General features: G+C 44.1%; 2 protein-coding genes and 1 pseudogene across 4 annotated transcripts; all 3 read left to right on the forward strand.

The window, feature by feature from the left end:
• The first annotated feature begins 10,868 nt into the window (after positions 1 to 10,868).
• On the forward strand, positions 10,869 to 43,241 carry LOC147452518 (phosphoribosylamine--glycine ligase, chloroplastic-like). 3 transcript variants are annotated; one of them, XM_086518175.1, is made up of 4 exons: positions 10,869 to 11,265; positions 42,240 to 42,613; positions 42,876 to 42,984; positions 43,103 to 43,241. In XM_086518175.1, the coding sequence occupies exons 1-3, from the start codon at positions 11,040 to 11,042 to the stop codon at positions 42,945 to 42,947; spliced, it is 672 nt and encodes a 223-aa protein (XP_086374301.1). In that variant the 5' UTR covers positions 10,869 to 11,039; the 3' UTR covers positions 42,948 to 42,984; positions 43,103 to 43,241. The 3 variants fall into 3 exon arrangements, with proteins under 3 accessions (XP_086374301.1, XP_086374299.1, XP_086374300.1); XM_086518173.1 differs by lacking the exon at positions 42,876 to 42,984 and having other exon boundaries at positions 43,103 to 43,233; XM_086518174.1 differs by lacking the exon at positions 43,103 to 43,241 and having other exon boundaries at positions 42,876 to 43,013.
• LOC147452519 (phosphoribosylamine--glycine ligase, chloroplastic-like) lies at positions 43,213 to 44,679 on the forward strand. The gene is made up of 2 exons (XM_086518172.1): positions 43,213 to 43,632; positions 43,977 to 44,679. Exons 1-2 carry the CDS (start codon positions 43,213 to 43,215, stop codon positions 44,397 to 44,399), a joined length of 843 nt encoding a protein of 280 aa, XP_086374298.1. The 3' UTR covers positions 44,400 to 44,679.
• Positions 44,680 to 50,674: 5,995 nt separating this feature from the next.
• On the forward strand, positions 50,675 to 53,193 carry LOC147452520 (uncharacterized; annotated as a pseudogene).
• The last annotated feature ends 18,896 nt before the right edge of the window (positions 53,194 to 72,089 follow it).

The raw sequence follows: 72,089 nt of genomic DNA on the forward strand, positions 1-72,089 counted from the left end.
AGAGAAATCCCTGCTTAAATTGGTACTTCACTCACATGTATTGCCTATGGTACTAGAGCCCTAGAGGTTCCCAGTGTGGGCGCTTTTCCTTGAAAAGCAAAAAACCCAAGGCATACAAAATAAGCACCCACTTCAAAATTGAATCAGTGTGAAAAGACTTTGGGGGGTCAAAGAAAAAGTAATCAGTCAGGCGATGATTTCATGAGAAATTCCTTTTATGGTAGCTTAACTACAAGGTTTTCTAGATATAGCCTCTAGTCAGCCCTCGAACATCAATACTTGGCTCTCGCGATTAAACAACTTAATTGACCACAGAAAATTAAGAAGCTTACCCATGGTATTAGTATTCGATCTCTAGTGCCTTTCGACCGTCAAATTAGTGACCCCAGACTTGTTTAATTTTTTACCTTTACATCTGTTTATGCATTTGATTACATTGCAATTTAATGTTCATTGCTAACAAATTGTTTGAAATTCTTTTACCAATCAATTTTTCTACCTAAAACTGCATATGCTTTTTAAGAGAATGCAATTACTGTGCCAATGTTGTTTGATTTTGCAGTGACTGAAGAAGGCTAAGGACATTCATCTCAAATGCTCTTCCACCTCGACGAACCAGCTTCAACTCAATAGCTTCCGAGGACGGAATCTACATCAGGAAGGGGGGCATGTTAACCCTCACGGCTCACGGACACCCATCACCTACGATGGACGCGTATTATGTATTTGGTAGAGTCAAGTACCGGGCTTGTCGGACCAATAGGAAAAGGGTAAGAGTGATCGTCGATGAGAGGCGCACTCTAACTGGGACATTCAAGGGATTAGTTGGCTAAGCATGGGCGCCCAAGTGTGAATGGGGTGAGCTCCTATAAAAGCCAACTAAACCTAATTTTTACTCATTCTCTCATTTGTGTAATAGAAGAGTGCTCTTGCTCCATCTCCATCTTCTTCTTCTTCACCTCCTTGTGTGTGTGTGTGTGTGTGAGAGAGAGAGAGAGAGGGAGAGTGTGTGTGCGATCGAGCATTACGAAGGCACGACGGCGGCGAAGCGGTTGAGCGCGGCACGACTGCAGCTTCTTCTTCATCGCGGCGAGGAATCCACCACGAAGGCGAGCGTAGAGCGGTGAGTGACACACCCTTTGTTTTCTTGAGCTTGCTAGTTTAGGCTTGTTGTGTGCTTGGAGCCGTTTGTGGCTCGCACACGGTGTATTGGCAAGTCCCTTGCTTCGACAGTGCGGCAAGGAGCGCACAATGTTGTGTATCCATGTGGACCCACCAAGTTCCTACTTTCGAACACACCTTCCTAAATTCGAGGTCAAATTTACATCAGGAAGAGGGGCAAGCTAACAAAGAATTTTTACGGAAATGTAAAGTCGGTAGTCGGTAGTCGGTAGTCGGGGCTAAGAGCTTCCAACTTGTAATTACCCTTAAGTTATGTCTCGTACTCTCCTACAATCTTATCTTGCCCATAACTCCCTCGCAGATTGTCTGTTTGAGCATCGTTTGTTCCATCATGTTTGCAGGTGAAAGTTCTATGCAACATTGCATGTTTCTCATGATGATTCTATGAGTTTGTTGTAGCTAATCCTCTTCTTAATCTATTCATAACTCAATTTTTAAGCATTCAAATTGCATTCCAAGCATAGGAGAGGTATTAGGGCAACATTGCTAAGTTATTGATTACATTCCAAGCCAAAACAGACTTGGTAAAAATAGCCCCTTAGATAATAAGCATTTTTTGGCAAGTGGTTGAAACATGGATTTGAGACTCTAGGCATGTGTGTTTAGGCTTTGTTTACCCAACTTATAAGTTTGGTAACAATTAGACTTTGTTTTGCTTAGTGAATCATCAAGGTTTGCTTGCGGATGTTACGACTAGTTTTTGTTGTCTAATTGTCATATCACAGGGGACTTGTTGTGCATTGTGTGTGAGCCACTAAGGCTACAAACACAACCTGTGTGCGAGGAAGTTCACGAATGCAAACAGTGTGCCACTCACCTTTTTCTTTCTGTCATTGCAAGAATTTTGCACCATCGTGAAGAGGGCGCTCGCTGTCACAGTTGCTCAACCTCCTCGTCGCTGCCGTAAGTCGCTCGCTCTCCCTCGCTCACACACACACACACACACTCTCTCAAGCCACTCACACTCAATAAGAGTCTATGCTGCAGAGAAGGAGCGCAAGCCAACAGTACATACAAGAATAAGATAAAAGCTAGGGTTACAAGCCCTTATGTGAGTCTTCCCAACCACACTTGGGCACCCACACTTGGCCGACAATTAGTATGCTCTCTCTCTCTCTCTCTCTCTCTCTCTCTCTCTCTCTCTCTCTCTCTCTCTCTCTCTCTCTCCCCCCCCCCCCCCCCTAAATGTGGCGTGTGCCTATCATCTACAATCACCCATGAATACATGTGTGGAGCCAACAAGCCCGGCCCATAGCTCAATAATAATAACGAGGATGACCAAAGTTAACATGCCCCTCTTTCTGATGTAAATTTTGACCTTGGAATTTAGAAAGGTGTATTTGAAACTTGGAACTTGGTGGGTCCACGTGGATGGGTCTCATAGTAGTTAAACATCTTGATGAGAGTAGTGGCCCATGAACGTGCTCTCAATCAAGAAGTTTAATACTACAAGAGGCTGCACTGGTCCTCTGCAAGAGCTAGATTCTTTAGCTTCACTTGAAGACTCAAATACTTGTTGAAAATTCAATCTAATAAATAAATAAAAAATTTCAAAAAAGTTTTCTCTCAAAAATGCAAAAAATCAACATTTAAAATTATGGTAGTGCTGAGAGAGGAGAGGATATGATCATTAAAAACAATGTCTGTTATTCTTATCATTTTGTTCACCTTGACCTATTTCACATTGTATTTGGAAAACATTTGTGTAATAATCCCCACCATACTATCATCATGTATGACAATTATCATAAACCACGGATGCCCTTTGACTTTTGACATGTGTGCATTGGGGACATATGGGATTATCACTCCCCATACTTCTCTAACCGCAAAGACAGAAATCCATGAGCACGAACACATACCATCGTCCAACCTCACCTTACCCAACCACTAATATGATGCCCATAAACCCTACTTTTCCCGCCTAGAATACGGCCCTTGGCTATCTCCGTAACCTCAAAACACTCACCCTGAATGGAAGACCGTGACCCCAATCGCCAAGCTACACTTGGGAAGCACATATTCACTGTATCCATGGTGAATAAAAACCCATGTAAATATTTTTAGCAATTTTTATAGCTTCCTTAATGTCCGTAATAACATAGGAGTGAATTTTCATTTTGCCTATTTCTCTTAAATCTTCCAACTCTCTCGTGCATAGACCATCTTTTGCATAGTGTAGACATTAGCAAATGTGTAGTCATTTATTTTTCTCAAAATAAGTTGTTCTACGATCTGTCTACCATTTTCTCAATTTCCATTAATCCATCTTAAGTTAAGTCTTACGGTTGGTCTTCATTTTCATGCACTCCTTTGGGCCGGCACAAGACCCCATCACCCATTTATCTTCAGCTTCTACATCGTGAGTTTTGTTAGCTTTGATAAACACACTTCTCCAAGAAAAATAAAGGTCTAGTTTATTTTAAGAGTAGATACTATTTAATACTAAATAATTGTATCTATGTGTTTAAGCAATTAAAGTTTGACATTTTGAATATAGATGTAATAAAAATGCCTCATAAGGAAAGCCTATTTATAGTACTAGGTTGGTAGAGCATACTAACTCACTCATACAAAACCATGCTACACTCTTAAACACATCTATTGATTGCATTCAACCAAAAAGATACAAATATGTAGATCCAACTTAGATGGCTTGCTTATCATTTTGATTAGTTGCTTCTTCAGTGAACCTCCAGATGCACCTAAGGGAATACACCCACGCAAATCTGCAAGAAAGAAGAAGACCACCGAACAATAAAGATCTTTTACTTGCATTATCTTATGAGTTGTGAATCAACCATTTCTAATATCGCAACCTATACTTGCACTCGCTGGAATTTCTCTTGACATGACTAATCATTCAACTATAAAGCTATTCATATGAGCTCAGGTGATTTGGGATGGTCAACAACAATATGTATGTACTTTACTATTCCAACCTACTTTCAATTGATATAAAAAACGTAATGCATGTGTTTTCTTTTATGTCTTGTCTAGTCCGTTGGTCACATGCACACAGATTCATCGATTTAGGTACTGTATAAATGCTCATCCTAGTGTAGATTTGCCAATTTAGGCAACACCAGCTACCCATGTAGATCCGTCGATTTAGGCAACACAAGTGCAGATTTGCCGATTTAGGCAACATACTAATAAACCACAGATTCACTATTTTAAACACTATTAAGTGCAGATTCGTTGATTTAGGTAGCAGAAGTGTAGATTGCAGCACGTCTCATTAGTGTTGATTCACTATTTTAGGCAATACCGATCACAAAATCATGCTGCAATGGTGGGACACCAATGTCCTTAAAATGATTTTGTTACCCAGGTATATAATGAAATGGATTTGGATTTGGAATTGCGGATGGATTTGGTTTTAGTTTATGATGATTAGTTGTTGACGTTGTGTATTAAAGTGCTCTTTATGAGCCATGGTCACTTTATCTCCGAGCGAACAATTTGTATTCATTCTGAGCATTCAAGTAATCTATAAATAAGTACTTGCAAAAGGAAAATGCTCACTCTTGCTCAGGCGGAGATTGGACCCAGTGTCTGTGTCCTTCTCCTCTCTCACCGTGACGGTGTAGCACTTCGCTCTAGGAGGTGCAACTGCATGTGCTCTCATGCTTTCTCTCACTCTCTATCTCTCTGTGATCACTCTCACTATGGATCATGTGTGTATATGCATCACCAGCTATGCATATCTATGGTTCTATGGATTGTTTCTACATTTTGTAAGCCCTCTACACTCCCGGTTGTTGCAATGGCTGGCCACCACTGCATTTTTTCGTGGAGATAGTGGTGAGGTCATGGTCTAGAATTATTTTAGGAGTCATAATTTCTTCATCATTTTCAATTAAGGGGGGGTTAGCTGTGGAAGGGGTATTGGGGATTGGTTCCTTATGTGGTTTTAGTAAACTAACATGGAAGGAGTTGTGTATTTTCTAATGTGAGGGAATGCACAAGCGGAATGCGTTGTCATTTATGTTTTCAAGAATTTTGAAAGGGCCATAAAATCTAGGAGCTAATTTTAGTTTGGTATGTTTATCTTCACTTTTTCTATTCTAAGCTAGATGAGTTCATTTTCTTTAAAAGGTGTGGGTCGTCTTTTCTTGTTAGCTTGTGCTTTTTTAATGCAGTTGATGGCTTCTTGTAAAATTTTTGTGTGGTATCTTGCTAAAGTGTCCACTGATGGACGTCAATGCTAATAGTAGATATAGGGATATGAAGTTTCTTATCATAGACAATTTCAAAGGGCTCTTGATTTGTGGCCGAGTGGGTGTGTTATTGTAGGCAAATTGAAGCATAAGGAGATGTTGGTCCCAATTTATGGTATTTTCACTCATATATGATCTAAGAAGGTCCACGATGGTGTTGTTTGTTGCTTCTCTTTGGCCATTACTTTCAGAGTGAAAGGTGGACATGAAGCCCATTGTAGATCCTAGATTTTTGGCTAATGAAACTCAAAAGTGATTGCAAAAGCGGTTACTTGATAAAAAAGGGTGACTTTGGGAAAGTCATGATAGGGAATGATGAGTTTGAGAAAGAGTTTTTCCGCATGTGGTGCAGATATGGTCTTTTCGTTGCAAGTTACAAAATACACTCCGTTGTTAAAACGGTCAACTATGTTCCATATCATATAGTTTTGAGAGGAAACAATCTTGTGATGATGTCCATTGAGATTTTCTCCCAAGGACCAGGGGGTAGGGAGAGGCAGTAAAAGACTATAAGACTGTGTTGATACTTAACTCTCTAGCATATTAAGCATTCAAAAACAAATTTAGCTACATCGTGCTTCATGTCAGGCCAAAAAAAGTGATTTTTACATGCAGCAAGTGTATATTGTATTTTTCAATGACCCATATAGGGTGGTGTATGCATTTCATTCATTTTTGGTTCTCAAAGTGGTATTGTGGTGCATAGTTTCTACTGAAAATAAAGAAATCCATTTGTCAAAGTATAATGTTCAAAAGAAAGACCATTATTTTGATTTATTTCAAACCATGAACATGCAAAATGAGAATCCATAGTATATATGCCAAGCATAGACTTACAGAATTACACTTCACTTACTTAAATATAATTCATATCAATATTCTTGATTTTATTAAAAATACAAGGACGATTAACAAATATTGCATTCACATCAGGTTCCCTACTTAATTATGTTTACTCTTCCCAGTTGGTATCGAATCATTGGGTGAAAATTTTTAATAAAGCCAATCCATTTTATATGATGGCTTGGAATGGTAGATTGTCTCAAAAAATGTTTAATTGCTTATCCATTGTTCTTAATGAGGACTTCAGATCCCATAAGGTAATGTTTCCAAATGTCAAGGGCATGGACTACTACGAATAGTTCTTTGTCAAATGTGATGTACTTGGTCTCATATGGTTTCAGTTTTCTACTTTCAAAAGGGAGTGGGGGATCATTTTGCATCAAGAAATCTCCTACACCTGAACCACTTGCATCTTTAACAACTACAAAGAAAGACCGTGAGAAGTCACACAATTGAAGGATGGGTGCATGTGTCAAGAGGTTAGTGCCAAATGATTTTTGATGTTTAGCTCCCTATTCGAATGGTATTTTTTGGTGAAGCAATGTGGTCATGAGTGAGACAATGCAAGAAAAGTTCTTGACAAACTTACGGTAGAAGCTTGCTAAGCCCAGGAATGATTTAATATCATGGAATGTTTTTGGGGTAGGCCAGGTTTGAATGGTTTCAATCTTTTTAGGGTCAATAGAAACTCCCATCTCAGAGATGTTGTGGCCTAAATAATCAATTTCTTATTGAAAGAAAGTGCTTTTGTTAGGGTCTGCAAACAATTGTTTTTGATGAAGCAACTGAAAAACAATATGAAGGTGATCCTTGCGTTCTTGTTCACTGTGACTGAAAATTAAACTATCATCAAAGAAAACAATGAAAAATTTTGATGACTAGAAAAAATTTACTCATCATCTTGGCAAATGTGGCAGGTGCATTGGTGAGACCAAAAGGTGACACAATAAGTTCATAGTGTCAAGTTTGTGTACAAAAAGCAGTTTTAAAAATGTCATTGGGGTGCATACCTTTTTGGTGGTAACCTGACTTTAAGCCATTTTGGTGAAAACGATCCAAAAGGTCATCTACACGGGGAATGTGATATCAATTTCTGACACTGACCTTGTTTAATGCTCTATAATCTATCCACATGCCAAATGTTATGGGTGGTTTTTTTGGACAAGCAGTACTGGGGATCAAAGGGGGATGAACTAGGGCGAACGAGGCCTTTGTCTAAAAGTTCAGTGATTTGTTTTTTGATTTCATGCTACTGTAAAGGACTATGTCTATACGATGCTCTATGTGGGGGTTGTGATCGTGGAAAAAATCTCGATTTTGTGGTCTAATTCTCCTCATGAGGGTGGAAGGTAAGGGGAAAACAATCAGTACATTGTGAAATGAAATATTTTGGTTGCTTGTGCTCAACTTAAGTGATGAATACCACAAATGGTTTGTCATCTTTGAGGAGTGCACATTTTGCTTGTGTGTGATATGAGAGGGAATATGGTAATAGATGTGGCAACACATAATGAAATAGGTTAGCCTTTAAAAGTGAAACTCGTTGTGTACATGGTAATCAATTTTGGGATTATGTTGGCGTCAAAAAGGTATGCCCAAAATGATATCAGTGGATTGCAATGGTGCGATTAAGAAATCATGCTTTTCTATGTAATTATTGATAGTAATTTCAATGGATTTTATTTTACTAGAGCCGTTGTATCTAATTCCTTGGAAATCACATTTTACTTTATAGGCAGATGGTGTGGTGGTTAAATTTAATTTTCTAGCCAATTTTTCACAAATGAAATCGTGTGAACTACCATCGTTATTCAAAATAGAGACACTAGAAGTTTGAATGTTTCCTTTATGATGAATCAAAGCTTTGTCTACCTCGTTCTTGGTTTGGTTGTGCATCTATCCAATTGTCCATGTTCTCCAATTCTTCTTTGAGGCTGTGCAAGTGAGTCGTGGCTTGTCTGGTCCAGATTGGCATTGATTTGTGCAATTTGCTTCAACATGACCACATTGGTGGCACTTGAAGCACTAGACACCATTTTGATTGGCACTGGGATTTTGTTCATGTTGTGGGTTTGAATTGCAAGGTGTAACTACACGCATTTAGCCCAACTGAATGATGAGGAATTCTCCCCTTGGTTCCCAGCAAGTAGGCCAATTCTTCCTACTCAAATATACTCTTCTCCTCTCAGGTCCCTTCTCCTACCGATGTTGAACTTCTTAAACAAGTGTTAGCCTTGGATCAAGTGACTGAGGAATCTGACCAGTAGAACAACACCCCTCATGACAAGCCTCCAGAAACAGTGATTGAAGAATCAACCTCTATGGTTGGGGACCCTCCGAAAGGCAAATAAAGTATCTCTATGGAGATTCAAAAAGACAACAAACGCAATCATACCTAGGTTACTCAGTCACCCCAAAAGGCCTTGGATCATCTGGGAAAAAACACAATAAACCTTGTAAATGAAGGGCATCTCTTGGATTATCAAAGGGCTCATTGACCCTAAGAAGTCTCCTCATCAAGGAATGGATAGAATCTAACCTTGTTGATTTCATAGCCCTCCTAGAGATCAAAGTAGCTACCACCAACCTAGAAGTGAGGCTAAAGAAGATTTCTCCAGACTTCATTTGAATTTTTACATCTCACTTCAGAGGGTCAAGGGGTACAACCCTAGGAATCAAACCTAACATGTGCCCTACTTTGACCGAATTTGATAATTGAAGCAGGACGGTGCAACTTCGACTTTGAGTCTCCTACAACTTTCACCCTTGTTTCTTGCTATGCGGGGGATTGTCCCTCAAAGAAAAGCACTATGGAATTCTATTGCTTCAAGTGTGGACAAATCTCTCATCCTTGTAGGTGATTTCGATATGGTGGAGACGAAACAAGATAGATACAAAGGTCTCGGCACAATCCTTAAAGGTACATAACTTAAAGCCTTCAACAACTTAGTAGACACCTTTAGTTTGGTTGATTCAAGGGACATTGGAGATTTCTCTTGGAAAAAGTATAGTAAGGGTCACTCTGTCGCAAAGCCAGATTAGATAGATGTTACATATCTTCCTCACTCCTTTCCTCATTCCAAAGAAGGGCAGTTCCTATTTCCTTTACTTAGTAGCTTGACTCTCGTGTCTTTGTTTTGAAAATCAAATTTGCCATCAAAGCCCTAAAAAAGGGAAGATCCCGGGCTACGATGGTCCACAAGCTGAACTCTTTCACATGTTTAGTGACTTGTTAGCCACAAACATTCTCCTTTTATGGAAAGAATCGTCAACACAGGGGTCATCAATTTAATTCATAAGAAAGGGGAACGGGATGTTGTTACTAACTGGAGGCCCATTCCTCTCTTATCCCGTGCCTACAAGATCTTGGCCAAAGTGATAGCTCTCCAATTACAATTTCATTTGCAAAAGAGGATTAGCCCATTTCAAAAAGGTAGATTCATTTTAAATGCCATTATTGCCCTTTGGGAAGGTATAGATTATGCCAAAGACACTAATTATGATTTTCTCTTTGTTAAAGTGGATTTCGACAAAGCTTATGATCGCATTGAATGTGATTTCATTCTCCAATCTTTAAGAGACATGGGGCTAGGACTAAGTATGATAATCAAGGAATATGGCTACCAAATCATTGAAGAAGGCATTTCCTTCCGACTACTACTGAGTATACCTATGGGATTCTGTATCAACCAGAAACAGAGTTGAGACTAGGTGATTAATAGATTCCTGACCAATCTTAAACGCTAGGATGGCTTCTTGTCAAACATTCCGAGCCGAGTTGGTGATAAATCACTTTATCATCGCTTCACTACTCTTTTATGTTTCATGTTGGCAACTTACTGAAACAACTCTCCAAATGGTTCACAAAGTATGCAGGAGTTTCCTTTGGAAAGGAGACCCCTCCAAAAAGGGAATAGCTATAGTCAATTGGGAAACTTGCATCCAACCTAAAGATAAAGGTGGCCTTGGGATCATCGACATTACAACATCAGCCGATAGGTTGATGGATAAATGCATCATGAGATCCCTTGTTAATCCATCCAATGATTGGGCACAAGGAATCCATAGGCATATCAATCACTTCTCGCTCTACCTCGCCTCAGGACTAAGTAACACCGAGCATTAAGGGGGGGAGGGGGAGTGAAGGGATCCATGGTCGGGAAGTTCACGCACGAAAGCCAGGGTGATCGCAGCCGTCTAGATTATTTAAAAACTAAACCCGGCCACGAAGTAAACTCAGCCACAAATTAAACCCGAGTAGCGCTTGTGTTTTAATAATAAAACCTTGTAAAAATAGCTCTAGGTTACAACATGTGTGCATGGGTGAGATGGTTAGCCCATGCATCTCAATTTAACACTGAGGACATGGGTTCAAATCGAGTTGAAGGTGGACCCTTTTTTTTGCTAAACTCAAGCCCTATTTTGTCTGGATTCTCGCATGTTCGAGTTTAATCCGCCTTGGCCTTCCGACGTCCTCTTCCGGGCCGTCTATGCACTTACCCCCCCCCCCCCCCCCCCCCCCCCCCCCCCCCCCCCCCCCCAATGCTGGGTGCTACTTAGTGTCGAGGCTCTACCTCGCGAAAGGTAACTTTGACCTCTTTTTAATATAATTCTCGCATATTTTAAAAAACAAAAAAACTCACTATTGTGGCGCGCAGACGTTCCCTCGCAGTGGTATGGAGAGCAGTATGCAGGGAGATAGTTTGTAGGTAGGCTAGAGGAGGTATGGAAAAACACACACACATACAAGTGACGTGGCGTGAAATATCAAAGAACAGTGCTTGAGCTTGCATGATGGCAGCATCAGCTTTCGTTTGCTGGCCCCATGTTTCCTCCACGCACACACTAGTGTCTTCTTTGCAGCTCGTTTGGAAATCATACCGATCATCCAGCATCATATTTTCCTCCAATCAGCTCTTATGGAAGGTGAAAGGCTGTGAGCTCAGTTGCCAGCCGCTACTTACTAAGTCGGGAGCTTCTCCACTCAGTATCAGGTCAACTTTGAACCGTTCAACAGGTACACATTATTTATTTATTTTTGTAAATCTTTGGGATTAATTTACAAGTGGGAAACCTCAAAATACCCACAGAAAAGATCATATACAGAGGAACCAACACAGAAGTGCTCGGCTGAAAAAGATGGCTAAAAGCATTCATTTGAGAGCGGATGTATCTCTGAGGTGTTATCAACATCCAAGGCAAAGTGTAAAGATTGCCTAAGGGAGAACTTGAAAAACTGAAAAGGATCCACATCGGAGCAGTGGAACATATAGCCATTATGTTGACGCCACAAGGTCCAATAAGCCCAATATCTGAACCACATGAAGAGGGCGGGACGGCAAGTGGGGACGGAAAGCCCGAAAAAGGGCGTCCCTTGTTACTATGGCGGCCACCATCAGCCAAAGGTGGAATGGGTAAAAAATCAGCCAGCATATATTGAAGCTCTCTCCAGAGCTGACGATAATGCATACCCAATTCTAACCGGCGAGCGGCAATGGGAAACCGAATGATGTAGCTGGCCTCATCAACCACATCATCAACTACACGAAGGCCACGACAAGAGCCTAGCGAGGCGAACGTCAACCAAAGTAAGAGAGAATGCCTGACTCCAATGAAGACTCCAAATGAAACGAATTCTCTTTCCGTTGGTGTCAACCGTGCCATGATAAATGACTTGTTACATTCTTCCAAGCCGAAATCAAACTGGAAGCAAGAGAACAGCCAGGAATGTGTCCTTTCATCTTGCTAAACACGACCTTTCAGAGAGATGTATGCCAATGGCCAAAGGAGGAAGTAACCACATTCTGACATAAATAGGCAAGCATAAGAGTTGAAGGCCGATTTTGTTGCACAAGGATAGGCAACAACATAGCCCTCCTAGCAAGAGCATGCCTGCGCAAGTCCAGGATATTGAGGCCCCCAAAGCGCTTAGGAGGGAGGTGCAAAGCTTCCCCATTGACATTAAACACAAGCCTTTTTTGCGAGCATGGGTTCGCCACAAGTGAGACAAAATAGCTGACATCAGAGAAGTGAGACAACAACGAGACTAATGCAGCAATGCCAAGTAGAACCGAACATAAGCCATCAAGATACTTTGAGCGATTTGTAGGCGAACATGTAATGGCGAAATGGATAATTTCCAATAATACAATTTGACATTCAAGCGTTGCATAACCCACTTCACTTCTAGAGCATAAGTAACATGCCATCCAATTGGTTATCCCAAGTGCTTGGTAATCACATTCGAAGGGACAATCTCACCTGGCCACAACAAATTATGCCAATCACAAGGGTTAAGCGGCAGAAGCTTTGATTTGCGGAAATTGGCTCTAAGATGAGCCACAAGCCCATACAATTCCAAAGCGTCTATAATCCCTTGGACAACAGCCTAGTTATTGCGAGGCATAAACAATGAGTCATCTACATAGGCTTGCCCAACAAAGTTCTGACCTGAGGGTAGCTGCAAGCCATGAAGACTACCACCTGAAGTCAAATAATCAAGATGCATCAGCAACGGAAAGGTGGCAATAGCATACAACAATGCACTGAGGGGGCAGCCTTGCCTAATTGAACAGCCGAGAGGCCAAGATTCCGTCAGTTCCCCTTAAAGGATCCCTGAAGACGGATTGCGAGCATACAAGAAATACACGATATTAGCTAACTTCAGACCAAACCCAAGGAGCCGCATCATAGCAGCAATGTAATCCCATTGGACAATATCAAAAGCCTTTCAATATCAACTTGCATAACCAGTACATCCTGTTGCGTGTATTTTGCATATTCCATGCCAATTAGAACATTAGCCAAGTTGTGAGTGATTTGCGACATGGGATGAAACCATACGGAGTCTGATGAATTCTTGCAAGCAGGTGATCATTCATCCGATTCACCAACAACTTAGCCAATAGCTTGTAAACTACTGGCATCAAAGTAATTGGTCGCCAATGAGAAAATTGCTCGCAAAGTGCTTGCTTAGGCAACAATTTAAGCAAACTCTCCTTCCAATGTACTGGAAAATCTTATTTCTCCCATGCCGCATTCAACATGTAGAGTAAAGGCTCTTTAAGAGACTGCCAAAAGAAGAGGAAGAATTCCACAGTAAGCCCGTCCCGGCCAAGGGATCGCCAATGGCGCAAAAGGAGAGGAAGAATTCCACAGTAAGCCCGTCTCGGCCAGGGGATCGCCAAAGGCCCAACGCAAGCAGTGCACAATGCAATTCAGAATCAGTGAATGGTTTGTCAAGGCATTGTGTATCTTGTGAAGAAAGGATTGGATGTACATGAGAAAGCAACAATTGACGAGCTTGCTAAACTGCTTGGAGGGCTTAGGAGCAGCAACAAAGACTTGCCGATAATGTAAGACCATGGCATCAACAAGTTCTTGCTTGGACGATGTCCAAGTGCCTGAAGGAGGCAAGACTCGCTTAATGTCTTGAGAAACTCTTGTATAATGCAGATGCTTGAAAAACTGTTTCGAAGCCCACCCTTTATCCACAAAAGCCCGTTGACGAGCACATGTTTGCCATTTATCTAATTTTTGCTTATCATTATGTTGGATACATACCCGAGCGTCACACAACTTCTTTATTTCAGGGTTTGACAAAGGCTGCGAGTCAGCCAATACTTGCAAGTGTTCGACATCTTGCGTCGTACGCATTTTTCTCGGGAAAAACAAGATGACTGCATTCATAACATATTGCGCAATTTGGTCCATAAGGTCCTCCACGGGAATTCGCACCTCAAGCACAAGTGCCTGACCGTTCCATGCTTTTCGAGCCTCCTCAAAGTCCTCATATAAATAAGTTTTGATCTCAGAAGTGGCCTCTGAGCAATTTACCATGGCTTTTCGACGCTCATACACAGATAGAGCTTTGGACATATAGCAACAAAACTCAACCAAAGATCAAAGCCCTAGAGAAAATTGCATTGTAAAGAAATTTTTGTTGTCTTTCCTTTTTTTAAACTTTTTTTTAGTAACCTCTATCTCTGTACAGAAGCCACAATAGTATATACATCAAACCATAGAACATAAGTGCCGAACACTGCACTAAGACTTGCGTAGAGACCTATCAAATCTTTAATTTCGATAATCTGATGCTTAGATTTAATGACAACTACTCAAATTGATCCAAACTGATTCTGTACAAAAACGTCAGAAGAAGCTTGTGAGCAAATGCCATGGGACAGGCATCACGTGCCAACGAAAAAGACAGACTGAACAGACTTTTAGCACTTCAGTATCAACTGAACTGAAAGAGATAGACGACACGAGACGGGGAATGGCGGAATTCCACCCTAAGAGAGCAGTGGCCCCAAACCTTGGCGCCCCTTCCGATATTTCTTTATATTGCTTGAACTCAGTACAATGCCGGTACTCCACCCTCTGCACCGTCGTATTGAAGCGTGTCAGAGAATGAGCCCTCTGCACATATTTAAACGCCCTTGGCCTATGAAAAGCAGTTACATGAAAAGCCTTTAAACTCAAAAGCAACTGGCCCAAAAGCAGATGGAGAAATCCGTACAGCTCTGCCACGTCAGCAATTAGCGTAAAGCGCGAAAATCTGTTTAGGTCTGCCACGTCGGCATGTCAGCGTAAAGATCCGGGACCTTGTATTGTTGCCACGTCATCACAACCAGTGTGAAATTCGTTCGATTGCCATGTCATCAACTCGCCACGCAATTGAGAGTGTGTGTGTGGGCTTGCTTTACTTTAATGTCTTTGGGTCACTTGGGCCCCATCAGATAGGGTCCCATAAGTTGGTGGGGACTTCTTCTGCTTCTTCTTAGTAGGGTTTAGGCTCCTCGGCCGGAATCTGTAGCTTGGCTGCGTTCTTCAGTGGCTTGACACGTCAGTAGTTTGTGACAGCAGAAACTGCTGACTCGAGAAAACTAGAGGACCGTGATACGTACTCTCTCTCTCTCTCTCTCTCACACACACACACACACACACAAACGCACACATATTGGCAAAACATTGTTTTTTCCCCTACCTTGTCCATTTCCCTCTCAAAGCTTAGCTCCTCTCTGATTCAAGGACTTTTTTTGACTAGCTTGAAGAAACCCCTCTAAAAATAGCTTTTCTTGGAGCTCTAACTCTTTCTGGTTGTTTTCTGGGAATTGAATCCTACACCTTGTGATAAGGTAGTGCCATAATAAACCTCTTGGACTTCTCATGGAAATTGGAATTTTCCTCCCGTGGGGAATGAGCCCTTGCCTTGAGATGATATGTGCTTTATTGTTTTTTTTTTCCATGGGTAAAGCCTTTGTGTATGGAAGTGCTCTCATTAAGAGGAAACTACCTCTTGCCAACATTCTTTGGGTAGCTTCTCTTCATAACAACTAACTCCTTATGGATGAAGTTGCTCACTTCAGTGGAAATCCTCCTTTGGATTTCTTATGCTTTGGCCACTTAGCCTGCCTTGGGAAAATGAGGAGGCATTAACTTCCTCTTGGCCTTAGGATCCTGCAAGGTCTTTTTCCCTTCTCTGCACCCCGGGTGTCATCCATTGGGGCATGCTCTCCTTTCTTCCCTTTGCATGCTTGTGACATTAGGCAGCCATTTTGGACTGTCGATGGACGCGTCCTCCTTGGGTAAGTAATGGTAGTATGGGTCTTTATTGTGGTGATTAAAGCTTCATGGCTTGATTAGCTCTAATCATTGGGTGTATGTAGCAGCTTCTCTATTGGTTTGTAGAAGGGCTCATGCTCTGGGGAAGACATGGTTGCCTTTGGTTGATGAACTGATTGTGGCTCTTCCTCATGATGGTACCTTGAGATTTAATGGGTATGGCCCTCCTCCCATCATGTCTTCTACTGGTATTGACACATGGTGTCTCCCATGCATTGTATGGACACCTAGCTTCTCCTTTTGGTTACAAGACTAAGTGGTCACAGCTGGGCACGCTTCATTCTAGCTTTAGAAGAGATGGATGGCTTCACTCTTTTCCCTTCCTCTCTTTAGGGTGAGGGTTTTTCACCTTCACTTAGTCTTGGTATTTTTTTGAAATCTGTTTTTGCACAAGAATGAGAGAGTGTGATAGAAGGATTGGTTGCTCTCCCCTACTTGTAGAAGAGGTTTTTGTTGACTGTTCTTTGCAACATGGAGATTATTGAAGAGGCTTCTTCTTCCCGGGTCTTTTTCAAAATACAGTGTACTTGCTCTGATGAATTTGAAGAGATTTTTTTTGGCTACTGACATTATGTAATCTTGAAGATTTCATGGTGCCTTTGTCAAGGAATAGTGAGACAAGTCTTTTCTTAGCTGGAATTTCCAACTTTGGGTATCTATCAATGTATTGCCTCATTCTACTCACACAATCTCTATGATTAATCAATGTTTTCAACTTGGCTCTAAACTTTTTGCTTTGGTTGATTGATTCTATAAAAAAATATCGAACAATGGCTAGCATGACTTTTTCAATATCATTTGATCTAGGCATTGGATCAGTTGTTCTTGATAGTTTAGATCTCTTGGGTTTCTTCACCTTGGTTCTATGAATGATGTCGTAACAATTGTTTTAAAAGAATTTTGAAGCATCTTTTGGTCTGCGTTTTTTTCTAGTTTACTATGGTATAAAGGGATGTCTTAGCCTTACACTGTGACCTTGTTTAAATGGTTTCTCTTTGTGGAATGCTGGCTTGAAGGGTAGAGGATCTTGTTGATTCTTGACTGAGTGTTGAAATTAAGTTCCCGATTTTGCTGAAATTCTAGTTATGGATCTTCAAAACTCTGTTTATAGTGGATTTGGCTTCTTTAGATGCGGAACCAAATATGACACTCATAGCTGGTGAATTGGGTTCTAGAGTTCTTGACTAATTAGAACAAGGTTGAAGCTGCTTTTTAACTGTAAAGCTAAAGGAGATAGGGTTTGTTTTTTTCTAACACTAAGCTTTTTTTCTGATCTTATTTGGTGGCTCTGTTCATGGTTTTTTTTAATTAAAAGATGAGGACATTTTTACATATTACAGTTGATCTATTCTGTTAGAGGTTCCTATACCTTGCACTGGGTATTCTTTGGCTAACTTCGGTTACTTAGAACCGGTCTTACCTTATTGTTCAAGGCTAATACCTCTCCAGGTTCATATAAATCATTGATGACTGAAACTCTGAATTGTCTGTCATAAGAATACAGGTTTCCTTAAACGAGTTTTCCTGCTACTGGAACTTCTTGACTGGAGGTTCTACCTTCTGAACTACTCATCTTTTATTCCTTTGAAGTGGGATTTCTTTATTGGATTACTCATGATTTTGAATTTTCACAAGGCCTCTTGAGCGTGCAATGATTTTGGGTCCTTGCAATACCTTAATGGCCTGTTATAGTCTGTTGCATAGGTGCTGGTTTAACCTCCTTAACTGGGTAGTCGTGAATGATGAGTGCTTGGGCCTTCGAAGTATTACATGACTTTGGAAAAGAATTCTCTACATTTATCCCTATGAGATGATTATTCTACACTTAAGCACTTACTGAAGCTAAATTAGGAGATGTTTTAAAGTGTGCTTATCTTTTTGAGGATGGCTTGACCTCCTTTTGGGAATGTTATTGAACACTGGTTTTGAACCTGTTTTAATCCTTTTCTCTCTCTAGATTCCTTAAAAGGATATGTATAGATGAGGGTTTGAGGATTGGTTCACCTACTGTCCTACTTTTACCTTGCCATGCCTCTTGACGACTGGCCTGAAGACCTCCTAAGGGAACGTTTCTTACTACAACTCTGGTTTTGGTTTATCTAAATAGGGGGTGATACTATGGTACAACTTCCTCTGGCTTTGCTTTATGCCCTATAAGCTGGGACCTTCTGGCACTTTTGTTTCAGTAAACCTCTGTTGGTTTTAAAACGAGAGAGAGAGAGAGAGACCAAGAAAAGTAGATCATAGAAGAAGTCTAGGAGGCATTGCAAGCATTCTGGCAGTTCCGAGGAGGACACTTCATCCTTTGACATTTTGGATATTGATTCTGGTGCATACGAGACTATTTATGGAAAGAAACAGAAGCTCTTAATGCTTCTAGCTCAGTATGATTATCTTAAGAAAAAGAGTAAGAAGGCCAAGGAGTTCAAGGATGGGGACCAAGCAGTTGAGTTTGACATGTTTTTAGGCTTCAAGGATACCCATCGAGCCCTTAGATTTATACAGCAGTTTGACATCGCTTTTTTGGGAGGTCGTTGCTTAGAAGTCTCCAAGGTAGGTGGTGTGAGCAGATGCTTTTGGGGATAAGTGCTTTTGGGCATCCTTTGGAAGTTTATAAGTTCCTAGAGGGCCACTTCTCTGAGGGCATCTGGGTGCAGAGTCTCGGAGAGAGTTGGACCCTCAGGAGTTGTACTTTGGGAAGAGTAATAATAAAGAAATACTGAAAGGGGAGCTAGTCTTTGGGGCTAGTCCAATTTGGCTCAGAAGTCCGCCATGCCGTGTCGACTATCCTCTCTCTCTCTCTCTCTCTCTCTCTCTCTCTCAGTTGAGTGATTCTGTAGTTTCTGTTTGTGTGTTGCTATTGTTTTCTCGCACTGAGTGGTGGTTGGCTCCGTCAGAATGTGGAGTATTCGGAACTCTAGAATCAATGCTTCATTTGTAGATAGATGGGCCATCTTGCGAAGACATGTCCACGGAGGCGGCCCCGACCCGCGACACAGACCAAGCCTACTAAGGCTGGCCAGGCTCAACAGGCAGAGACAGGGAGCACAAGTGGGTTCCTCCTCTGAGACCGGTGCCCAGGCAAAGGAGGGCTGGTAGCAAGTTCATGGTAGACATGGCTAGGGACCACTATGCTAGTTCGGCGCCCTTGGTGGTCGGCGTGTACCAATCTCCTTTCCGTGTGGCAAGGATTAGACTGAGTGGACTAAGGATTCAGTGAATGGACTGGCTTCAGGTTGAGGCTCTTGAGTTCTCTCACCACACATGAGATGTGGGAGTGATAAATTTGATACAGACTCTAGGGCCGGTAGCCAAGTTTTTTGTGACACCACCAGATACATCAGGATGTAGGTACATTGTGGTACACTTTTTTTCTGACACGCAGAGTACACCCTGCTATGTATATGTACATGAGGACTCCTGGACAAAGGATGTAACCCTACCCTGCTATGTATATGTACATGAGGACTCCTGGACAAAGGATGTAACCCTACGGACACCATCCAAGCTGGCCTCGAAGATAGCGAGGTTGGATGCTGTTGCAGCATCGGTCTTTTCTCATTGATCCCATGAGGATTGTCTCATGGAATGTGCAGGGTTTAGGTGGACCCCAATTTCAGTGTCAGAGGGGTCGCTTGCATCAGGATCTTCAAAGATGCCTTATGGCTGGTATGATTGATATACTTATGATTTAGGAGCACCATCTTAGCGAGGTTGGATGCTGTTGCAACATCGGTCTTTTCTCATTGATCCCATGAGTATTGTCTCATGGAATATGCACAGTTTAATTGGATCTCAATTTCAGCGTTAGAGGGGTCGCTTGCATTAGTAGCTTCAAAGATGCCTTGTGGGTGGTATGATTGATATACTTATGATTCAGGAGCACAATCTTGTGAGAGCCGCATTCTGCGTTGTGGTTAGATTATGCGTGGCCGCTATGAGACCTTTTGGTCAGCTGCTTTTGGACTTGGAGGCATCTAGGGAGGTGTATGTATGACTATTGCGGACTCAGCCATTGTGGGAAAAGGTATCATTGTGCCAAGTAGGGCCCAGTGGGTTACTATGCAAGTTCACGGTAGCCTCATGGGCTTCCTGAACATCTATGCGCCCAACCATGCAAGTGCACAAGCTGAGTTTTGGTCACAAATTGTGGAGTCTGTACCTCATGCAGAGCAGTGGTGTGTTGGGGGGGACTTCAACACGTTGGAGGATCCCTCGGATAGGATTGTGGACACAGCCATGCTAGTGTGCAAGGGGCTGAGTTGGCAGTTTGGGAGTGCTTATGTATGACCTCGAGGATTTCATATGTTTGGCAGAATGCAGGCTTTGTGCGACCCTCAAACAACCTATTTTTGTCTTGATCTTACCGCAGAGTAGGGGCGTCAATCTCATAGTTACATGGGACGGCGAGTCGGGGTCGGTGTCGGGGTCGGGGTCGGGGGTCGGAACGACAAAAAAAAGAGAGTTTTTTTGGCATTTTTTGACCTACACACATGCCACACACATCGAGCATCACTTTGACCACAAATTTACACTAATAGACCAAAGAGCACGGGTCATATAGGCGCAAATGTGCTAATAAAACATTGATGGATACGAAGTGAAAAGTGCATGCCATAGGGGCTCAAAAAGGACTTAGGACAAGCCTCAAGGATAACAAAAAGTACAAAGGGCTAGGTAGACTCTAGACTCGAGACTGATCAACGATCATCAAACTCAAGAAGTGCTCGCCGGTTGAATCTCCATATTATCGTTGTAGTCGAGGTCGTCAGCGACATATGAGGCCTCGCGAGGCTCGCATTGAGGCTCGAAGTCCTCCTCTAGCTCCTCCAAAAGTGTCTCGGCCAGAGATGGATTCTCTTGTGCCATCTCCCACTGAGTGAAGGGACCTGCCTTGTGTGTGGCGCTCTTGGCAAGCATGCGCAAGTTAGCGCTCACAAATACCAAATCATTGGTCCTGTGGACCCCAAGGCGATTCCTCTTCCTAGAGGCAATGTGGTTGTACACACTCCATAGTTGCTCCAAGCAACTAGTGGTACATGCTTGGCTAAGGACACGAACAGCCAAGCGCTGCAAATGTGGGCCATCTCTTCCATAGTCCTCTCACCACAAAACCGAGCCAATCTTGTTGCGATCAATCTGTGCATCTACACATCCATAAGAGCCCTTCTTTTGCCTGTATTTGAGTAGCTCGTCTCTAATCTTGCACTTAGTGTCACTGCTAGGCTTGCTCCAATGCAAGCCACCATCCTTTGCTCACCTCCTTGTCGGTCTCTTGACGCCTTCCCTGAAACTCAGGGTCAAGCACATAAGCTGCCGCATGAAGTGGAGAGTAGTATCCATTCCACCTCGACTCACACAAGCCATGAATCTCCGCATACTAAACAGGGTCAGGCACAAGCTTCTCAAGTGTCTCTATCATCCGATCCATGGCTTCGTAGACTTTGCCGATGCATGGCTGCAAGCCATCCACAACTCGAAGTAGGTGTAGAATAGGCTTGACCATGGCGTCAAGAGTCTTCACCTCCTCCCACCAAGCGACATCGTCAGCCCATTCTCGGCATTTCAATCCTGTGCTGATGTAGACTCCGGCATGGCCTGGAACTCATCACTGTGAAAGAGGCTCCTCAAGGCTCCGCCACATGTAGACAAGCGGCCTAGCATAAGCTAATTGAATGCAAATCTTGTCTTTGAAGATTTGAGCAAGGACAAGTGGCTCCTCTTTAAGAACTCATGGCGCACTTTTTGATGGTTGAGCACAAAGGAGACAATTTGAGAGGTGTCACCAATGGTGGGTGAAATCCATGACAAGCTCCCTATGTCCTTGAGGAGGTTATTGAGGCAATGCACCATGCAAAATGTGACATGGATGCTGGGATACATGCCCTCAATGATAGCCCCGGTTTCCCTATTTGACGCCTCCCCATCTGCAACCATACAAAGGACATTCTCCGGGCTGGTGATCTCTATGGTGCTTGTCCACTCCGTAGTAAGCATCTCCCCGGCCTTGCCATTGTGGATGCATCATGTGACTCCACAAAGTACATCTCCCCCCGAGAGTAGGCCACCACTCCGTGGATGGACCGCTTGCGGGTGTCACTCCATCCATCTACAAGGAGAGAGACGCCATTGATCTCCCACAAATCCTTTGTTGCTTGGGCCGCTTGCTCCACGGCAAGCTTCTCTTTGCCAAGGAGGGTGGTGCGAAGCCTCTCCGATGAAGGTGGCACATAAGAGGATCCATATTCCCCTATTTTCGTAACCATGGTTCGAAAGTATGGAGACCTATCCACACAAAATAGAGCATGTTGTGTTAGTATGGAGAGTCGAGAGTCGAGACCCCATAATGAATACAAAATGGGAGATGGCAATGTGCATATGCCAGCAATGCGGTCGTGGAAGAAGAATCGGGCAACTGACCTATCCACCTCTTCCTTCAATTTAGGATTCCAATTTTGGTTGAGGGTGCTTTGGCGATGGGCAACGGAAGAGGACGGTGTAGATGCATTTTTCTTGAACGCTTGAGAGGTGGAGTCAAGGTTGGCTTCCCTTTGCTCTCGCGGTGTCGCCGTGGCGGAGGGATCAACGGCAACGAAACGGCTCCTCTTGGTCGCTTCCGCGAACTCATACACCGCGAGCTTCTCAAGAAGCTCCAACCTGTTCTCGGGAGATACTCGAGGGCAAAACTTCACCTCGTGACCGGGATCATGAAGAAGATGGGCTCGTACTTTGTTTGCACCACCCGTTCTCTTGTACGGGCATAGCTTGCACGTCCATGGTCTTGCACCGCCACCTTTACCACGTGTGGTAGAGTCGACTTCATCCCACCACGACCATGTTTGCATGGCGGGCCTCCTTCGAGAAGAGCCGGCTTGAGCAGTGGAGTTAGCTTGAGATGACATGATGGTGGAAAGAGAGTAGAGCTAAGAGGAGAGCTTGTGTGGAGAGAGAGTAGAGGAGAGCTTCAAAGTTGAGAGGGTAGAAGAGGGAGAGAGTGGGTAGAGAGTGAAACCGGCCCGTAGGACGGTAGGCGTTGGCTTTCACCCGAAATTCTTTACTTTATACACACACACAGAGCACTTTGCAAAGAGAACCTGCGACGGGAGTTAACACTTGAATACACACACGGCTCGGAAGCTAGAATGCTCCGAGCAGACGCCGACAACCTGTAGGCCCCAAAATTAGCGCCCCTTTCGGTATTTCTTTATTCTTTAGGAGGGTAAACTACAAGGTAAGGTCCTGGGAATCCTTCACGTGTATCCACCTAGATACCATTTGATTTGGCCAAATTTCGGCAGCATAACAGCCCCAAAACTTGCGCGAAACCAATTCCCCTGCTGGAACTCGCTTGCACTGTCGTATATCCTCTGATTCCTGTCCAAAAACAGTAAATTCAGCATGCTGTATTTATTGGTTTTTGCCCTGTTTTCAGCCCCAAACAGTCTCCTAACTGTCCTCTGTCAGTGGGGCACGATTCCCAATGATCCTGGCGTCCGTATGGCTGAAAAACAGTGAATTTACAGTGCATACACAGCGCTGATTTTGCACCTGTACGGTGAGGTTATGACCCTCACCAGTGCCTGCTTTGGAGCAGCAGTTAGCTACCCCTGTTCTTGCTCAAGGAGGCTCTTGCCTCAACACAAAAGCATGAACCCACACAACTGTACATCAGTCAAATGAGGAGCCCTCTTTGTGGGGCATCACATAACTGCACGTAGGGGAGAGAGAGAGCAGTGTGTAGTGTGCAGGGCATCACTCCTAGCACCACACTGTACTTGAGAGGGAAAGGAAGCACTTCATAGCTCTTAACCTGGGACAGGTTGCAAATGAGGCCTCTCCCAGCTTAAAAATCAGCGCCCATTTTTTGGCAAGAGGAAAGTTCACGAAAATGTGACACTTGGCGCATTTTCAAGCATTTTCCCGTTTCGGGTTCGCCGCTTAAAAATATCCCAACCGACGCGTCAGTTGACTTCGCGGCAGAGTTATAAAATGTTCCCCTAGTCATACCGGAGGTAATGACGCGAACACATTTCACGGCCCAAAATAGCAGTTCCCTAAATTTTAGGAGATGCTTCCGTTGGGCTCCCACTGGTCTTCTGACCATCAATCCTCATTGGGACCGCATCCAAAAATGCAATGTGGCCCAACTGTCGGATACTTTTTGTTGGTAGTCCCACCTTGACTTTACGCCTTAATTGAGTTCACTTCCTAGTATCCACCAACTTGCTAAGTGCGACGGGGGGACCTATATGTTCTTGCTATGAGCCTAAACATCCTCTTACCATACGAATTCCAGTGCCGACCACTTCCTGTCTGCGGGTGAATCTACCGTTCACATTGGCCATACAATGTCCGACCGTTTGCTACTGCAAAAAGAGGGTCTCAAAACAAATAAAATAAACCCCATTGGAAAGAAACCAACAACCAAGGTTAGCAGTTGCCACATCTCTGTGACATGGTTAATAACTGCCACGTCCTCATGACATACCCCCCTCTTGAAATCGCAAACGTCCTCGATTGCATACCATAAATACACGCCACTGATGATCTTGTGCTATCAACACTCTTTTATCATCGCATGTATCCGCAAGAAAGGTCGTAACATACATAGATACAAATGACTTAATGAGGCCTTCATACTTTTTCCATTTCCATCTATGGCACTGAACTCATTTGTACATTTGATGTACTAGCTCTATCATTACCCCTCCTTTGCACACGTTGGGTTGGGGCATAAGTAGGCTGTAACCCAAAGGCTTCAAGGTAAAGCTGCAATACATTTGGTGACTCTGACAGTTCATGCTCTTCCATCCACTTTGCATCCATAGGCGGATAGTTCTTGAACTTCACCAAATAGCGTCTTGCAACTTGTCCTTTAACTTTTCTGTCCTTATGTGCCAAAACTTGCTCAGGTACCAGGATCTCATCAAGTTCCTCAACTTCTGGCTGATCCTCAACTGGCATATCTTCTGGCACATCACCCACGAAGGGTCTTAGAAGACTCACGTGAAACGCATTATGAATCTTCCACGCATCAGGCAATTTTAGCCTGTAAGCCACATCGCTGATCTTGTCAAGCACTTGAAAAGGCCCATAGTAACGCATGCCGAGCTTAGGAAACAACCGTTCCTTGCCCTTTATCTTCTTTAACCTTGCCTTTTCGAACCTTAAGAGAACCCAATCACCAGGTGATAGTAGCAATTCACGACGGTGACGATCAGCAGCCTTTTTCTGTTTTGCCTGAGTCTTCTCCAAGGCAACTTTAATCTTCTTATACATCTCATCCATGTTCTCAACATATCGATCTGCCTCAAAGATCTTGTCCTTTGTGTGCAAAATGGGAGGAACCTTTTTGCCGCCTTCAACAATTTCAAAAGGTGCTTTGCCAGTAGACGAATGCACCGTATTATTGTACGCATACTCAAGCATAGGCAAATACTGTTCCCACTTGCCCTTATTATCTGACACATAGCATTTCAGCAGATCTAAGACAATAGAATTGGCCTCTTTTGATTGTCCATCAGTTTGTGGATGAAACGAAGACGAGAACTTGAGCGTAGTACCCATGTTCTCAAACAATCCTCTCCAGAACAAACTGGTCATGCGAGGATCACGATCACTGATAATCGATTGTGGCATACCATGGTACTTAAACACATTGTACATGAACAAGCGTGCCATTTGATCAGATTTTATCTTCTTCCTGATAAGGATAAAATGGGCCTGGTTGCTGAACCTGTAGATAATGGTCCATATACCATCATTCCCTGTTGGCGTTCTTGGAAGATCAAAGATAAAGTCCATAGCAATGCTTTCCCATGGCTTATCCGGAATCAGCAGTGGTTGTAACAACCCTGGTGCCTTTTGCTTGTCAAACTTGACCTTTTGGCAAACTATGCATGCTCGCACAAAGGCATCCACATCTCTCCTCAAGGTAGGCCAATAGAAGAACGTCTCTACCGCTTTAACTGTTGCATCAATGCCACGATGCCCTGCATACGGTGGGACATGACTCTCTTCCATGACCTTATGTCGCAGTGGCCTAGTGACACAAAGTTTGCCATGCATCATCATAAAACCATCTCTGAGGAGGTAGTGCTCATGATGTTGCCCCTCTTGTAACTGTTCAAAGATCCTTGCAAAATCTTCATCAGCAGTATACTGTTCCTTCATGTCATCTAACTCATGACGATAAGGAATTGACACAGCTGAAATTTGTGGCTTTCTTGATAACGCATCAGCCACAACATTCTTCTTGCCTTCCACATGCATAATCTGGAAGTGGAACATGGAAAGAATGTTTGCCCATCGCATATGCTTTTCGGATAACTTTGACTGTGTCAAGAAGTATCGCAAGGTCTGATGATCTATTTGGACAACAAAATCAGCACCTAAGAGGTAGTGCTTCCAGCTAGAAAGCGCATGAATCACGGCCAAGAGCTCTTTCTCATAGATTTGCATAGTCCTCTCTGGCCCTTGCAAAATTCGGCTTTCATAGGCTACTACCCGTCCATCTTGCATTAGCACTGCTCCGATGCTACTGCCACACGCGTCACACTGGACCACAAATGACTTCCTGAGATCTGGCAAAACAATAACTAGATCTGAAGTCAACTTTTCCTTTAAGAGACTAAAAGCTGAAATCTCTTTTTGGGTCCATCTGAAAGTGACCTCTTTCTTTTGCAATGCGTGAAGAGGCGATGCTATCTCTGCAAAATTTCTGATAAACCTTCTATAGTAGGAACACAATCCCAAGAAGCTTCTGACATCGTGCACAGTCTTCAAGTCTGGCCATGTCTTGATAGCTTCGACCTTTGCGGGATCCATTCTAACACCATCCTTTGAGACTATGTGGCCCAGAAAGTGGATCTCTTCGAGGAAGAATTCACTTTTCTTAGGATTGACAAGTAACCTGTGATTGCGCAGCTCTTCGAACACAATGGTCAAGTGACGCCTATGCTCCTCTTCATTCTTCGAATACACAATCATGTCATCGAAGAATGTTCCAACAAACTGTTGATGCGAGCGGAAAATCCGGTCCATCATTCTGTTGAACGTGGCAGGAGCATTTGTTAGCCCAAACGGCATCACTAGAAACTCATAAAGACCAAATGTCGTTCTAAACGCAGTCTTGTGCACATCCTCTGGCCTTATACAAATCTGATGGTACCCACTCTTAAGGTCTATCCTGCTGAAAATTGCAGCACCCTCTAAACGATCGAGAATATCATCAATGCGAGGAATAGGAAACCTATTCTTGATGGTATTCTTATTCAACGCACGGTAATCAATACACATGCGCCATGAGCCATCCTTCTTCTGCACTAGGAGCACTGGGGAGCAAAAGTTTGAAGAACTAGGCTGAATCATCCCCTTCTCTAATAACTCCTCAACCTGGCCCATAATCTCTTTCTGCTGCGCCGCACTAACCCTGTAGGGAGGTCTATTTGGTGGGCTACACCCTGGCACCAAATCTATGCGATGGTCCTCAGGTCTCTCTGGCAGCAATTGCGACGGTAATGAATCAGAAAAACAGTCACTAAACTTTTGCAAAAATGCTGACCTTTCTTTATCTAACGCAAATAAATTTGACTGATCCCTATCTGAGACATCACGTGCAAAAATCAGGTACGCAGAAAGATGATTCTTTATTACAGAAGTGATAGCAGAAGCAGATACAATAGGGACTGACTCTCCTTTAAGCTTTACATCCAAGATGTGAGTTTTGCCCCTATGCTGTACAGTGATCTTTTTGTTGTAGGCATCCAAGACTCCATGCAGTCGGAACATCCACGGGATCCCCAACAAGGCGTCACAACCTTCCAGCGGCATGATGTAAAACTCTTCAGTGTCCACATACGACTGAATATGCAGACGCAGTTTTCCAATGATGGGAGTAACACACTCTGAGTGGCCAGGACATGCCAACCCTGCCTCTGCGGTGTACCCCATCTCTTCAACTCTGATGCCCAGTTTCATAGCTAACTCTGGTGAGATAAAGTTGGCTTTGGCACGTGGATCAAAGAAGATGAGTGCCGTCTGATCCCTAACTTTACCCCATGTCCTGCATAACTCACTGGCATCTGTGCTGGGCCTGTCACCCACCATGTCTGGCACTAAACCTGTCGTGGGTTTTGGCTTCTTGCCTTTTTGATCTTCTTTATCCTCTGAGTCAGCTGGCCTTTTCCTTTGTGGACAATTGATAGAAATATGACCAGGCTACTCGCATATAAAGCATTTGTTCTCAGCCATTAGGACCTTCTTTTCCTCGAGCGACTTGCGCACAAAAGGCTTCCTTTTTTGTTTCTTTGCCTGCGCTCCAGAAGTCCCAGCTGAATCCTTATCTTTGGTGGCCTGTTCTGACCCCTGTGACGCATCAGGAGCCGTTTTCACAAAGGGCTTCTTCGCTGAATTTTTCTTTTGCTGCCCTCCTTTGTCACTGCTCGGAAATCGACTGTCCTCTCCTTTCAACAAGGCAAGACCAGTGTTCGCAACTTCCATAAGCTGAGTAAGGGTAGCCACTCTGTTCTTTGTACAGTAATCGCAAAGCCCTTTAGGCAGCCCACAACAATACTTCTCTATCTGCTCTGTCAATGGCACAAATCTGTAGGAGGTCACTGAGAGTAATGCTTTACAAAACCTCCTATTGTACTCCAGCAAGCTCTTGCACGAAGCTGCCGTAAGCTGGTGCCAATCTGTCAGGACATCGGCTTCAAATTCATTTGATAGCCAAGCAGATGCAAACATTTGCTTGAAGTAAACCCAAGTGGCGGGTGCCTGTCCTTGCATTAACAATGTCGTCCACCATGTAAGCGCATTGTCCTTTAAGAAATTGGCAGCTTTCCTGACCTTCGAGGCCTCTGTAAAATTCCCTCCGCATAAGCTGTATCAAACTGCTGGAGGAAAGTGAGTGCCTTTGTCTTGTCCTCGAAACCACTGAAGGTACTGAACTTTACCGCTGCACCACCTTCTTTGTAAGCCTTCGGCTTCTCTAGTGCCCCCAAGTTGTCATACGGGATGGTCTGCAACATGGGCACTGTACTAGGCATGATCGGCACGCCTTGGCCATTCACATTTTGCGTCAGAGGTGCGATATTTGGCTGCTGTCCAGAAAAACCAGCCATGCCAAAATGACCCTGTGGCACCCCAAACTGGCCCTGGTTGCCGTGGAAACCTTGCTGCATGCCGATAGTACCATACATGGGGTTTGGCATGATGCCTTGTATACCCCCAAACACTGTTCCTGGCATGTACGGCTGACTTCCAGACGCATAACCAGCCATACTTTGAAACACTGATCCACCCCCGAAATACCCAGGATGTACCGTGGGTGGTGGAAAAACTGAGTGCATAACCTGGTATCTAGCTCCCTGTCCATTCAAGACAGCATGCTGGCTCTGAAAGGTGGCGGGCCGAACTGGCATAACCTGTGGAATAGGCGTTCTAGCCACCTGTTCAAGCACGGGAGGAACCTGCTTTGGAGCCCCCGACTCCGCAACATGCGAGTGTTCCCTTTCCTCCTGCGCCTCATGAAGTACCTGGGCTTGAGCTTCAACAAGCTCCGTACGCGGTGTAGGTTGCCTATTTTGCTGTTGCACTGGTGGCGCTTGCAAGAATTCCATAAACCTCGGATTCTGCACCAGTTGCGAAAAGACATTCACCGCGGCAACTAACTGAGTCTTAAACGCATCATCCTCAAGTTGCCCTGTCATAAAGCCCTGTACTACTGGAGGGACATTCACGTTGACAGGAGGTACAGACTAACGTGGCCGTGAGCTCTCGCCAATCTCAAAAACCATAGGAATCTCCTGCCTGTCCTTTGGAGAGGAACCCTCTTCCATAATTCCCTTCCCCTTGTCGGCCATAGTGTAATCCCCGCGTTCTTGCACTGTGTGTCTTTACCCTGAACAATCCAGGCTCACTCTTTGAGGAAAAAGTGATTGATATCCCGGCAATGGAACCATGAAACCGGCCCGTAGGGCGGTAGGCGTTGGCTTTCACCCGAAATTCTTTACTTTATACACACACACAGAGCACTTTGCAATGAGAACCTGCGACGGGAGTTAACACTTGAATACACACACGGCTCGGAAGCTAGAATGCTCCGAGCAGACGCCGACAACCTGTAGGCCCCAAAATTGGCGCCCCTTTCGGTATTTCTTTATTCTTTAGGAGGGTAAACTACAAGGTAAGGTCCTGGGAATCCTTCACGTGTATCCACCTAGATACCATTTGATTTGGCCAAATTTCGGCAGCATAACAGCCCCAAAACTTGCGCGAAACCAATTTCCCTGCTGGAACTCGCTTGCACTGTCGTATACCCTCTGATTCCTGTCCAAAAACAGTAAATTCAGCACGCTGTATTTACTGGTTTTTGCCCTGTTTTCAGCCCCAAACAGTCCCCTAACTGTCCTCTGCCAGTGGGGCACGATTCCCAATGATCCTGGCGTCCGTATGGCTGAAAAACAGTGAATTTACAGCGCATACACAGCGCTGATTTTGCACCTGTACGGTGAGGTTATGACCCTCACCAGTGCCTGCTTTGGAGCAGCAGTTAACTACCCCTGTTCCTGCTCAAGGAGGCTCTTGCCTCAGCACAAAAGCATGAACCCACACAACTGTACATCAGTCAAATGAGGAGCCCTCTTGTGGGGCATCACATAACTGCACGTAGGGGAGAGAGAGAGCAGTGTGTAGTGTGCAGGGCATCACTCCTAGCACCACACTGTACATGAGAGGGAAAGGAAGCACTCCATAGCTCTTAACCTGTGACAGGTTGCAAATGAGGCCTCTCCCAGCTTAAAAATCAGCGCCCATTTTTTGGCAAGAGGAAAGTTCACGAAAATGTGACACTTGGCGCATTTTCAAGCATTTTCCCGTTTCGGGTTCGCCGCTTAAAAATATCCCAACCGACGCGTCAGTTGACTTCGCGGTAGAGTTATAAAATGTTCCCCTAGTCATACCGGAGGTAATGACGCGAACACATTTCACGGCCCAAAATAGCAGTTCCCTAAATTTTAGGAGATGCTTCCGTTGGGCTCCCACTGGTCTTCTGACCATCAATCCTCATTGGGACCGCATCCAAAAATGCAATGTGGCCCAACTGTCGGATACTTTTTGTTGGTAGTCCCACCTTGACTTTACGCCTTAATTGAGTTCACTTCCTAGTATCCACCAACTTGCTAAGTGCGACGGGGGGACCTATATGATCTTGCTATGAGCCTAGACATCCTCTTACCATACGAATTCCAGTGCCGACCACTTCCCGTCTGTGGGTGAATCTACCGTTCACATTGGCCATACAATGTCCGACCGTTTGCTACTTCAAAAAGAGGGTCTCAAAACAAATAAAATAAACCCCATTGGAAAGAAACCAACAACCAAGGTTAGCAGTTGCCACATCTCTGTGACATGGTTAATAACTGCCACGTCCTCGTGACAGAGAGACTCAAGGGTAGAGCTTGAGCCTTGAGCGCCCGTAGGTAGACCGTAGACGGTGTAGAGTAGAGGAGAGCTTCAAAGTTGAGAGGGTAGAAGAGGGAGAGAGTGGGTAGAGAGACTCAAGGGTAGAGCTTGAGCCTTGAGCGCCCGTAGGTAGACCGTAGACGGTGTAGAGTCTAAATAGTAGACGGTAGAGAGGAGACCCTTCATTGAACTTGAGAGAAGATGAGGCCCAAGGGTGCTTTTATAGGCTCCCAAGGGCCAAAGCCTCCCAAAAAAGTAGACGTTTGCTGCTACTGTCCATTAAAAACAGTCATTTTTTTGAGTTGATAAAATGTCCGTTCTCGGCCGTCCCCGTGCGTTCCCGTTGGTCGGATGAAAATTCGGCCGTTCCCAGCTGTCCCCCTCCGTCCCCGGCCCTGTTACGCCCATTTGCGTCCCTAGGCCGTGTCCCCTCCGTCCCCTGTAACTATGGTGAATCTATCTCGGATAGATCGCTTCTACGCCAGTGACCAAATTTTGTGACATGGGAGGGTATGTATGCATTTTGACAGTTTCACGAGGCTGTGGCAACCACTAACCTTAGTTGTTGGTTTCTTTCCCTTGATTTTTCTTTAATTTTTGGGACCCTCTTTTTGAAGTCACAAATGGCTGGACATTGTGTGGCCAATGTGAAACGGCTGACGGCCGAGAGTTTCACCCGTAGAGCAGGGAAGGACAGGTCGCCACGAGATGGTTGGGCCAGTCGGCACTGGAATCTGAACAGTAAAAGGGGTCTAGGCTCAGTTCAAAGTCATTTAGGCCCCTCGCTACACTTAATAAGTCGGTGGGTTTTAGGAATAACTCAAAAGAGGCAAAGTTGACACATGGTGGCTCCGGGTGGAGGCTGATTTTTGCTTCTAAGTGACTACAGTGTGTGTGTGAGTAGTGGGTGTAGGTGATCACAGCTTTAATGGAAAGCTTGCCTTCTCCCTTGCTCTATGTAGCGCAATGATTTTCTCTCACGCATCTCTCTCCCCTTTGCACATATGGTAATGCTCCACTAGTTGGGGTTCTCAGATGACCATGTACAGTTCTCGGGTTTTATGCGCGTTTGCCAAGGCAAGAGCCTTCTGTACAGGAACCGGATTAGCTAATTGCTAATGCCCTATAGGTACACACAGTTCCATTGCGAAGGATTGTGAAAACGGAGAGTTTTCTTGCGTAAAAACTTGTCCGTTTCAAAGGGGAACTGTCCCATTGCGTGCGGGAGCACGAGACACACATAGATGTGTTCACTCCGCCCAAAATGATCCAAAACAGAAAATTTCAGCTTGCTGTGTTTTTGTGTAAGTTTAGGGTTTCACACCTAAACTACAGGACATCGCCAAGGGAGCCTCAGGGAAAGCCTCTGGATGCTTAAACATGACTTTCGGCACCTGACATTGTCAAAACAGGGAATTACAGCACGCTGAAATTGACCTGCAGCTCACTGGAAAGCTTCCCAACCGCAAGGGAAAGTGTCCTTCACGTGTACTTTTGACCTATAGAGATTTTTGCGCCATTATGTTGGCAAAATTGGGTCAAAAACCTGCGATTACAGCCATGGACAGGTTTGGACAGCTTGGTGAGAGTTAGGTGAAAGTGTTCGGATCGTCTATTCGCAATAAGAATAAAGAATACCGAAAGGGGTGCCCGTTTTGGGGCCTACAGGGTGTTGTTGTCTGCTTGGTAGCGCTCTAGCTGCCAGGCTGTGCTTTGTGTAAAGTGTTAATTCCAGTCACAGGTTTATTCATGAAGCTCCTTTGTGTCGGTAAAGTTCAAGTAAAGAGTCTACCGCCCTATAGGCCGGTTTCATGGTTCTGCGGACATAATCAATTTTTCCTTAAAGAGTGAGCCTTGGTTGATTTGCGACAAAGACAGACCACAGGAACTTGGAATTACACTATGGCTGACAAGACAAACAATGCCAGGGAAGAGGGTTCCTCTTGACAGGACAGACAGGCTATTCCTCGAGTGTTCAAGGTTGGCAAGAGTTCACGGCCACCCCTCTCTGTACCTTTTGTTGATTTGAATGCTCCACAAGGTCAAGGGTATATGACTGGGCAACTAGACGAGGATGCGTTCAAGACAGAGTTGGTTGCTGCTATGAATGTGTTTCTCGGTTGGTGCAGAATCCTAAGTCTATGGAATATCTGCAAGCGCTGCTAGTGCCACAGTAGACAAGGCCACCGTCTCATGGAGTAGAGCCTGTTGAGGCTCAAGCCCAGGTCCCTTGTGCATCCCAGTAGGGCGGGGAGCATTCACATGTTGCGGAGTCACGTGGGGCTCCAAGACAAGTTCCTTCTGTCCATGAACAGGTGGTTAGGACCCTTCTTCCACAAGCTTTACCAGTTCAGCTAGCCACCTTTCAAAGTCCAAACGTTGCATTAAATGGACAGGGAACTATTTTCTAGGCTATGCAAGAGGTTTTTCCACCACCCATTGTACATCCTGGGTATTTCGGGGGTGGATCAATGTTTCAGAGCATGGCTGGTTATGTGCTTGGAAACCAGCAATATATGCCAGGAATAGTGTTTGGGGGTATGCAAGGCATGATGCCAAACCCCATGTATGGAAATATTGGCATGCAACAAGGGTTTCAGTGCAACCTGGGCCAGTTTGGGGTGCCATAAGGCAATTTTGGCATGGTTGGTTTTTCCGACCAGCAGCCACATATGGCACCAATGTCGCAAAATGTCAATGGCCAAGGGGCGTCGATGATCCCTATTACAATGCCCATGTTGCAGACGCTTCTCTATGACAAGTTGGGAGCACTGGAAAAGCCAAAAGCCTACAAAGAAGGTGGTGCAACTGTGAAGTTCGATACTTTCAGCGGCTTTGAGGATAAGGCAAAGGCTCTTACTTTCCTCCAGTAGTTTGATACAACTTATGCAGGGGGGGATTTTACAGAGGCCTCTAAGGTCACGAAAGGTGCCACTTTCTTGAAAGACAATACACTTACATGGTGTACGACACTGTTGATGCAAGGACAGGCACCCGCCACATGGGTATATTTCAAGCTAATGTTTGCATGTGCATAGCTGTCAAATGAATTAGAAGCCAATGGCATGATGGATTGGCACCAACTCACTGCGGCTACTTGCAAGAGCCTACAGGAGTACAATCGGAGGTTTTGTAAAGCGTTGTTCTCAGTAACCTCCTACAGGTTTGTGTCATTGACAGAGCAGATTGAGAAGTATTGTTGTGGGCTGCCTAAAGGGCTTCGGGATTATTGTACAAAGAACAGAGTGGCTACTCTCACTCAGCTTATGGAAGTTGCCAACATGGATCTTGCCTTGTTGAAGGGAGAGGACAATGGGTTTTAGGGCAACGTGAAAGGGGGTCAGCAAAAGAAAAATGCAGCAAAGTAGCCCGTTGTGAAAGTGACTCCTGAAGTGTCCCAGGGGTCAGAAAAGGCAAACAAAGGCAAGGACTCAACCAAGACGTCGGAAGAGAGGCTAAGAAAAAGAAAAGGAAGCCTTTTGTGCGCAACTCGTTCGAGGAAAAGAAGGCTTTAATGGCTAAGAACAAATGTCTCATATGCGAGCAACGTGGTCACTTTGCTGCAGATTGTCCACAAAGAAGAAGACCAGTTGATTCGGATGATAAAGAGGACCGGAAAGGCAAGAAGCCTAAGCCCATGGCAGGTCTAGTGCTAGATATGGTGGGTGACAGGCCAAGTTCAGATACTAGTGAGTCTAAAGCAAACTTTATCTCACTAGAGTTGGCCATTAAGCTGGGCATCAAAGCTGAAGAGATGGGATACACAACAGAGGCAGGGTTGGCATGTCCTGGCTACTCAGAGTATGTTACGCCTATCATTCGAAAGATGCGGAAAACGATGTTGTGTGCTATGCAACCTTTGAGGGAAAAGGTCTTGAGAGAGTGCTATTGTCCACACTTTACGGGTCACCGCGGCATAGATACCATCTTGAAGGGTGTGGAGTGTTACTTCTATTGGCCGAGACTCAAAAAGGATGTGGACGACTTTGTTCGCAGTTGTTTAGTATGCCAAAAGGTCAAGTTTGACAGGCATAAGGCACATGGACTACTTCAGCCTTTACCCATTCCCACCTGCCCTCGGTAAAGCATTACTATGAATTTCATCTTTGATCTCCCCAAGACTCAAAGTGGGCACGATGGCATTTCGATTGTCATTGACAGATTTAGCAAGCAAGCTCACTTCATTCCAGTAAAGAAAACAATCAAACCTGATCATTTAGCGAGACTGTTCATTGCACAAATTTTTCATTTACATGGCATGCCGGAGACCATAGTCTCCGATGGAGATCCCCGATTCACAAGTTGTTTTGGAGGGCCATTTGTGAGAACATTGGCACATGGTTGCAATTCTCATCATCATTCGATCCGCAGATAGATGGGCAATCTGAGATAGCCAATTCAGTGGTTTTGAAGTCTTACATCTCGGATCAGAAGACTCAATGGGAAAATTATTTGCCTTTAGTGGAATTTGCCTACAATAACACGGTTCACTCTTCGACAAGAAAGGCGCCATTTGAGGTGATCGAAGGTGCTAAGAAGGTCCCTCCCTTTCTAAGCACCAAGGACAAGATTTTTGAAGCCGATCGGTACACGAGGGATTTGGACATTGCTTTTGCCAAGGTTCGCGAGGCTCTAGAGAAGTCTCAAGCACGGCACAAGAAGACAATAGATCGATATAGACACGACTTGAAGTTGAAGGAAGATGATTGGGTGCTCTTACATCTTGAGAAGGCACGCCCACGAAAATGAAAAGGAAAGGAACGGCTTTTTCCTAAGCTTAGCATGAGGTATTATGGCCCTTTCCAGATTCAAGAAAAGATAAATGATGTATCCTTCAGACTCAAGTTTCCAGACACTTCGAAGATTCACAATGCGTTTCATGGGAGTCTTTTGAAACCCTTCAATGGTGAGTTAATGGGGAGCCTGATGAGCAACCTGAAGTGGAAGAGAGCGAGGAGATACTCGTTCCAGAACAGATTCTGGCACATAAGGAAAGAAAATTGAAAGGTAAAGTGATTCCGCTGTTCTTAGTGAAGTTTAAGAAGTATCCGTCATTGGAGTGAAGTGGATGGAGGAGGAGGACCTAGCAGATACTCAGATTTTGGAACTTTACCTTGAGACTTTCGGATTAGTTGCGTCTATTCCGAAAGATCCCGTACATCAGCAGGGTTGAATCTGGTGGAGTCCGCTCCTTTGTCACAGATTACTTAGATGGAATAGAGCGCCGATTTCCCTTTGGATTTCAGGGATACTGCTATGCTGACAACATTCTACTGTATGACATTATGAATATTGAAAATGGGAATTCCCGAACTTGAACCTGACTGATGTGTACTCTCTCATGTGATTTTGTTTGAGTGGTGGATTGAAAGACGAAATGACTGCAGCATTTTGGTCGTGTGAATCTATAGACATGATCGCAATAAGGATTAGCTAATCCGACATCAGTGAGGTCCGGGATGGATCTAGATGCGATTGCTAAATATGTTGCCAGGAATCACGGTCTTAGATCTGGAATCAATTTTTATGTGATTGATATGATGTGAATGTGCACTGACTCAGTCATCTTTGTGCAATTGCTAGATTAGTGTTTGTCTAGTGCGTCGATACTTAGAGTCAGTGTCTATTGAATTGGTTTATGGCCTCTGTCTGTGTGCAGGCGTAATCAAGGACGATTACCATTCTTTCAAGAGGGGGGTATGTCACAAACTGATAACGTAGCACACCAAACAAGTGTCCCAGCTTATGGGCACCTGTCGACAAGGCCCTGGGGGACACTAGGAAAAATAAAAAGGACCAAAGCGACTGGCTGTATGGATTCCCGCATAATGTGTTGATTGTTGACGTGGTCGATCGTACAGAATTCCGTGAAATGCGTTGACCTGTGCTGACGTGGTAGATCGTACGGAATTCCGTGAAATGCGTTGGCTGGATTCAACTCTAGCTTTTGGGAGTCCACTGCTTTTGAGTTTGAAAGCTTTTCATGTATTGCTTTTCCAAGGCCAAGGGCCTTCAAATAACGAGCCTTTTTGAGCAGAGGCAACCCAAGGGCAAATGTACTTTGCTCAATTATTAATACAAAAAGAAGTACCGAAAGGGGCTCCGGTCTATGGGGCCAATCTCTCTGGGCATGGAACTACGCCGGGCCGTGTCGACTCAATTGAGCTATGATTTAAGTGTGAAGTGCTTAAAGTGATTCTTTCTTATGCGTCATGCCAGATTCTAGACTTGGGGTGTCCAAGTTTGTTACACTCAGCATGTGCTATTATGGGCCTTTTCAAGTACTTGACAAGATCAACAATGTTTGTTGCTTATAGGTTGAAATTGCCTGATACTTGGAAGATTCATAATGTGTTTCACGTGAGTCTTCTAAGACCCTTTGTGGGTGATGTGCCAGATGAGGATCAACGAGAAGTTGAGGAACTTGATGAGATCTTGGTACCTGAGCAAATTTTGGCACCTAACGAAAGAAAAGTTAAGGGACAGATTGTAAGACGGTATTTGGTGAAGTTCAAGAACTATCCACCTATGGATGCAAAGTGGATGGAAGAGTTTGAACTTTTGGAGTCACCAAATGTATTGCAGCTTTACCTTGTGAGGCCTTTGGGTTACAGCCTACGTATGTCCCAACTCAATGTGCTTGAAGGAGGGGTAATGATGGAGCTAGCACATCAAATATAAATACGGATTTAGTGCAGTAGAAGTGGACACTGCTCTATAAATGCTTAAGGTATTATGCTCACTTCTATGGTAGATGAAATGACAAAAATATGAAGGTCTCATTAAGTCATTTGTATCTACGTTTCATGATCTTTCTTGCAGATACATGTGATGATAAAAGGGTGCTAATCACACTAAATCATCTATGGCATATATACATGACATGCAATTGAGGACGTTTGCGATTTCAAGAGGGGGGTATGTCACGAGGCTGTGGCAACCACTAACCTTAGTTGTTGGTTTCTTTCCCTTGATTTTTCTTTAATTTTTGGGACCCTCTTTTTGAAGTCACAAATGGACGGACATTGCGTGGCCAGTGTGAAACGGCCGACGGCCGAAAGTTTCACTCGTAGTCGGAAAGAACAAGCCACGATATGGTTGGGCCAGTCGGCATTGGAATCCGAGTAGTAAAAGGGCGTCTAAGCTCAATTCAAAGTCTTTTAGGCCCCTCGCTACACTTTATAAGTCGGTGGGTACTAGGAATAAACTCAAAAGAGGCAAAGTGGACACATGGTGGCTCCGGATGGATTTGCCAGATCCATTAGCTGGAGGGGGCACATTTTGAGAGAGGAGACTGATTTTTGCTTGTGACTATAGTGTGTGTGTGCGTGAGTAGTGGGTGTAGGTGATCACAACTTTAATGGAAAGCTTGCCTTCTCCCTTGCTCTATGTAGCGCGATGATTTGCTCTCACGCATCTCTCTCCCCTTTGCACATATGGCAATGCCTCACTAGTTGGGCTTCTCAAATGACCATGTACAGTTCTAGGGTTTTATGCGCGTTTGCCAAGGCAAGAGCCTTTTGTACAGGAACCGGATTAGCTAATTGCTAATCCTCCACAGGTACGCACAGTTCCATTGCGAAGGATCTTAGGATTGCGAAAACGGAGAGTTTTCTCGCGTGAAAACTCATCCGTTTCAAAGGGGAAGTGTCCCATTGCGTGCAGGAGCACCAGAGACATGTGTAGACGTGTTCGCTCCGCCCAAAACGATCCAAAACAGAAAATTACAGCCTGCTGTGGTTTTGTGCAGGTTTAGGGTTTCGCACCTAAATTGCAGGACATGGCCTCTAGATGCTTAAACAGGGCTTTGGGCACGTGACAGTGTCAAAACAGGGAATTATAGCACGCTGAAATTGACCTACAGCTCACTGGAAAGCTTCCAAACTGCAAGGGAAAGTGTCCTTGACGTGTACTTTTGACCTACAAAGATTTTTGCGTTGTTCTGTTGGCAAAATTGGGTCAAAAACCTGCGATTACAGCCATGAACAAGTTTGGACAGCATAATGAGAGTTAGGTGAAAGTGTTCGGATCCTCTATTCGCAATAAGAATAAAGAAATACCGAAAGGGGCGCGAGTCTTTGGGGCATACAGGGTGTTGCTTTCTGCTTGGTAGCGCTCTAGCTGCCGGGCCGTACTTTGTTTGAAGTGTTAATTCCAGTCACATGTTTATTCGTGAAGTTCCTCTCTGTCGTAAACATTAAGTAAAGAATCGGGTGAAAGCTAAAGCCTAACGCCCTACGCCCTACAGGCCGGTTTCAGGCAGGGACTATCAGATCATGCACTAGTGATTCTTAGTGTGGCTGACATACAAAGGAGTGGGAGTGTCATGTTGTGCATCCCGGAGAGGATTCTACTGGATACAGAGCTTAGAGAGCGGGTGGTGGTGCTTTGGACAAAGTTTGGGCACACAGGGCACCCCTGCTAGCAAATTGGCCATTGGACTTGCTGAGCTTAGTCGTTTCTTCCTCTAGGAGTCTGCAGCCAAGCTGGAGGAGAAGCGGCTCCGACAGGGCATTGGTTCCCTACAGCGGATGCAGGAGCACCACCCTGATAGTCCTTGGATGGAGGAGCAGATGCAGCAGGCTCGACATGAGTTGATCACCATTAAGGAGTGGCATCATGAGTTTGCCTTCCATCGTCGGGCATCTCAGTGGACCCAAGTGGGAGACAGAGTTACTGGCGAGCTCTTTGAGAATGTGGGTCCTCGCCATGCGCGCACGAGTGTTTGTCAGTTTAGAAGACCTGATGGGTCAATTGCTACAGAGCCTGAGGATATGCATGTAGTTGCTACCGACTTTTATCGTGAGTTGCTTTCAGATGAGCCACAGTCAGAGCGCCAAGATGCATGCAGAGAGCAGGTTTGGGCGTAGATGCCTTGCCTAGTTACTGAGAAGATGCGGAGGAGCTCCACGAGGCCCTCAGGGCACTTCCCCGGGGTAGCTGCCCAGGGGAGGATGGTTTGACTCCCAGAGGTATTGGCCCCAAAGACTGGCGCCCCTTTCGGTATTTCTTTTTATATTTATCTGTGTGCAAAGTACAAGAGAGTCCGTGGGTACTCACTCTTAGACTTTGCGTCCAGATGCTCTGAGGAGTGAGTCCAAAAAGGACTTATTTATTCTTATGAGGGATGCCCAAAAGCAGAGCCCCAAAAGTTAAACTCTAAAGCTTCTCAAACTCAAAAGCAACTGTAACCAAAAGCTGCCAAATTCAGCCAGCGTAATTTTCGGAAATCCGTACGTACTGCCACATCAGCAAGTCAACTCGTTTTGCGGAAATATACCACGTCAGCACTCAACGCAAATTGCAGGCCTCCGTATACCTTGCCACGTCAACTTGTCGGCGCATTTTATGGGATTGCTTAGCGGGGGCCTGCCACGTCACCAGTTTGTGACATGTGCAATATATTTTAGCAATTATGTGACCAGGTATATAGGATATATCCGCCTACTAGACCCTTAAATATTATGTTTCCTATAACCTTTAGAAACATACGTGTTTTGTCTTGGCATTTTCGAAACAAAACACCTCGAAACGGGGAAACAATGAAACACACGAAACGTTTCTTGTTACACTGGATATGTGCAGGCTGGTGCATGGGTACATAGAGTTAGGACTCGGTGCCTACTGAGCTAGTTTTTGTTCTTTGTTTATTTTGTAGGCGGAATTGAGGGTGATTGTTCTTCTTTCAAGAGGGGGGTATGTCACAAATTAGTAACATGGCATGGCAAGGTTCCTAGGAGGGTTAGGAACTAAAAATCCTAACCTCGGCCAACTTGCAAGTCACCACCTGAGATGCATAAAACCTAAACAGGACATTGTGTAAAACTGTTGATGTGGCATGCATAGATAGGCCCATGTTTTGTGGAGGCTGATGTTGACATGGCAGGACCTGTTTGGCAGGCCCCCACGTTTTGCGGAAGCATGGGAAGAGCACCAGCTGTTGAGATCTAGAGCTTTTGGTGCAGTAGCTTTTCATGTCTTATGCTTTTGGGCCAAGGGCCTTTAAATATGGCCTTAAGGGGCTCACTCTGGCATTCCATTTGTGGAAACAGATCGCGAGTTCTCCTGGCTATTGTACCTTTGTGAAGCAATAAAGAAAGAAGCACCGAAAGGGGCGCCAGACTTTAAGGTATTTGGAAGCGGTACTCCGCCGTTTCATGTCGACTTTCCTCTTCTCTCTCTCTCTCTCTCTCTCTCTCTCTCTCTATTTCAAGCTCTGCTGTTCCAGTTTCTCGCGTGTTGCTATTGATTTTTCGCTTGGAGTGTCCAAGCTTTTACAACAAGGGTGTGGGAGTGCATTCCAATGAATGCCAACACCTGTAGTATGACCTGAGCGACCTCTGTAATCGTGTAAACCTGCAAAATCTGCAAAAAACAGCCCTGAAGCTGACCCCTTGCTTCTTGCATGGTTACTTGTTAGGCAAGTTACTATCCTTCTACAATGTGTCCCACTTTCCACTTAATGAAGCCTCTTAACTCTTGAATAGGTAAATTTTGTTTATTAACTTTCATGTCAAAGACAAATTGTCCTCTCATTAATTGATTTCACACATAACCTTATAACGGTCGTTCAGGCCAATACACTGGCACATACACCTCCGATTTTGATCCCAGCTGTCTCAAACACAAGCCACGCCCGTGGTCCTACAGGCCTTGTCCACTTGCCCATAGCAAGAACCTCGGGCGGAAAGAAAGTGAAAAAAATTAAAAAATTAAAAAATTAAAATAATACAAAACAACATAATAGATAGGCACAAAGATACACCTCCAGGTTTGCTGCTCAAAATAGCAGAATGAACTCGATGGCGGTCTCCAATTTGTAATATATGTGTCTCAAATCTACACTTTCTTCAAGCAATCTGGTTTACCTGTAATATAATCAGCTGATGTTGGATGCAGGAGAAGGCGTCAAGATCTTAGTCATTGGTGGAGGTGGAAGGGAGCATGCAATCTGCTATGGGTTACAGAGATCTTCAGCTTGTAGTGCAGTTTTTTGTGCTCCTGGCAATCCAGGCATTGCTGCTGCTGGTGATGCCATATGTATGCCAGACTTGGATATCAGCACTAGTGGTTGTGTAACATCATTTTGCCAAGAGCATGACGTTGGACTTGTGGTGGTTGGCCCAGAAGCGCCTCTCGTCGCAGGACTTGTAGACGATCTGCAAGCAGCAGGAATTGTAGCATTTGGACCCTCAGCCAAAGCAGCGGCCTTGGAGGGGTCCAAGGATTTCATGAAGAGGCTATGCATGAAGTACAACATTCCAACAGCCAAGGTTTACTTTTCTCAGTGTGATTCTTGCTTTTAGCTAATTTCAGCTCCAAGCTTCTCGATCTTCTGAGGGAGCAATGTTGTTTACTGTGTTATTTTACTAGTGATCCTGAATCTGTATCACACAAAATGTCTCGCTATGGTCAAATTAATCGTGCTTGTTTGGATTCAATAAGTCTCTTCACATGCTTATTAAAGAATGTTCGAATTCATAGTATTCAGGTAAAACAGGCAAAGTATCACATTGTGTGAAACTAATTATGTAGGAAAACTATGAGGAGAATGAAGCCATTTTGAAAGCGAAGGCTGTTCCAGACTCGCAGAATTTGACGGAATGATTGGAAGTGGATCCTGATTGTTGGCAAACATTACAGAGTGCGGCAAAGGACTTGTTTGTATAATGGCATGAAAAACTGCTCTAGGAAATAAGTTTCAACTTGTCTGCAGAAAATGACAGTATTTGTTTGCTAATGGCCTTTTAACTTGATTGCAGTACAAGTCCTTCACTAACGCAGAGGATGCTAAGAATTACATAAGTGAAACAGGTGCACCCATTGTAGTGAAAGCTGATGGACTGCTGCTGGGAAAGGTGTGATTATTGCAATGACATTGCAAGAAGCTTTTGATGCTGTTGATTCTATGCTTGTGAATAAAGCATTTGGAGCAGCAGGGGGGATGGTGATTGTTGAAGAGTTTCTTGAGGGGGAGGAAGTTTCTTTTTTTGCTCTGGTAGATGGAGAGCATGCAATTCCTTTGGCATCAGCTCAAGATCACAAACGTGTTGGAGACGGGGATATGGGCCCAAATACAGGTGGGATGGGAGCGTATTCTCCAGCTCCCGTCCTTACCCCTCAAATGGAGTATTTAGTTATGGATTCCATTATCAATCCTACTGTGAAAGGGATGGAAAAAGAGGGATGTAAGTTTGTGGGAGTCTTATATGCAGGGCTCATAATTGATAAGAAATCCGGAATGCCTAAACTGCTCGAATACAATGTGCGCTTTGTACATCCTGAATGCCAGGTATACTGTTTTGATGACGGGTTTCGGTTTTAACTGTGTTGCTTTCAAAAAAGGGATGTTTGAACATTACTCACGTAGTACACATAGCTTTAAGGTTACAAATTAGCTCAGAAATAGCATCATTTTTAGACTTGCATACCGCTGTTCACACTAGACAATCAAGGACAAGTTTTTGTTATGGGGAGGTGGAATGGGATGATTTCTGCAGATTCCTGAGTTTGGGTCTGTCTCACATGGTAGTGTTGCGATTTTATCAACAGTGTCTGACTAGCTTGTGTGGTCAGTAGATGTCAGTTCAAGGTGCAGCTATTTGATTAGTGATGTGTTCGAGTGGGTTCGTGCAGGTATTAATCCCTCGTTTACAATCTGATCTTGCAAGTACACTACTAGCAGCTTGTAGAGGGGAGCTTGAAAGCCTTTCCCTTTCCTGGACGGATGAAGCAGCGTTAGTGGTTGTTCTTGCCAGTGAAGGTTATCCAGGGAAGTACAAAAAAGGAACGTTAATAAAGAATCTGGAAAAGGCAGAGGCTGCTGTACCAGGGATGAAGATCTTTCATGCAGGAACAGCCTTGGATTCACATGGTAATGTTGTTGCTAGTGGAGGTAGGGTGCTGGGGGTTACTGCTCTGGGCAAAGACATTGTGCAGGCCCAAGAGAGGGCTTACCAGGCTGTGGACAGGGTTGACTGGCCTGATGGGTTTTACCGACGCGATATTGGCTGGAGGGCAATTGCTCACTTGAAGGAATGTCAGAAAGCAAATGTTTAGTCTAACCAGTTCTTTTGATATAGGCTCTCATACATACATATTATGGACTATGAAACAGGGGATCCCTGAGCCCTCTTCCGATAGGAGCCCCGTTAATCTGCGGTCTATGCTGCTATTGCTAGATTGTGCTGTGGGCACTATTTTCAAGCAAATAACAGGATAATCGAAGCTGGGCCATTAAAGAAAGAATGAACGAAGTTACGTCACATTGAATCAACCTGTAGCGAATGACGGACTGCTCAATTCATCAGAGAAATCATTAATGAACATGTTTCTGACACTTCATCTGCTTACTCTTCATAGGGGTTTATCCTTTTTTTTTTTTTCCGAGAAAAAGATCCTTCTGTTAGTTACTGAAACTGCCCATATGGCTACAACCACCTCTTCAAGAGAGGGCTACAACAACCATGGTGGGAGACTCTCCCAATGAAAAAACCAGCATATGTACAATGGGGCTAAATCAAGAAATGGGGGGAGGGAAAAGCCACACAGGTGGTCGGTAGTGCCATCGGAGTACACCCTGGACCATGGTGTAGAAAGGCCCAGGACGCCAGAGTCGAAGGAAAGCCTCTCTGCGCTCCTGCATGCGGTCGGAGCTGCCCTGTAGTCCCTCGAGCTGTCCTCTGAGAGTGTGGATCAGCTCTAGCCAAAAATCGCGAATAGTCTCTGCTGGTGGCACAGGGCGAGCCTCAAAGATGCGGAAGCAACGGGCCCGCCAGATGAACCAGAGTGTCAGGCCACTGATGAGCTCCCAACACTCCTCTCTCTCACTGCACCACTCCTGTGGAGTAAGCTCTGTAGGCAGGCTGGAGTGTAGGTCGCCCCTCATGCATCACTATCATCCTGCTGGTGGAAGATAGCTCAAACTGAAGTGCCGGTCCCGTGAGGGTGGACCAAGCCGCTGCTCCCCAAGTGTACTGTCGAGCCGTGGAGAGAGTAGGCATCAGCCGAAGAACTCGTAGCCACACCTGCTGGACCGAGGGACAGTCCCAAAGACAGTGACGCTGACTCTCCACAAGATGGTCACAAACTGCACATGCGGCCGAGAGACCACTATGCACTAGCCAGCTCCCAACTGCTGTAGCTTTATGTGCGACCAGCCATTGAAACAAGGTGACTTGCCTCGGCTGTCTGGAGTCCCACAACCTCTCCCAAAATGTTGCCAAGAACTGAGCTGTGAGACCCTTCTCCTACCAATGAGGTGCTGCAGCAGCGGGGCGGGTCTCTCTCTGTGCTGCTAGTATATGATGTCCCAGTCGAACAGTGTACTGAAAGAACGGGACTCCTGGGTGGTCTGCAGAAGAGAAGGGATCCCTCCATAGCCACTCACTAGGATCCCACTGTACTCGTGCCAGTGGACAACACTCCCAAGCCCATAGCCTCCAGTGTCCAGTCTCAAGAGCTACTGGGCCAGGATCTATGACACAAGTCCTCCCACAGATGCCCACTACTCAGATCCTCTGAAAAGAGCACTCTGCCACCTGCGGGGCCTCTACTGCAACTCGCTGAAGGCGTCCCCCACCTTGAAGCTCGAAAAAAAGGGATGGAACAGTCTCTGAGCAGGCCCTGACTGAGATGAGAACCTCCAGTCGTGTGAAGGCTCACATCCACCTGGGTGCTACTGGCTCGAGAGGCGTGAGCCACTCAGCTGCAACAACTGACTCTGAGATGTCCTGGCACATGCTCTGCACCCCTCTCATGCCTTGTAGCTGGAAACCCCGCACCTCCTCTGACAAACCTGTGAACTCTAACCAGTCACCTAAAGAGCGCGCTGGACCCGCTGCCATGGGACCCCAGGAGACATGAGGCCGACTACCAACCAAGTGGCCTCTCTGAGTGCTAACCATGGGGTTCCAGACAAGGGGCTACCGTAGGCGCTCCTCCGTGCAAGTAGGCTGTCTTTGCTCCAGGCCTCGCCGCAAGAGCTCCCAAGATCGAAGCAAACTCACAGCGAAGCGGTCCTCCAGTCTCCTGCTCAAACCAACTCTGCGCATCTCTGTAAAGATCCATCTGGTCGAAGGTTGCCAAGGGCCTCCTGCCTGAGGTACCCTAGCACGAAGCCGCTGTAGCAAGAACTCCTTCTAGGGCTCCTCACATGGAAGAAGTCTTCTGACGATGAACTTCCCAAGAAGGGCTCTGCTCTGCTGTGCTGGGTCAATGATCCGAAGCCCTCCCTGTGAATAGGGAAGAGTGATGACCTGCCAAGCCACTTTGGCTCGGGCTATCTGAGTGTCACGTCCTGACCAAAGGAAGTTCCTGATCAGGCTCTCTACCTGGCTGATACAAGAACTCGAGAAGATCCAGCAAGAAGTGATGTACCACATAGTCGCCAACAACACCTGGTTGGCAACTACTACTCTGCCAGCCAAAGAAAGTCGTGCTGAGCTCCAATGTAACAACTTTCTCCTGATAGACAGGAGAAGGGGAGCAATTTGCTGCTCGGGAAACAAGTCCAAACCAACTTGACAGCCCAAGTACCGAACTGCAGTCCCTGGGGGAATCCACCTAAAACCCTTTCCTGGCATCCAATCAGGCATAGGAGCACTACCAACCGAGAAAGCCATTGTCTTTCTCCAGTTGATCAGTGCGCCCAATGCACAACAGAAGGTCTCCATAGCCTGCTCACACCTGTGAAGGTTGGCTTCCTGGCCATCTAAGTACAAGGCTGAATCGTCGGCAAACTCAGCGTCCAGTAGGTCATCTCCCCGAATAGGGAGTGCTAAGCCCCGGAGACCAACCTGCTGCGACACCAAAAACTTGCTCATCGCCTCAGCATAGAATAGAAAGAGGAAGGGGGCAAGAGGACAACCCTGTCTGACCGAACGTGTGAGCATGAAGCGATCACCTCTACCTCCTGCCAAAAGTACCTGACTGTGAGCTTGTCTGTACAAAGTTGACACCCCTCTGATCCAAGCATTTGAGAAGCCCATCCTGCGTAGAGTGCCCTCTAGAAAGTCCGAGTCAACTCTGTCGTATGCCTTCTCAAAATCGAGAAGAAGAATCACTAGGTCCTCACCACGGAGCCGTGCCAGGGCAGAAGCCTCCCAAAAAGTAAAGATGTTGTCAAGGATACTACGTTCCTTGACAAAACCTGTCTGAGTCCCATGTACAAGGCTCTCTAGTAGTGGCTGAATCCTCAAACTCAGAGCCTTGGTAAGAATTTTGTAGGTTGAGTTGAGGATGGTGATGGGGCACCACTGCCGAATCTCATCCAAGGAGCCACACTCCTTGGGAATGAGGTAGATCAGGCCCTCACTCATGCTGTTAGGCATCACTCTTGTGTGCAAAACGTACTGAAAAGCACTACAGAGATCTGGGCCAAGCAGGTCCCAGTACTCCAAGAAAAAACTGGGAGTCAACCCATCCTCACTTGGACAGCTACCACAGGGGAGGGCCCTAAGAGCCGTGTGCAGCTCCTCAAGCTGAAGTGGCAGCTCAAGCCTCTGACGCATCTCCTCAGTCACAAGACAAGGCATCTGTGCCCAAACCTGCTCCTTGCATGCATCCTGACGCTCTGACTGTTACTTTGCAGATAGTAACTCACGATAAAAGTCAGTAGCAACTGCACGCATATCCTCGGGCTTAGAAGCAACTGACCTGTGAGGCCTCCTCAACCGACTGACCTTGGCATGCGAGTGTCCAGGTCCCACTGCCTCAAAGAAAGCACCAGTCACTCTGTCGCCCACCTGGGTCCACTGAGATGCCTATCGGTGGAAAGCAAACTCATGTCGCCTCTCCTCTGTGCTAACAAGCTCCTGTCGAGCTTGCTGTAACTGCTCCTCCAACCAAGGACTGTCTGGATGTTGCTCCTGCATCCTCTGTAACGAAGCAATGCCCCGTCTGAGACGTTGCTCCTCTCTCGCTGCAGCCCGGCAAGCCAGAGACTCTTGGAGAGCAAAACGGCTAATCTGAGCTAGGCCTGAGGCCACTCTGTCAGCAGGAGAATCCTGCCTGTCCAAGCTCTCTGTCCATAGAGCCTCTACCCGCTCTCTAGTGCTGAGTTCAACAAGACCCTCTCTGGGATGCGAAGCATCGTGCTCCCACTTCTCCGCCTGTCTGCCACTGTGAGGATCACTGGTGCATGGTCCGAGAAGGAGGTCCCTGCCAGAATGCCCACTGTCCCGCCCAAGTCACTGAAATGGTCACTAGTGTAAAAACGATCTATCGGCGATAGATTCACTCCTCCCACTCTGCGGTCCGACCGAGAGAAGGCAAGGCTGTCTGGGGGCCTCACAAAACCAGAGTGCTGCCAAACATTCGAAACCCTCAGAGTCATACAAAACCTCTCCCAAGCTGCCAGCTCAACTCCATGCACAATAGAGCATGGCTACCACCAATCCTGTCAGAAGGGTCCTCCAACATGTTGAAGTCTCCTCCGATGCACCAGTGTTCTGCTTGCGGCAGAGACTCAACTATCTGTGACCAAAACTTTGCACAAGCACTCGCCACATTGGGTGCATAGATGTTCAAGAAGCCCACTAGGCAACCCTGAACCTGCATAGTAATCCACTGAGCCTTGCCTGGCACAATAATTCCTCTGCCCACAATGGCCTGCTGCAAAGAGTCCGCAATAGTCATACATACCCCACCCTGGATACCTCCAGGTCCAAAAGCTGCTGACCAAAAAGTATCATATCGTCCACGCAAGAGCTGACCACAACGTCTAATGCGGCTCTCACACAGATGGTGCTCCTGAAGCATAAGGAGATCAATCTCTCCTCCCACAAGGCATCGCTGAAGCTCCTGACTCAGTCGGCCCCGTTGACGTTGAAACTGGGGCCCACCTAGTCCCTGCACGTTCCATGAGACGATGCTCATGGGGAGCGAGAGAGAACAGATGCTGCCGCAACAGCTAGACAGGCTATCTTCGAGGCTGGCTTGGATGGGGAGTAATCCGCATCCGAGCGTCCTCTACATAGACATGACTACAACGAGTGCCTGGCCCAAGCCCAAGCCCAAGCAGAGCGAGCTGTACGTAAAGCAACCTCCTTGTCTAGGAGTCCTCATGAATGTATACATAGCATGGCAAGCAGTGTGTATCGGCAAAGAAGTAAACCACAATGTGTCTACATCCTGCTGAGTCTAGAGGTGTCACCGCAAAGTTGGCCAATGGCCACAAAGTCTGAAGCATGTCTGTAACTCCTAGTTCTCCCATGTGGTGAGAGAACTCTAGGACCTGTGTGTGTAACCATCCCAACACTGAGTCGAGAGTCCACTCTGTCTGGTCCCTGCCGCAAAGGGGGAAGGAGAAGCCAACTGCTGAGTCCAAGGCCTCTGTCCCCCTAGCTGCAAGGAACAGAACATGGACCCTGAAGCAGGCTGCCTCATGGTCTGCTGAGGGGTCGTCGAGAAAACGAGTGAAGTCGTAGTCGAAGAAGTCCCATCGGCGCCGGATCTCAATGCTCGTCAGACCACGAGGGATAGCTGCAAGGGGAGACTTCTGTACCTGCAGAGGGGGCCGCAAGAAAGGCTGTCCCTCTCTCGCTAAGCGACTCGTGGCACATAGGGGTTTATCCTTGTCCAGGAGAACACAAATTTTAGGTTGGAATCTTTAGTCATGTAACATGCTGCAGCAGTATGTTCCTACAATTTCGGAAATTCTAGTTTTAAGCAGAATCTGTGAAAATTCTCGAAGGGAGGGGGAAAGGCAAAAGGGAGTGGGCATGCGCAGGGGGGGGGGGGAGGGGGCATAGGCGCACGCACAGGGACGGGGACAAGCAGGAGGCCGTTCGAGGGGAGAAGGGTGGAGAGCAGAAACAGTTTGTTTTTTCTAGTATTGGCGTAGACACGGAAAACAGGAAACCTGACTGCGTCGGGATGGCTACCAACAGCGTCTCACCTGCAGTCGGGAGGGGCGACGGTTCAAATCTCAGCAGTAGATTGAGGATGAAAAGTACTTTGTAATGACAAATCATTTTTGTATTGGCAGATCCATCAAGCTTCTTGCTTGGCACAGAAATAGCTCTTTCTGGACATTAAAGAACTGTGTATATACTGGATGCCATAACTTTGTGCCAGTTGGCTTGACCGACTACGTTATGATTTCTGATATGCGGGACAAATGTGAAACTATCCTTGTGTGCATGTGGAAGGTTCTAGAAATATATGTATACAGGCATAAACATGAGGTCTCTTGTATATATACATATGTTTTTGTTTATGCTTTTGTTGCATGTGCGCACATGCTTGTACCCACTTTTTTTTGTTTGTAAATCTTGTTTATAGAACTTACAATTGGGAAACCTCAAAGCGAGGAAAACCCATGAAAAAAAAGAGATACAAAAAGCAGAGCACCATGAGGCTTCAAAGGCTAAAAACAGTCAAAGTAAATCTTGTAGGCATCAAGAGTGATGTCCCCATCATCACGGTGCCAGATGGCCCACAAAACCCAAAGCTTGACCAATTAAAAAATACTGAAAACTGAAATTGCGGAGACTGGAGCAACCCAAAAAGCCAGAACCGTCTGGTACATAACGTGAGATGTGACATGTTCGCTATTGAAGCCATATTTTATGGATTTTTTGGGGAAGTCACCAAAATACCTTTGAAATTTGTGGAATTTCCCAATATACCCCCACATATGTTCAATATTTGGCCAAAATTTCCTAAAATGTCCTTTCTGAAATTCCTATGCCCCTCATTAACCTCATGCACGCCTCCAAATTATTTTTTTGCAACGATGATTGGGAAGATTGGTTCTTCCGCGACAGAAGATGATAGACTAGGATTGTAGATGGTATTGCGGGCTCTCAAGATGAACATGTTCATTATTTTGAGACATGATGCTTCTCATTGTGAACTCATTCATGAGTACTTTTGTGTAAGCCACGTAAGATAGATGTCTATTGTCGAAATGATTAGAATCTACAAAAAATGAGAGAATTCATTGAGAGATGATGCAAGGGTCTATTGGGAATGTTTGAAGGGATTTTTGGGAATTTCCACATATTTCAGGGGAATTTGGAAAATTTTCCCAAAATTTTTATTTTGATACATGTACGCTTATGAACCAAGTATGGGGTACCAAGCTATAAAAAAGAAGAAAACATTCCCATAAAAGGGAATCTTTGTTTTTGAGCCTGTGTTTTAAGGCTAAGGAGAGAACGGACGTGTAGCGGCTTCTGTTGGAAATTGCCAGTTTTGGAAGTTCCTGTTGCATGAGGTTGTCGTGGCAGTACCGTATGGGCCATTGCGTGCTTTAATTAGTGAAAGCGCGTCACTGCGAGGCACCTACCATGGCACCTACAGGTAGTAGAGGTTGTTGTTGATTGCTGCAACGGTGAAGATCGGTTTGCTGTAGCGCTTGAGGACGGTAGGCTATTGTGAGCCGTGATGTGTTTGCTGCAGCCGTGGACGACGACAACATGTTGTTGATTCTGGTTTGTTGTAGTGGTTGAGGACGACAACAGGTATTTGTTTGTTGCAGCGCTTTGGTTTGCTGCAGTGCTTGATGACGACAATAGGTATTTGTTTGTTGCAGCGCTTGAGGACCACAGCCGGATACTGTAGGCGCCATCCGTTTGTTGTAGCCGCGAGGTATCAGTATGGGGTTTTGTAGCCCTGTTGTATGTTATACACTAGAGAGGGATGTGCACGGCAGGCAGTAGCTGTTACATTTGTGTTTATGCGCAGGGAGTTGATCCCATGGGATTGCACGAGTTGGAGAGGTAGACGAAAAATCAGAAGCGATCGTTATTTTCGTGGAGCAGCCTGTTGTTTGCAGCCGTGAGCTATTTGCTGCAACAGTGCACCACGACACCCAGGTATGTACATACTGCATAGTATTGTATGTCTATTGTAATGGTAAATAGAATCGTCAAAGAAAATGAAAGCAGTGGTCTTTTTTTGCTTCCCTTGTCGCCGCGTGTACGTACGTTTACATGTCGTAGTTCGATGGGTTGTATCTTTAGGGTTGTTGTGAAATGGCAAGGATGAAGCATTTCGCCAGGTCGGCAGATGTACAGCCCTCTAGTTCAAAGAGACCTCGAGGGAGGCCTAGGCTCTCGGAACAAGAGAGAATGGCTCGTACGGAAGGCAACAAACCCAAAACGATGCTCGAGTTGAGCATAACAGTGTCTACAGGCGGTAGTGATGTGGATGTTGCTCTTTTTCCAAGGTTGAAAGCCTTTGTGGAGGAGGAGGTGGTCGCCGGCATGTGCTCGATCGAGCGTGGCGGCACCGTCTTCCACCTCGAGTTTTAGATGGTTGTTCGGATCATGGCGACTTCCATTATTGCAGTCAACAAGAAAATAAAGCAATATCTAGGATGGGATATTGATATTCCCATTGGAGCGAACATTCTCTGTCGTGCCTTCAAGCAAAAGAATATGCATACCTTTCATGGTATACTGGGGTATTGCATGAAAGACATGGATCAATCACATTATCAGAACTTCTCGCATAATGTAACAGTTGACGACATCAACAAGGGAACTGTACTGTACACATAGTATGGGGCAGATGAGCTAAAGAATAGGGTTTGTCTGACGCATATAAATATTTTTGATCGTGCACTTATGTATTGGAAATTCCATTTGAAGCACCCAATTGGTAATAATTTCTTATCAACATTGCATCATATGCTAAAGTTTGGCAAGTACTATCCATCTTCCTCGTGGATAACACCTTTTCAGGGTCGTGGAATGCCGTTGAAAAAGATCAAAGCATTATGGCATACCATGATTTTCCCTTCTTCTACAACATATCAAGATGTGATTGATATTTTTGTTCTTGATGAGGCTTACACGAACGCGCAGCTTTGCATCGATTGGTTTCTCAGAAGGTGGCAAGAAACCCACAGGTAGATTGAGTTCTTCTCGTTAACATTAGTTGTGCTGCAATGGTAAATGTGATTGCTAACATTGTTAACGTTTTGCAACTTCTTGTCAGTGATGATGAGAATTGGCCAACATCTCCTCAACAGGTCAATCCTCCAAGGGTTGCAGAGAAAAACGCAGTTGCCTATCCAACAGATGGTCACGAAGGACTAATCGGCAATCCTTCAAGTTTAAAAGGCAAAGAAAAGGTTGTTGTGCTGGACAGTGAAGACGAAGAGGATGCATCTCTTTGCGCAGATGCTCGCGAGGGATTCATCGGCAACCCTTCAATTGTAAAAGGCAAAGAAAAAGTTGTTGTGCTGGAGAGTGAAGACGAAGAGGATGCACCTCTCGGCGCAGACTTCATCCCACTTCTAGCTAAATTTATGATTGGAGAGGCGGATATCTATGGAAAATGCCATGTGTGTGCGTGTATGTGTGTGTGTGTGGGTGTGTGTGTGTGTGTGTGAGAGTATAACTTACTTATATGATGTACACTGAGAAAACCAATTTCCAATTGATCCCAGTAGGTTTAAAAACGTACTTGTTGACTTGAAACAACAACCATTTGAATGTATGTAACTGGACACTATGAAAATCTCCAAGTGTTTACCGCGTTGTTTTATCGCGTTTTGTAGAGAGAACGTGTAAATTCAATGAGAGAAACAAGAGAGAGGAGGGCGGGGCGGGGGGGGGGGGGGGGGGGGGGGGGGGTTTTGTGTTTAAAGTATCACTATGACTATATCCGTTGTTATTACCGCTATTATTATCGTTGTTATTACCGTGTCCATTACTGTCGTTATGTCCGCTGCCCAAATTTGGCACCTAAACTTTCAAATTCTGGATTAACTCCCCCCCCCCCCCCCCCTTTCAAATTTTGGTGTTTCCCTCCTCTCAATAAAAATTATAGAGTATTGTATATAATTTTCAAATATAAAAATGAAGAGAAAGAAAGAGAGAGAGAGAAAGAGAAAGTGGGGGGAGAAGGAGGCGGGGGATATAAAGCCCGGTCCAGACGCTACGGCGGAAATGCTTTCCACAGGGACGTTTAAGTTGCATGGCAAAAGCCTACTTGCTGCAATAGATATCACCTTCCTCCGGGCCCGTCATTTTTCTTCCGACACCCCCCCCCCTCGGAAGAGCTGTTGGCCTCTCTCCATCTCTCTCTGTTTTTCGCTCTTCTTCCTCCAACACCGTTTAGACAAGGCGGTAGTAGACCTGCAAAAAGTCTTTCTTCCTCCAGCTTCGTTTGAACCCAGCCTAAGATTGCCCTTGTTTACAACTAAAATAATCATTGTCAATTGATTAACATAATTGAGAATATTCTCAAATCTAAAGAGAGAAAGAGGAGGGAGAGAGAGGTGAATAGATTACACGATCAAAAAACTTCATAACTGCAAAATGTTTATGAATCATCTTCCAAAAGATCTCTACATGAAGCATCATCCAATTCTAAGACCATGGCTCCTAAATCAATAAAGAGAGAAACGGAATTGTCGTTTGTGGATGCATTGCCAGCTTCATCATCTTCGAGTTCGTCATCCTCCATCTCATCATCTTCATCATCATGACAATCATCCTCGCTAAGACTTGCTGTCGTCGGACTTGATTCATCGACCTCCCTCTCCTCTGTTTCCACCTCATCCAAAGTCGAAGGTGGAAGAGGGTCGAAGCTAGTCTCCACTTCATTAGTGGAAAATGGTTCTCCCCCGAGGTGTTACGAGAATTACAAACCAATGTTTTGGTTGGTGGATTGCTGGGATATAGATGACCTATAAAATAGAAGCTCAAAGTGAGTAACATTGGCATAACTAACGCTTAAACAAGTAAATAAGAATAAAAAAGGTACATGTCACTCACCTGCTCATAATTGCGTGGTAAAAATAAATTGTCATACCTCCCTGTGTGATGCACACTAGAGTCCACCATGTAGAGGCCATTCTCATGTCGTCTAGACACATTTGCAAACCACTTGCACTCAAAGATGAAGCTATGAAAGGTTCTAAAATTAACCTTTAGTATCCTTTCAATAGTTCCACAGTACCTGGCTTTATCACAGTCTGCGTCAAAGTTGCCCATGATGGCACAATCCATGGTGGTTCTACGCTCGTCAATGTGGCGCGTACAAAAGTGATGACCCTTTGACCACATAGAGTTAAAGGAAAGGCACTACAAAATAGAAAAAGATATTAATTTATCAAATACATATTAAAGATAATTTCAACAAATAGCAGTACAATATGGTTTAGGTATATGAGTACTCTACCTTTGGTACGCAGCTTCATGCATACTCCCATTCTTTGTTGGTGATGTCTTCTCCATGCGCTTTTGCCTCGGTCATTCTCTCATGAATCCACTCTGCACTAAGGTCTAGGCACTGTGGGTGCCCTCCTTCCTCCATGTGCTTGTTTCCATGCTTCCCTCTCTTGCAAACGCTTGGACTTTGCCACTGTCCACAAGTCCACCCACTTGTTCATAATCTTTGCATTGAGAATGCAAAAGTTATCGATCACTCGGGATAGATTCATATCCATGTTAAGTAGTTTCCCATTTCCACTTGTCAAGTGTGAAGTCATCCTTGAATCTTCCTCGTCTGACCACATGCGAGGCATTGAAGGATCAACTTGTGCCAAATACTCTGATATGTAAACAAATGCCTCTTGAACAATCCACCCTTCGGCCATACATGCTTCTGGTTGAGACCGTAGCCGCACAAAATCTTTGAGAGTCTTTAAAAAACTCTCTAAGAAGAACATCCATCATGCGTGCACTACTCCACATATAGCTATCTCCTCCACCACATGAACCAAGAGATGAATTTGAATAAGAAGATCGATCGAGGAAATGCATCTTCAATGGCACACACAGTTTTTGTTGCAAGTGTTTGAGCAACAAGGATATCATCTATTTCGATTTCCTTGGAGCTCACAAATGTGCAAGAAAACACACAACGATACACTAAGTGCTAGTTGAAATTATTTTGTACATAAAAAAGGTGTAGTTGAGTGGAGTCTTGTGGTGTACCTTACTAGCTCTCCTAATTCAAAAATAGCATCCCTGACTTTCTTGTCCCAACATATACACATACTCACCGACAGAATGAACTACAATGTAAATCAGGAAAAGGAAAAGTGAGTGATAGTCATACACACAAACTACAGATAGAATAGGGAGTATGAAGAATACCTAAAGCATCTTGTGCCAATCGTGGGACTTCAACCCATACAATTGAATGCTTCCACCCTTCTTTGATTTTGTGTGAAAGCTCCCTTTAGCGACCTCATGTATCCTGTTGGTGTGCGAATAGAGGCAATGTTACCCTTCACCTTGTCTAATTCTTCTTTTGCTAGCATCCATGGTGCTTTAGGAAGCACAATCTTTCCATTTGGGACACACAGTGGAGTGGCAGAGACGGGGGGACGTTTTAAAAGCCTCAAATCCTCCCTCGCACCCAAAGAGTCCTTCTTGCCAATAATGTGGTCCCATAGTGTTTGGGCTACATTCTTGAATATGTGCATGGGATCCAAGAGGCCGTGTTGTATTTTTAAATCCTTCCAATATGGAATCCTTCAAAATATGGAATACCTCGACATACCTTTTGGTGGAGGACACGGAGCCGGATTGTTGTTGTGGTGTTCCTCCCAAATGGTTTCCCAATCTGCCATTGTGAGCTTTAGAGAAGCTTTCCCATTTGTTGGAGCCTTGTGCTTGATATGCCCTTGGGGTAAGAAATGATGGTTGTTTGGATAGATTACCTTGCGAAAGGAACCTGGCCTCTCCGTCACCAACGATGGCCCGCAAGTAGGACATGCATTGTGGCCCGATGTGGAGAACCTTGCATACATATCATATGGTTAGAGAGATGAGTGAACTAAAGTGAGCTAAAGGGAGCTAAATGGAGAGAGAGAAAGAGAGAGAGAGAGAGAGAGGATAAGGGGTTACCAGAAATCTCTCCAAGCCCAAGATAGTTGTGCATAGTCCACATAAGGATTCCCCTCACTTGAGCCTCTCTTCCCCCCTTTGCAAGTGAGACATTGACAACACGAATGCCTCTCCATAACTCCTCGATGAGGGGCTCGAGGTAAATGTCAATATTTGACACTTTGTACTTCCCTGGCACAAGCAAGGAAAGAAGTACATTTCCCTTCTTGGTTGTCTCCCATGGTGGAATATTGTAGTTGACAATCACCACAGGCCAAGTGCTCCATGAAGTAGACTTAGTGCCAAAGGGGTTGACACCATCACTTGCTAACCCAAGCCTCAAGTGTCGAGGCTCCAACCCAAAATCTAGCCATTGAGTTTTGATGTGCCTCCATGCAGGTGAATCGGCAGGGACACGCATCATTCCATCATTTGAGCGATGGTTTGTGTGCCACGCGAGAAGCTCCACTATAGACCTGCTTTTAAACATGTGTTGGATGCAAGGAATTGAATAAAAAATGTCTTAATACCTTGCGGGGTAGGTGTACCCCGCTCACACCTGTCTTGTATCGTTCCTCCCCGCACACGGGAGATGAGGTAGCATGTGCATGCTCATTGCGGTATAGCATGCAATTGTTGATCACGCATGGATGCGCTCATACTCTATGCCAAGTGTAGTGAAATATGATCTAGCTTGTCGACGATCTGGAGGCATGTGGTGATCAGCTGGCAACATTTTGCCCATCAAACTACAACAAACATGCGTATTAGTATAATTCATAGAAGACAACACCATAAAGAGAGAGGGAGAGAGTATATAAAATCCACATTCCATACTTACAAAAGTAGTGTATCGACACTTGCATTACTCCAACCGAATTTTTCTTGCAAGTTGAGTACTTCCAACGATGCTCGGAGCACCAAGTACTGAGTATTGTGCACCGTTGTAAAGAGGTGTTCGGACACTTGTCATCAATCTATCCTCCGTTTTGGCAGCCCGATTAGTGTAAGGCTGACAATCTTCTTCGCACACATCACGCTCATGGGCTAGTAACTCATGACACATGTCGGACATATACTCATCCTCTACCTCAAAGTGTGAAGAAGACGCCGTAGGAGCTGCCGATGTAGAGCCAACGGCAGGATCACCATGCGGTGCACCCAAATCGCCCAGTCGCTCTTGCCTCTGCCCTTCGCCCTTGCACGCCAGTGCACCACCACCAAACACAAACCAATGGGCACCTCCTCAAGCGGCGGGTGAGTCGTGCTATCATCTCTCTGAGAGCTTTTTCGAGGATGTCAAAGCCCTTCGTTCTCCACGTGCTCCAAAGCAATGCGCCTCAAGCGAAAAATTGCCCTTTTGCACTTGGCGTAAGGACACGAGCCAACGATCTCGCTCTGGGCCTCTAGGAGGACCATGATCATCCCAGTCGATGTCTTGCACACGCGAAAGGTTGTTTATTTAGTCATGTGTCGTAAAAAATAATTAATTAAAAAACACTTAATTCCATTAGAAAAATTACATATAGTTTAATTCAAAGGGAATAAATGACAATGAGTGTTCAAATTATTTTTAACTAAAAGAGATTTTAAAAATTCAATTATTAAACATTTAAAACTACTACAAAATAAAGTATCCATAAAAACTTAAAAATCTTCATTAAAAAACTCAAAATGCTAAAAAATGAAATAATGTATAGCTAAGGGTAGGGGGGGTGGTTTGTACCCCCCCCCCCCCTGCAACCTCGGATTTGCATGTATTCATTTGAAATGATTGGCCGCGGTAATAGTCACGGTAATATCCGCGATAATAACTGGCGCCTAAAAAAAGGAAAGAAGGCACAGTATGCTGGGTTTTTGCAGCATTCCCTGCGTTCCCTGCATTTCTTGCTCTCCGCCATCGCTCACAAGCTTCCCCCTCCCCCACTCCCCATCTCTCTCTCCTACAACAAGCCTCCCCTCCCCCTCGCCCCCCCCCCCGCACCTCTCCCTTCCCCCTCTCTCCTTCTCTGAGCTTCTCAAGTTTCGTCGAAGAGGGTTTCGTGCAAGTTTTGGCAAGGGGGTATTCCGCCATCTTCTTTGGACGCTCAACCTATTCGACCTTAACCGCGCTACAAAGAAGAGGTAAACACAAAAGCACATCCTCTCTCTTCCCCTTTTGTTTTCTACTACACACACACACACATACACACACACACACACACATAAATTTAAAAAATAGAGAAAATAGAGAATCCATTATAACATACCTCATTCATTAGGAAACGGTTGTTTTGCACGGCTTCTTTGAAATGCTTGTTTTGCTAAGCACGTTAGAAAATGGTTGCTTTGCTATGCACGTTCGGAAATGATTGATTTGTCGCGCACGTTTTGGAAATGATTGTTTGGATAGTGTTAGATGAAATAGAGAGAGAGAGAGAGAGAGAGAGAGAGAGAGAGAGAGAGAGTTTTAAAGAGAGGGACAGAAATAGATAAAGAGAGTGAGAGAGGGAGATAAATGTTAGATAAAGAGAGGTAAATGTTAAATAGAGAGAGAAATAGATAAAGAAGGAGAGAAATGTTAGATAGAGAGAGAGAAATAGATAAAGAGAGTGAGAGAGAAAGAGGGATAGAGGTAGATAAATAGAGAGAGAGAGAGAGAGAGAGAGAGAGAGAGAGAGAGAGAATTAATGAGAGGGAGAGAGATTTAAAGAGGGAGAGAAATGTTAAATAGAGAGAGAGAGAAATAGATAAAGAGGGAGAGAAATGTTAGATAGAGAGAGAGAAATAGATAAAGAGAGTGAGAGAGAAAGAGGGATAGAATTAATGAGAGAGAGAGAGAGAGAGAGAGAGAGAGAGAGAGAGAGAGAACTATTAAATAAAGAGAGAGAGAGAGGGAGAAAGAGAGGTAGAGAAAGAAAGAGAGAGAGATAGGGAGAGAGAGAGAGAGTAGATAGAGAAAGAGAGGAATAGAGAGAGAGAGAGAGAGAGAGAGGGACAGAAAGAAAGAGAGAAAGAGAGAGATAGAGAAAGAGAGGAATAGAGATAGAGAGAAAGAAAGAGAGGAAGAGATAGAAAGAGAGAGAGAGATAGAGAGGTAGAGAAAGAAAAAGAGAGAGATAGAGTGAGAGAGGGAAAGAGGGAGATAGAGGGAAATAGGGATAGGGAAAGAGAGAGAGTAGATAGAGAGGGAGAGAAAGAAAGAGAGAGAGATAGAGAAAGAAAGAGAGGGAGAGAAAGAGAGAGAGAGAGAGAGAAAGAGAGAAAGAGAGGGAAAGTGAGAGATAGAGGGAAAGAGGTAGGGAAAGAGAGATCGAGAGGGAGAGAAAGAGAGGGAAAGAGGGAGAGATAAAGAGAGGGAAAGAGAGAGATAGAGAGAAAGAGGTAGAGAAAGAGAGAGAGAAAGAAAGAGAGATAGAGAAAGAGATGGAGAGAGGGGAAGAGGGAGAGAAAGAGAGAGATAGAGGGAAAGAGGGAGAGAAAGAGAGGGAGAGAAAGAAAGAAAGAGATGGAGAGAGGGAAAGACGGAGAGAAAGAGAGAGATAGAGGGAAAGAGGTAGAGAAAGAGAGATAGAGAAAGAGATGGAGAGAGGGAAAGAGGGACAGAAAGAGAGAGATAGAGGGAAAGCGGTAGAGAAAGAGAGGTAGAGAAAGAAAGAGAGAGAGAGAACGAGAGAGAAAGCGAAGGGCAGCCCATTGCCAAGCTTAGAGGGTGTACATAGAAGACAATGGTTATAATAACGGGATGTAGTGACTGCCTCACTTTGTGAGGCCATTCTATGACATGGTGGATGTCCCTGGGGTCGCTCTTGTGGACATACGTGAAGCCCGAAAAAGTGGTGCCCAAGTCCAAAGCCACCATGACCTTAGCCAAGACCTCCATGCCTCGGGAGAAGATGTCGTCCATGTTTGGCTTCTCATCTCTGAGAGTGCTTGCTTTGCATGGAGGCGTAGTCATGACTCTGGGATGGAGAGAGAGAGATAGAGTGAGAGAAATAGAATTACTTATTGCATTACATTAGAATTGTAATGTTACGATCAATTGATCACTTAGATGTTGAATTTATGTACAACCAACACAAAACGATGGCTACATTTACAACCTTAACATATATATGTGTGTACGTATATATCTGTTTATGCATGTATGTAGGCACTAAGTACAGGAGCATAGCATCCAAAGGTTAGACGCTTCCTCTTGGGTATAGCCCTTTTTTAATCATGGCGTTGCGGTCATTGATCCACTCATGCATGGATTACCGCAATGTACCTTTGGTTTTACCACAATTGAGACTGCGATGATATCTAAAGAGGTGGAGTTGACCTTTGGCACTACTAGCCTCTACTTAGGGCTACTAGTATGTATATGTATCTACGTGTTTGTGTGGTAATATACTTGTGTACGTATATTTAGATGAGTGAGTAGGGTGGAAAGCTTAATCTTATATTGCTCTTTGTAGTGTAAATGTCTGACGACAGACCAACTGGTGAGGAGCAGCCAGCTGGCTCTTCTTTTGGTTAATTCACATCTCAGGTGGGCTCCCACCCAGGGTGGACATTTCCTCCAGTGGACCCGAGTCTTGATTCGGTGAGAACAAGCAAAGAAAGAAATAATGTTTCTACTTAGTTAACCATAAACCATGAGTGTCATAGGTTTTTTTTTTGTTATTTGCAGGCATCGCCATCCTACACCTACCCTTCTCAGATTCCTGCACCGGTCATAGATCCTGACTTACAGCGGGCTATCTCTTTATGAGAGTAGTACCTCCATTCGACGGAGGATTTGTTTGGCCGCTACACTCCACAGCATCTTGCGACCTACGGCATTTCTCCGCAGACTACACCATGGGGGAGTCAGGGAGGGACTCCTTACCTACAGAGCCTCACACCAACGGCACCTTCCTCTACTCTCCCTTCCATTCATCTACTCCTATTCCATTGCAGGGTCCTACTCCCCTTGCATCGCAAGGTCCTACTCCCATGGCATCACAGGGTCCTACGCCACTCCATTCCACTCCGGCTTCACCAAAACATCGTCGACAGACTTCCTCTTGTAACGCGCGTCAATGCTCGTCTCAGGGCAGTGAGCACCGTGAGAGATGAAGCGGCAGCGGATCTTGTGGTTTTGCATGTTTTGGTAGTGGCAGGGGAACGGAGTCCCTACCTTTCAGAGCGTGCCGCCCCTGACGCAGAGGACGAGGATACTGACGTACCCGTACCAGACAGGCATGGACACTAGTATAGGGTTAAATATGGCGGGGAGGTTGATTTTGGCACAGCACAGGGCAGGGAATTTTGACGCCATCTACAAATTCTTATACATTCAACGTATAAGAATTGTTTTATAAAGTTCAGAGACCAACTATCCGATCATGCACGGTACATTGAGGACGCTCTGTTAGCTAGATTTCCAAATGCCCCCGATCAACCTTTTTCACAACAATGTGCGGAGGGCTACATTAAGACATTTCTAAAAAACAAGCAGTCCATTGTGTGGCACGCAGCAGCCAACCAGGTTAGAGATCCAGATAGGAGTTACTGCGGTGGCAACATGGCAGACACGGAGTGGGAGTGGGCAATTCAAGAGAAGAGCGATCAAGCTGCGAGACGAGCTCATCATATAGACAACAACACGATGCCCACACAAGAAAAACTCCCACGCATTATGGCTCAGGAGGCAAGGGAGCTTGGAAGGATAAATATGTAAGATTATTTGAATTATATCGTCGATCGTTGATTATAAGATTGTAGTTGATAATTTGGTATTGTTATTGCTAACTTAGGAAAATGTCACTCTCTCTCAACCAACCAGAGAGATGGTCAAGTATCGGGAGCAACATACAGAATTTGATACTTGGCGATGGTTGTTTGAAAACAACCACATCTCTCGCGAGCAATTCGACGCGACATTTGGACCACTACAAGCAGTAAGTTTAAAGAAGTAATTTTATATCAATTGTTTTGAGCTGTGGATAATTGTTTAATTTGGTTTGGGTTTATGTAGAGTCAAAGTGATCCAACGTACGTGTCTCTCAACAACGACGAGGATTAGATAAAAAAAATGTTTTGTCAAAACTTTCGTAAAGTCCCAATGTGGCACAATGTATATACAACTATTTACTTTTTATTGTAACTTTTTAAAATAGTTGATATTCTACATTTTTAATTGTCAAGGTAAAGTAAATTCAATTTTAGTTGTTTTGTATTTTTAATACTTTTCAAAAAAACAATTGATGTCTTATTGTTTTTATGCAGGTCAAAAATAAAGGTGCTCATTTGGGCCACCCAAATTCTTTTTTTTTCAACTGGTGTTTAGCGATAATATACGCGCTAATAGCAGTGGCAAAGGTCGCGATAATAGCAGCAGGTATATTGCTGCGACTATTACCGCACTTATTGCTGCGACTATTACCGCACTTATTGCTAACAAACCACTACCGCGTTCATAGCCACGGTTATTGCTGCCCATGCAAATTTTTCTCTCTCCTTTTTCCTTTGTTTTTCCGCGGCAATGTTGGTGGTTTTTGACAACTCCTCTTATAGTGGGAGTCAATAGCCTTCCACATAGGATACAGAAGGATAATCACGATTGATGAGCAGGCTAATGCGTGAAAGGCGAGTTTTGTTGTCCATAGAGATGAGACCACCTGAGTGTGTGTGTGTGTGTGTGTGTGTGTGTGTGTGTGTGTACTCTCACTTGCAGGTGTGTGTATGTGTGAGAATAGACGTGTTTGAGACTGTCTCTCTTGTAAGCACAGATTCTCTACAACCGTGGGTTGTGCATGCACAAACTTTGCAAGGCACAGGGTATGTAAACCCCATCCTGTATGTGTATAAATAACAACAGAAGAGCACGCGCCCAAAGCATCTACCAAATGGGTAGTATTAATTACACATGATATTTTGAAGTTGGGTGCCACTTCTCACAGCAAGACAGCCAATTTGAGAAGTCCAAACACAAAGTGTATGGTAAGCCTTAACTAATCAGAGCTATATTAAGTTGGAGACAACTTGCACAAGGGTAAGCCAGCTAAGTATCCAAAACTATCTTAGTTAAGTAACAAACCGAATAGGGAACACTGATCCAGGGATGTAAAAAGAAAATTTATTTTATTGGACTACAGATATTCAATTCCATTTACAAGGTAGGTGCGGTTAACCAAGTAAGTACTTCTCGTGATTTATCATTTCTTCGATCCCAGTAGCTGTCCAATCATATGCTGCCAACAGATTTCCCGTGGACCCAGTACTTCTTGAGGCAATGTTTTCTTGTATCTACAATTAATTAATCATGTTATCCAAAATACTCCACTATATTAAAATTGTATTTGTTTTTACAAGTCAAAACATGTATGGTATCGATTGTGTATGCGTTTGTTATTTTTGTAGGTAATCATATTCTACAAAGTGTTATGAGAGTCTCTGTGTGTGTGTGTGTGTGTGTGTGTGTGTGTGTGCGTGTGTGTGTTTGAATCATGTTTGTCTTTTTAGGGTCCAAGCATTGTTAGGATATGTACACTGATTATGTACAAGGTTGCTCCTCTGTTAAGTCATCAGAACCCACCAATGTCATGAGTGTGTGTGTGTGTGTGGCCCTCTCCCATCCTAGAGAAAAGGTCCACTTGGTGGGAGATAGGTTACCAAGCGCACCTATCCCCCACCAAAAGCTTAACAAGAAGTGATACATCAATTATAATATCAGGGAATCGATTATCTTTTAGAAAATGTGTAATATATCGAGTGATCCTATTTGGACAAAAGCTATTTTTTCAGACATGTTAATAAGACGTGACAGATCCATAAATGCTAACGATGTTTTTGACGCATTGTAAATGATAGGAAGCACCTGTGACATGCAAAATTTTCTAGCCATCCAATTTGGTCTGTTACTATGTGCATGAATAAAATTCACATGGTTGCTTGGTAATATAGCTTTTTTCCAACATGTGAAAGTTTCAAATTCTCCAATAAAGGGACGAACCAGTTTGATTGTACTACTAAGTATGAAGTGATGTGGTTGTCAAAAGTGGGCTCGCTATTGATAATATCAAGTGGGTAATAGTAAAGGGGTCATCTTCTGAGAGAGGCCTATTATGGTTTAGGCACTCCAATACATATCGATTATTAATGAAGAGGAGATCATCCATGTATCTCCATGAATAAAGAAATGCATGTAGCATGTCATAATTCTGAAGTCTATATAACTTCTAGATGTAATCCAATTCAAACCATGCTAAATATAGATTACACCATAAAGGGGAACATGCATACCCCATTGGGATTCCTTGTTTCTGATAAAAGATGTAATTTCCTTACTTGGATACACAGTTATCTAGCAAAAAATGGTTCAAAGTGATAAAAAGTCAAACGACCCTATAGTCTCTTTTTGTTTTTTGGTGAGAGCCGTATTTTTTTGAGACTTTTTAAATCCTTTATATCCCATTACTCTAAGTAATTTAATAATGTGTTCCAGTGTATCAACTAATTTATTATTACCATAATTTGGTATTGCCTCATAGCAAGCTTTTATATAAAATGTACGTATATGCTAAAAATATTTTATATGGAATGTTTATCAAAAAATCATATTTATTTTAGATAAACTGGTATCCATTAGTGGTAACTCTCGAGAAGGGTATTAATTTAGTATGTAAGCCTTCACTGTATTCACAAAGGTCAATGTTTACCGCCTTGAGAATTGATGCCATAAGGTTAGTCAAAGGGGAATAAATACAGTCATGTGCATTAGTTATCCATCTAAATTCCTCCTTGTGAATTTTATAATTTTCCATAAGATAGGGAAGTGTATCTTTAGAGGGTAGTAATATCTCATTCATTGAGGACAATTGAATGAAATCCTCTTTGATTTCACCCTCAGTTTTATGTGATAATTGAAATTCACTAGATGAAAGTCTTTTATAAGGCGCTAACCATGCTAGCTTTTTACAAATAAAGATGGGGGTTTGGGAAGACTTATCCAAGCCACAAATAAATAGTTTCTCAAGTAAAAATTCAATTTCATTCATCAAATCAAGGTCTTTAAACCAGGATAACTGATTGACCCTATGTAACCGGAATTTGTTTCTAAATGTTTCCTCAATTTTTTAGAAATAATATTGTGGTCTATAATAGAATCATCTATACCCAAAATATACCAACCAACTGTCAATTCTTTTGCAACTTCAATAGGGTCTAAAGGGACCATAGGGATATGGTTAAGTCCTTTAAGAAAAAAATCTCTTAACATGGCATGTCTACCAATGTTTATGTTAGTTGTAATAACATGTACTCCAAAGGGTATAACATTTTTCCAAAATGTAGAAAACCTATTAAGGGTCAAACAAGAACAGTCAAGTGATAAATCAAATGGAATTTAAAAGGTACTAAATGGTTTATATAAAATATTTTTAAATTTACTTTCAACCAAATTTAATATTGAAGTATGTTAAAGTTCTAGGTATGCCAATACAGTTCAAGGCTTCTTGGTAAAAGGTGAAAGGTTCTATGAAATCCAAAAATTTATTACAAAAAAATAATAATCATGAATCTTCCTTTTGATTTACAATTTCTTATCATTTGTTTAAGTGAATTTGCTTTAGTAAGGATAGTCTGAACCTGTTCACCGGTTGAGAAGAATTCCAAAGTCTTTGATGTGTCCCTCAGTACCTCGAAATTGTTGAGGTTTCTTATGTACAGTAGAGGATGCACTACTAGGTGTATGTAAAATCTTCTTCATCTGTTCCTTGCCTTTCATAGGTTTGAGGATATTTTTGATGGTATTGGCTATGGGTGTGTTCGCAAGCTTGGGTAGCAAAGGGTTTCTTGAAGAGTATAAGACAAGCCCACGAGCAGCCTCAAGCATATGTTCATGAAAATGATAGTAAAATAGAATAGCATGCCGTACTTCCAGAGGTAAAGTAGTCACCCACTCTATAAATGCATACACTTGTGCAGGCTTGGAAATGAAGGAAAAAACTTTGGTAAATTTGAAATACATACCATAATAGATGGTCAACCCATAGTATAGACGCATTACAGGTTGAATTAGGGTCAAGTATTTTGCATGCACATTTGACAAAGGGTCTATATATTCTAGAAATTTCTAAGAAACTTTTTGGAGTCAATCTGCAAGGGAAAGACCTTTTGTTCTTGCCACCAGTGAATGAATTAGAGCACTTGTTTGAGTCTATGAGAGCCAAAGAAATCTATTGGAGCTCAAAAGATAGATCAGTAGACAAAAGATGTTTAGCTTGTAAAGTTGTGGTTGTACACTGTTCCACCACTTCTATAAGAATACTATAGAATAAGGCCAAATGATTGATAAAAAAAGGTGCACAATGGTTGATAAGTTCAAAGTTCTAGAGTTGGTTATTAAGCCGAATATAATCCAACTCAACTTGTTCGGGGGGAATGAGAGGGATAACACCAAAAAGAATATGCAGAATAAACTTTTCAGGCTTAAAAGATGATGGAGTACCTGCAAGGGAAGAAAGGGCTTCTTGTTCTTGTGAATCAAGAAGTTCAAATTCTAAGAGAGGGTTGATGATATTTATTAGATTGTTTAATTTTCAAAGGGAAGACAGGGATGTTATTGATAAAATAAAGTTTTTTTACAATAGTAGAGAGAGATGAAAAGTAGAAATCCAAATCAGAGCTATCTTGAGTATGAATAAATGGCACATTAAGTAAGAAATTCTCAAATAGAGAAAGAAGGCTGGTAGGATCTTTTCTAGAGGATGCAAGGAGGGAAATCCAATCATTAACAGAAGCAATGTTAAGTACTAATAAAGATCCACTAGATAAAGCTTCTGATTCAAATTCTATAAGTCTTTTATGGAACTCGGGTGCTTTGAAACATGAGCGAATACACTGTGTGGTAGTAGGTGGAATTGGAATCCTTTGTTTGCTAGTATAGCCCAGTTTTGTCAAACAGGAGATCCATCCTACCTGCTATGATGAAAATCATATTAGTAAGTTTTTAGTTAATACTTAAGTACTTAATATAATTTAATTATACAGGATCACTTGACCAAGACTGATCAGTGAGACAATATGGTGTGTGTGTTTATTATGAAAATCCCCTTTGATATACAAACTGTATAATTAAATAATATTAAACACCAACAAAGTACAAAACATTTGTGATATATGACAAATCATTTTTATCAATAATGATCCAAATACAAGGTTGTGGCGACAAATCCTCTAACGAACAAGACTGAAGATTATACATGCCACCATCCAACAAAACAGATGTATTAGAACACACTCTGACATTGCAAGAAGACGGGTACAATGCAAGAAGACAGGTGCAATGCAACCTCAGCCGCTTGTTATCACTGTCAATCCCAAAAAAAATCCTGCGCACTAAATGACAGTAAATTTTATTTTGGATATTGTACAACCTTCTTGGCCGATCAGGCAAGATTTGGTCTAGTTTTAGACAATGGTATTTTATGATTAGTTACAAAATAATCACGTTCCTATTTTTTACGCTCTAAGACCATTTTATTATTGATAACTGCCATCTTGGCTGGGTATATGCAAGTATGCATCCTAGCTATAAGTTTGTAAGTAAAATCCATGGTATTAGCTTTTTCCTGAAATACACATCTATTCATGAGATATTGGCAACCATTGTAAGGTGTTATAAAGGCAGGAATTAGAAACATATCCTATGCTCATTTGCAGAACCCAATGAAATATGAGAAAATTAACTTTTATGATCAACAAAGGACTCTCTAATTATGTGAAATATTTCCAGCATGATGTTTTCTTCCACTACATACCAAGAGTAGTCATATGCAGCACACTCCAAGCTGAGAGTGTGCTACACCTGTATCAAAAAAAAATTTATAGTGCTTTGTTTGTAATTAGTATATGTTCTATAAAAAAAACTATATAACAACAATATGACACATCATGTGTTATGTCCAATCCACATCGACAACCTCAATTATTCTCATGTATGTTGTAACCCACATTAAAGTAAAAATTTCAACAATCCGCTTTTTTGTCAGACAATTTGTAATATACACCTCTTTTGGTAATCCTTGCTATGGTGTCCCAGATTATGTCATACTTTGCTTTCATGCCAAATTACCATATAAATACACAAGGATGCCTTTATGTAATGCGCCAGAAAAAGACCAGTAAATAAATCCCATAAGTTGCCAGAATGGAAATCATTCTTATGACAAACCCAGCTATGATTTTGAGATCCACAAAAACTAAGAAATGTATTCCTAATAGTTACACGCCTTTGATGTATTACTTAATGAGTTATTCATAAATCCAAAAAAAGTCTATGTAGGCATAGTGACCAACATGATGAGAATATGTTTGTGACCAACATGATGAGAGCCAAAAAAAACCATATGCATCTTTACATGTAGACTCTAACAATTAAGGGATTTAGTCAACCTTTCTTGCGAGCTAGATTCATGAGTTGAGCGGCAAATATCTATGGAAAATGCCATGTGTGTGTGCGTCTATGTGTGTGTGTGTGAGCATAACTTACTTATATGATGTACATTGAGCAAACCAATATCCAACTAATCCCAATAGTTAGAAAAACCTACGTGTTGATTCAAAACACCCACCATTTATATGTATGAGAATGTATGTAACCAGAGTCAATAGCCTTCCACCCCAGATATAGAAGGGTAACCACGATTGATGAGCAGGCTAATGCTTGAAAGGTGAGTTTTTCTATAGATAGCAATGAGACAAGCGGGGTTTGTGAGTGTGTGTGTGTGTGTGCGTGTGCGTGTGTATTTATGTGTGTGTACTCTTGCTTGCAGGTGTGTATGTGTGAGAATAGACGTGTGTACTGAGACTATCACTCTCGTAAGTACAGATGCTCTGCAACCATCGGTTGTGCATGCACAAACTTTACAAGGCACAGGGTATGTAAACCCCATCCTGTATGTGTATAAATAACAAGAGCAGAGCACGCACCCAAAGCGTCTACCAAAGCGTCTACCAAATGTAGAGTATTAATTACACATGCTATTTTTAATTTGGGCGCCACTACCCACAGCAAGCTGGCCAATTTTGAGAAATCCAAACACAAGGAGTATGGTAAGCCTTAACTGATTAGAGCTATATTAAGTTGGAGACAACTTGCACAAGGGTAAGCCAGCTAAGTATCCAAAACCGTCTCAGTTAAGTAACAAACCGAATAGGGAACACTGATCTAGGGATGTAAAAAGAACATTTATTATATTGGACGGCATATATTCAATTCCATTTACAAGGTAGGTGCGGTTAACCAAGTAAGTACTTCTCGTGATTTATCGTGATTTATCATTTCTCCGATCCCGGTAGCTGTCCAATCATATGTTGCCCAACAGATTTCCCGTGGACCTAGTACTTCTTGAGGCAATTTCTGCTTGTATTTGCAATTAATTAATCATGTTAGATACAAGATATCCAAAATACTCCAGTACATTAAAACTGTATCTGTTTTTACAGGTCAAAACATGTATGGTACTGATTGAGTACGCATTTGTTATTTTTGTAGGTAATCATATTCTACAAAGTGTTATGAGCGTTGGAAAGGGGGAAATGAGTCTTCCGCAACAGGAGATGCAGTTGCTAGAGGTGGTGTTGAAAATTGCTGCTCCTCACGGCCGCGCTTGCGGCTTGCTGATCCTACACCTGTAGTGGCCATCTCCTAGGCTCCAGAGGATACCACCGCCGTCGATGAACCAAGCAATTCCACAGTACCCACCTGTTGCTGCTGTGTTTCCCTCTCCACCGGAACTGCCAAGCTTTGTGTTTGCGACAGAGGAGGATTAGTGCCTTGGACCACCAAGCAATCATCTTCAAAGTGGCAAAGAGGACGCAAGGCGAGAGGAAACACTTCTCTCAAAGGAAAGATAAATGTGAGCAGTTGGTTCCAGATACATAATCTGCAAACAACTAGTCCCCAAGCCCAAACCTGACCAGCCTTCAGACACCTCAAGATCATTGGCAGACTCAAGTTCGCCCACAAGATTTCCTCCTCAAGACATATATCACAACCATATAGATAGCACTCACTAACTCAATACATCTGACATACCACAAGACTTCTGTAGCCCTTTGCACATAGAAAACCAGTCACATACACATCTGATAATATAATCAATGATGCAACTGGGTAGAGAAAGAACATAAAACATTAGGCTGTGATTAACTTGAAGTTCAGTGGATGCTTTTACAAATGATGATGTCGCTCTTGACACGGTGCCCTATATACCTTCCTCAACCCTGCACATAGCCAGCCCTTCAATTGATGTTCTTCCTCCGACTTCCATCCCCTTCTTACGGCTCTCCCTCCATATGCAGTAGCCCTTAGACCTCGCTCTGCCTTGTAGACAACCCCCCTGATGGCGGCCCTTTCAGGCCTCCCGTTTGTAACCCTCTACAGAGCCGCCCTCTGACGTCTCCCCTCCTGTGATGTGGCCGCCCCTCTGCAGCCTTCAACTCCTCTACCTCCTGTAGCGCCTCTTCACCATCAACTGGCGGCCCCTCCTTCACGTCCTGACCCTACAACCTACCGCCCTCCTTATGTGGCGGTTCTGCCTTCTCTTGCCCTGGCGGCCTCGACACACAGCGCCACCCACCTCCAACTGCTCAGACCCGCCACCTGACCTCCTATAGCGGCCTACGGCTCCTAGCCAGCCATCCTCATTTTTGCTTCTACAGCGCCAGACCCTGGTCTTGCCACCCTCGACCACGCTCTCTCATGCCACCCCGGACTTACCCTCCTTCTCCTCCAGATGGCACCCGGAGGCTCTCCTTGATCACAAGCCCCTTGGGCTCCTCAAAACAGCGCCAAAAAACTGCGTCCTCTTCCTGTACTGCAGCCACCTTCTCTGGCAGCCTCCCTTTGGCCAATAGCGACCTCGCTATTGGTCGCTCTCACCTCCCTTTGCAAAACTGGCTGCGCTGCTATATATCACCCACTTGCAAGTGCCCCCCCTTG

This window comes from Adiantum capillus-veneris, chromosome 8, assembly GCF_014529385.1.
Source record: "Adiantum capillus-veneris isolate H3 chromosome 8, ASM1452938v2, whole genome shotgun sequence".
Taxonomy (NCBI): Eukaryota; Viridiplantae; Streptophyta; class Polypodiopsida; order Polypodiales; family Pteridaceae; genus Adiantum; species Adiantum capillus-veneris.

Coding starts and splice junctions, on each gene's coding strand:
- LOC147452519 (XM_086518172.1), top strand. CDS start 43,213: ATGACATTGCAAGAAGCTTTTGATGCTGTTGATTCTATGCTTGTGAAT. Junction 43,633..43,976: donor TTGTACATCCTGAATGCCAG/GTATACTGTTTT, acceptor GGGTTCGTGCAG/GTATTAATCCCTCGTTTACA.
- LOC147452518 (XM_086518173.1), top strand. CDS start 11,040: ATGATGGCAGCATCAGCTTTCGTTTGCTGGCCCCATGTTTCCTCCACG. Junction 11,266..42,239: donor AACTTTGAACCGTTCAACAG/GTACACATTATT, acceptor TGTTGGATGCAG/GAGAAGGCGTCAAGATCTTA. Junction 42,614..43,102: donor ACAACATTCCAACAGCCAAG/GTTTACTTTTCT, acceptor ACTTGATTGCAG/TACAAGTCCTTCACTAACGC.